We start from the raw sequence: 71,903 nt of genomic DNA on the forward strand, positions 1-71,903 counted from the left end.
ATTGAAATAATTAATAGTTAATTCTAAAAACAAGGTGATAAAATATACAATGAAACCGTGTCAATTAAAGAATGCATATTTCTCTTGATTCTTCTATACATTTTTTAACGCATGACATCTCAAAAAAAGGTATTAGAACATTTATCAATTATAGAAATATGTGTATTATAGATGTATATATGTTGTTTATTTACAAGACCAAATACAAAAAATACAAAATAAACATAGTAATAATTTAGTGAACTAATTAGTAATATCAAAAACAGATCTTTATTAAGAAAAAATGCAAACATTTGAATGATCCGGTCTAATTTAATGACTATAAATAAATAAATTTTGGTCTAATTTAAAAATATTCAAATTAAAATGATTTGATACACCACAATTTTAAGTAGTCAACAAAACATTTTAAATTGAAAAAACAAGAAAAAAAATGTATCACTAGACTACTATTTAGGTAACTTATCAATACTTGATTCAATAATTTAAGAACAATTAATCTTTAATTTTGAATTTGTGAATTTGAAATGTATCCTTCCTTTTTTCAAAAAAAGAGAAGAAGTTGTATCCTTCCTAATATATATCTTTGTGCATAATATATACGTCTGGTGCTCATGTTTTTCTATCCCTTCTCTTTTTTTCTTTCTTTGATTTCTAAAATTTATTCTAATTTCTGATTTCTATTTCTAATTTTTCATTGTTTCTTTTGTAGGAGTTGCCGATCTCTTCCACATCAACACCTCCAATGTGCTATAGGTTGTTTATCATCGATTATCAAAATTTTCCTCATCTTTGTTTTGTGTTTTTTATTATTTTGTCCATAAAAATTATGTGTATTTCTTCTTTCTTTTTTGAGGAGATGTGTATTTCTTTTTTATTGTGGAATTTTGTGGTTTGCATGTGTGCTATGTATATCTAATTATGGGTTGATTTTTCATTTTTTATATTGGTAGTCTTTTTTAACACTGATCTTATTTTTGGGATCATATTGGTTGATTTCATGCATATTAACAGATATTTGGTAATTTGCTTAGAGATGATTATACATGTATCCACAAACATATGTAGCTTATGCCTATATATATATACACACACACGTGTATCTGACCGAAATATGAAACAAAGAAACAAAATATAGATGTAATCAGTTAATGTTAGCATGTCTCTTTAGTTTTTCTACTACTTTGTTTAAGTGTCTAAACTCAATTTTTATTCCATTATTTTTACCGCATTCAGTTTATAACAAATACTATTTAATAACATTTTGCTGTTTAAAAAAAAATTCTAACAAGCCAGCTATAATGTGCAATGGTAGAGAGCTCCTACCTGGCTAACTTTGAGCCAATTAAGTATAGATGAACTTGAATACGCTCATATGCAATGGTAGAGAGCCACTAACTTTTAAATTGTTATTTGAGGACACACTTCCAAAATATGTATATACTGGTATTTGAGTTTTCATTTACCTTTATTGTACCTCTTCCTTTGATAATGTATATTGTGCTTTATTAATTGTTTCAATGTCTTTGAATTGGAAATAGAACCAATTCTCAGTAATGATGGGCTATACACTAACATGGAAACAAGGTAGATGACATGTAAATAAAAATGCATTCCATGATGCTTTAGGTAAATAAAAATGCATTTCATGATGGGCTATACACCGGATGATTTCATATCATGCTATGCTACTGCCATTTAGATATATTCTTTTGTTTTCTTCTTTCCTTTTTTTAAAACATGATTTGTATTTTTTTTATTTGCGCAACCTTGACTATTTTTTTAGAGATATACAATAACATATTTCTAATTCCACAACAATCACGGGCTATGGAACATCTGATTAAAATAATATTAAATTTGTTAATTTCGTGCTAACATAATTCTTTTTGAAATGTGTAGCTTTGTTCCACATGAAACTTTTTTGTTGTGCGAGTAAATCTTATGTATCAACTAATAGGAAAGTTTCAAAAGTATATTGTCAAATGATAATGCTATATCTTTAATTTATATATGAGATGACCCTCCCATTTTCAATTTCCAAGGATTTACTCATATTCTATCCATGACTCAATTTCAGATTTTAATGGCATTTTAGATTTTACTGTTGTTGTTTCTCAAGTTTAATGCAAAGGGCTCGCCGATGTTATTTTCAAATACATTCAAGCCTGACGAGGAATTCATTTTTGGTCTAGCATTGTTTCTGAATGTTAGTATATGTCTATAAAATATTTGTGGTATTATTAAGTGGTTGACTGATGTCACTAGATTTACCCTATGTGAAGTTGTTTTTCCTATTGAATATATAAGTGAAGTGATAATATATGAGAACTACATATTGTAATGTCTCCGCGTATATTTATTATGAGTTATCGATTTTGGCTTAGTTTTTACATTTAAAATTTGTTGATCAATGCAAAGTTGTAAAAAGAAAATTATTGCAAACCATATTTTTAAAATTGATAGTGATTAAGCTAAAGTGGTTAATCAACTTCATCTAAAATGAAAACATTTGGAAAAATTTAAGTTGGATTCCTATATTTTTAAAATTGATAGTGATTTCAATTTTGTCATATAAACTTGCAAAAATATATATGATGATGATGTCAACATCGATCTACAGCGATGATAATTTCATAATTTGTGAAAAAATTAACTATTGAATTGATTGATGAGCAGACATGATTTCCTATTTCTCAAAAAATGAATAGAACAAAACCATTGTTGCACCAAACATCTTTGAGTGAGCTCCTTTGTCTCTATTTTTTTTTACAATCCCGTTTACCCCTTTTTATTTAAAATAAAATATAGTAATGCATGTTTAATTAAACTCTCTTAATAAAACAAAGTCTAGCTCACTCTTCATAAAAATAAAAATTTGGTCCGTCTATTCCAAAATATCATTTTTTTTGTCACAAATTAATTTTTGTTTTGGAATTTTAGTCATTTTTTAATGATACGACATGTCATTTCTAATGTGAAAAGAGGGTTCATGTTGCTTCTTATATATATATATATATATATATATATATATATATATATATATATATATATATATATATATATATATATATATAACAAACATTGTATTAATAAGGAGTACAAATTTTACGTTATAATTTTCTTTTTTAAAACTAATTTTATACCGTTAATCAATTTTAACCATGTATTTCATCAAATCATTCCACTACATCCCACTTCAATTATATGACATGGAAAAATTTTAGATTCCTATTAGATGTCAATGTAAAATTAATTTACACCGACAGAGCATATTCGTTAAACTCTTTTTAATTATAAAAAATTTAATATTAATATGTTATTTTTTAATTGCATTTTTACCCGTGCTTGGCACGGGTCCGGATACTAGTTTCTTTTATAGTGACACTCATCTCAAACCAAACATTTTTTTAAGAATAATGACAATTACTTCATCACCAAGTAATTAATGAATTTTGGAAAAAAAAATTCATATTTCCCATGTGGTCACATAAAAAATACCTTCCAAAAATGTCTAAAAAATCATAATGGCACATACCAAAAAATGACCTCATAAGATGCAAGCAAAATGCATCTAGTAATTACTCCACCTACATTCTTCACATGGTGCCAAAAGATACTGTTGGCAAAGCACAAATGTGAAAGGAAGAACATTGTTTTTCATTTGGTATGAACAGCTCATAAGTTTGCTATTATATGATGTGAATGAGATTCCTAATGATGAGTTTTGTAGTTGCTGGAATTGTAACCTTTTTGTATGTCATCTGTACAACACATGAAAAATGTTTGTATCAATAATTGAAGTTTAATATGAATGATTAGCATAATAATAAAATATTCACAATATAGGTAGGCATAATAAAGTTGTTGAGAATTTTAGTGAACTTTTTAGAGTAATAATAACGTGTTAGGCGTCCCTGAAGGAGTAGCTCAGTGGTACGAGGGATGAGACACAAAACGAGTTTTATATAGGAGGTTCACGGTTCGATCTCAGCTACTAACATTTCTGATTTCCCTCTCCCCCTATTTAGTAATGTCATAATATTATTGTGCGAGAGCCAACGCGGATTGGCGCAAGTGGTCATGAATCTAGAATTGAAATCTCATATTTTCAATGGACGTGATTTCGATTCCTTCTGAAGCCACTAAAAATTTCGCTTGGTGTACAACCCTTCTCAGGCGCTAAGTTTTCGGCCTGTGCAGCAACTGTACCATTGGCGGCCTGACCTATATAGGCTGTAGTAAATGGGTGCATCTCCATACTACGATTTTTTTTTCTCATAAAAAACAATATAAACATGAGAGAGTCAAACTTTTGTCTCAGTTAATCTCTTTTTTGAGATGAGATACTCAGAATGTGGATACAACAGAGAAAGGTCACAAAAGTCGAATAGAATCTTAAGAGATTGGCATCAAACAGAATGAAACAGGCAAACAACAATTATAAGTATGCGACTAGATATTAGGAAAATGGACTAAATTTGCATACATGGAAGAGCATATCTTGATAATAAAGACTTAAATCAGTGCATTGAAAACTAATATCAGAATGATAAGATAAAGTTGCAAGAGTAGATTATGTAAGATCACTCACCTAAGTCAGAATTTACAAGCTACCAAAAGCGGCATTCCTTTGCTGTTCTGTACGATTTGCTGAAAGTTTTTAACTTTTCAACTGTTTCAATTTGTCAAGTACAATCTTTATTGATGGTCGGATAGAACGAGTCTCTACGGTGCATGTTAATGCAATCTTTAGAAGCCCCATCAACTTTTCCTTAGGTCCTGATTCCCACAAAGTTGACGAAAATAGCTCAGAACAACGACCTTCAGTCAGTAGCAGCTCCGCCCATGGTACAATATTGAATCCATTTCCATAACTGGAAAACGATGGATCAAGAGACCTTTTTCCTGATATCAATTCTAATAGCACCACACCGTAGCTATAAACATCGGCCTTATCGCAAACCCTACAAGTGATGGCATATTCAGGTGCAACATAACCAAACGTGCCGGCCACATCGGTAGTGGCATGAGTCTCGGATACCTCAAGCAGCCGTGCCAAGCCAAAATCGGACAGGTAGGCATTTAGATTTCCGTCGAGTAAAATGTTGCTAGGCTTGATATCTCGGTGAATTATTCGAGGAACACAATCATAATGAAGGTAAGCAAGGGCCTTGGCAATGTCTTTCGCAATTTTGTAAATAACCGGCCACTTTACATTTTTCCCTGACCGTATAAAACCTTCAAGGTTTCCACCAGAGAGGTAATTGTAAATTAACAACATTTCAGCTTTTCCTACATAATAGCCAATTAGAGTCACAAGATTCTTGTGTCGAATTCTCCCAAGCGTCCTTATTTCTGTTTCGAACTGTTGAATGCCTTGAAACCTACCTATTGACAGCCTCTTTATGGCAACAAAAAAACCTGGGGATAGCTCTGCCTTGTAAGTTGACCCGAAGCCACCTGTGCCGATTAGATACCGGATGCTGAAATTTCCGGTAGCTGTGACAATATTATCATAACTCAATTCTATTGGAACAATTTGAAAGGTTACCACTTCTTGCCTTCTGATGCTGCTGACCCGAGTAATTTTACTCCTTCTAAAACAAATAACCAACAGTCTTCCCAAAAGTATGCAGAGAGCCACAAAAGCAGAAATGGCCAGCGCAATAACCACGGTCTTTACTTTCCTCCCTCTACGACTATGTGAATTATTGACTGCAAGAGGAACTAGGAAAGGTGGGTCAGAGTATGGATCAGGGCAAGAGTGCAAGTTTTTATTCCCTATATATGAATTGCAATCACTCGGGTGTTGAAGATATGGAATATGACCGGAAAGATTGTTGAAGGAAACATTTAGTTGAACAAGCTTCGAAAGAGCAGAAACAGATAAAGGTATTTCTCCAGAAAGGTTGTTGTGGTTTAGTAACAGAATTTCAAGACTTGTTGCATTTGTCAAAGTTGTTGGAATTGTTCCAATTAGAGCATTGTGAGATACATTCAAAACAACAAGCGACGTCAATCCACCAAATTGGTAAGGAATTTCCCCTGTCAGATTGTTTCCTCCTAAAAGCATCCATTTCATGTTTTTCAGGTTTCCCAACTCATTTGGCAGTGCTCCTGATAGTTTGTTACCACTCAAATCAAGACGCTGAAGCAACGCCAGCTCACCTATACTAGGTACAATTGATCCATCAATTTGATTATATGCCGCTTCAAAATCCGTCAACTGCAGGCAGTCAAGAAACAATGCTTGAGAAATTTCACCAGATAGTTGATTCGCACTCAGGTTAACTGACAATGTCTTCAGGTCATTACAGTTTAAAACTAGTCGGTGTGGAATAGTTCCGTTGAATTTATTATTATTGAGAGACAGCATGTAGGATACATTACGAGTAGGAATAAAAAGATCATCTCCAAGAAAAAACAACGGTAAAGACCCTGCGAAACTGTTCCAACTGAAATCATGGCTAATGACAATAGTCTCTTCGAAACCTGATCTGATGAAAGCATTCTGTTGAAATCTCAAAACAGGAATGTTAAAGTATGCATCATTCAGACCCTCCAATTCTAGAAAGTTAAGTTCTAGGGCAACGACACTTCTCAATTTACACCTTTCTTTCCTAAATCCCGGAAGCAAACCAGATATATTATTCCTGCTTACATTGAAATACGTCATACAAGGAACCCGAAGCTGATGCAGAGATAGGTATCCGACTAAATTGTTAGAACTCAAGTCCAAGAAAGTCAAATTCTTACACATCCCCAAATTCTCGGGCACAACACCAGTAACATAATTCTCAGCCAAATTGAGTATTCTAAGAGAGCATGAATCTGTCCATCCAGCAAGAGGCAATCGTCCACCGAGATTCGCTCTAGGCGCCCACAAAAGCCGCAAACTCGAAAGCAACAACAATTCATGAGGAATTTTCCCAACAAAAGCATTATATTCACCTCTAAACCTATCATCCACCAAACTCCCCTCACCATAACCGTCACGATCTTCAAACAAATCAGTAAGCACAAGCACAGACAATTTCAAACAATTAGCTAGCTGTTTAGGGATCCTTCCAGTGAGACTGTTTCTAGAAACATCTAAAACTCTAAGTTCAACAATATTCCCAATCTCATAAGGGATTTCACCTTCCAATATATTACCATCAACCAAAAGGGTCCTCAAGTTTCTACATTTCCCAATTTGTGGTGGAATCTCACCCCTCAAAAAATTATGAGACAGTTTCAAATACTTCAAAGAATCACAACTACTAGAATCATTCAAAGGAATGGAACCAGAAAATTGATTACTAGACAAATCAACAATTTTCACATTCCTAGTAAAAACCAACCCATTGGGAATAGAATCAGAAAAAGCATTACCAGAAAGATTAACAAGTTTAAGCTTTTCAAAACAACTCATCTTAAAAAAAGGAACTTTCCCTGAAAAGTTGTTTCCTTGAACCTCAAGAACCTCAAGTTCCCGGAGATTAAGTAAACTCACCGGAATCTCACCGGAAAACATGTTTCCCGGAATAGACAAAACTCGAAGCTGAGACAAATCTCCAATAGAAGCTGCCAATTCACCGCCGCGAAGACCGGTAACATTAAGTGACGTCACTCTGCCATCTCCACCGCCGCAAGTGACGCCGTGCCAGTTACAGAATGTAGAAGATGAAAAATGGGTCCAACCGGAGAGAAGATTTGAAGGGTCAGAAGAGACGAAGTGTTTGAAAGTGAGAAGAGACAATGCGTCGGTGGGAATGGAAGGATTGAAGGCATTTGTGTGATGGGTTGTGAAGAGAAGAAAGTGAAGAAGAAGAAGAAGATGAAAAAAGAGAGACATTTGTGAAAAAGAGAGAATGAAGATGAAAAATGAGTTGGGTTTTCTTTCAAAGATGGAAGGTTTTATTGTTAACCATGTTCTCCGGCGTGATTGCCGGAAAATTGGGGTCCGGTGAAGTTGAACGGTGGGTAAGTATGTGTGTGAGTGACAAGGCAACTGAAATTACGTTGAAAATGAGACTAATTAGTAATAACTCATTTCGAGCCAAACGGTAACATAACATATATTAAATCCTCTCTTTCTCTTTTTTTTTTTCTTTTGTTTTCTTTCCTAATCTCTCTATCTCTCTTAAATTTCACACTCTCTTCATTCAAAATAAAGAAAAAAAATAAAGATTCCCGTAAGAAAGGAGGTAGACGATTCTTTTGGATGGAAAATGCTAAACAGTGCCCCGGGGCGGGGCACTAGTTAAGGATATAAATATAGAAGTTTTATCTCATAAATTGTGCATTCAATGTTTTAATGATGTGAAAAATTATTCTCTCTCATCATTTACTTTATCATTTGTTTCCTGTTTTAGTATGTTTAGTTTAACTAGTGCCCCAAGGGCACTGTTTAGCATGACCCCTTTTGGATATATATGATGATGATATCATGATATGATGATTTTTCTTTACAATTATATATAATGCATGTTGTCCTGTAAGTCTAGTTTAGTTGTCTGGGACATTGCATTATATATGCATGAGACTGAAGTTCGAATTTCAGCCACCCTATTTATCCATATTTTAAGAGTAAAATTTCTAACAACTAAACTACTTGACAAAAAAAATTGGACCTAGGTCCTCTACATTATAAAAAAATAATGTGTGTATATATATAATCTGGTAAATTAACTTAGATATTATATAAAAAAGTATTGGTTATTAGATCAAATAAAATTATTGCTTGTATATATAAAGAGCGATCGGTCGTCTACAAATTCCAGCTCAACCGGTAAAAATGTCAAAATTGCTAGGTCGGACGTCATGATCAGAGTTCGAATCATGGTCACTCCACTTTGTGTGTGAGATTTCAATGACTTTGTCATTTCATCTATGCACAAAAAAAATAATAAAATAAATAAAGAGCGATTGGTCTTAAAAATAAAGGATTTCATTTTTCCTAAATATTTTATTAAAATAATGTTTATATATATTTTTATTTTTGAAGAACGTTTCCGATCATATATATATATATATATATATATATATATATATATATATATATATATATATATATATATATATATATATATATATATATATAGGACAAAACTTACATGCATTTCCATACATGCATTTCTTACTTTTCCACTCACAAAGAGGTGGTTATTTGTGTTTTTTCATTTTGAAAAAATAAAAGAATTTTTTTTTTTAATAAAAAAAACTACTTCTTTGTGAGAGGAAAAGTAAGAAATGCATGTAAGTTTTGTCCATATATATATAAAAGGAAATGCATGTATGTAAGTTTTTAAAGCATCAGAAGAATGCTCTTTAAAGCTTCAAGAGGGGACTCCCAAATTTTTATCTTGGTATCATTCGCCGAACCCAACTTAGCAATATATATATATATATATATATATATATATATATATATATATATATATATATATAACACATTGACAAAAACACACAGACTAAGGAAGTTTATTTTTTTTATTAAAAATTATAAAATGTGTCTGTGTAATTAATGCATAACATTGGAATAAATTACTCCGTCCGGTCCTTTTTATAAGGAACATTTTGAAAAAATTACACAAACCCATGAAGCACATCGTAAATAGTTATTTTCATTTAATACTCTTATAAATTTAAATTTATTCCATGTATACTCTTATGTAAATACTATTAATTCAACTAACTTACTTATTTTTAATATTCTCCATCATACTCCCTCCGGTCCTTATTATAAGGAACAATTTGGAAAAAACACACATACCAAGAAACCTTATCTTTCTTAATAAAAATTCTAAAATTTTACAATCTATTCCAAAACTAACCTTGGTGTATTAATTTATCCTTAGGGAAGATATCACTCTAATTAATGCATAACTTTGGAATGGATACAATTTAATAAGGGTAAAAATGGAATTGTAAGAATAAATTTAATGATTGTTTCTTATAAAAAGGACCAAATTTTTTTTCCAAATTGTTCCTTATAAAAAGGACCGGAGGGAGTAATAAATAAGGGCATAAGTGTACATTTTATACAATTTAATAAGAGTATAAAAGGAATTATCTATTTAATGAAGAATAAATTTAAAGAGTATTTCTTATAAAAAGACCAAAATTTTTTTTTCAAAGTGTTTCTTATATATATATGGACTTTTTTTTAAGCAATATTTATGAAAATTGTTATATAGCGTCTTTGGGACACTAATTAAGCAACCTAAATAAAGTAAAAATATATTGAAACTTGTGTAATCAACTTCTTAAAAATGTAGAAAATGCTATTTTTAATGTAAAATTTTTCGATTTTTTTCCCTTAACTAGTATCTAAGGGTATTAGTTAGCATGACCCTCTATGTATTTACGTTTTAGGGGTGGGTAGCTCAACCGATTTCCCTTAACTTGTTTTAGTGCACCAAACAAGATTATCATTTTATCATATTCTGTCGCCCTATCCTGCGCACAAAACGGACCCTAAGCAATTAAACTTGGATTGAATAAAATAAATGGATTGAATTTGGTGTTAAATAAATTTTTGACACCTGGTGTTAGTGAATCCTAACTCATGTTTAAATATTTAATATAATTTAATTTAGAGAAAAATGATCTTAGTGAACTTCGTAACACACCTTATCCAAACCTTTTACATAAATAACTAGACGAAAATGACAAATTTGTGTGTGCCACATAAATGACTCAATTGATTCAACATTGATGAAGAATCAGATAAAAATGAAGGCAATTGTGATCAATCTGCCACATAGCTTCAAGACCATGTCGACTATTATCACATTCTTGTGTTATACAACCAGGACTACCGTCAGGTTACTGCTATAATTGAACCTCTAAAACAACTCCTCCATGAGAACCATAACCAACCTTTCCTCCCTTGCCTCGAATTAAAGATTGAGATGAACAACGTTGACGACGCTAAAGTCGTTGACTGAATCTCCACTGAATTGAATCTAATCTGAAAATTTAAACCGAATAATTAAACATCGCATAAGACAATAAAGCAATATGTACAATGCCACACCTAGATGACGAACAACGCAATGTCGCACTTTAATACGACAAAATCACAAAAGAAAAAACTAAATATTTATAAAAATAACTTATTTGAATAATTGAAAAAGGAGAAAACAATTTAGACAGATAATTTCAGGTCAAAAATTAGCCTTAAACAGTTAAACCACATCTCTTTAGTGGATGACGAAAAAAAAGAGAAACCACTAATTATTTAAGTAAGAAAAACATAAAATTATTATATTATTACTATTAACAAAAATATTAAATTCTGAAACATACTATATGTAACGACCCATTTTTCGTATTCGTATATTTTATTAAATGTTATTTTATTTATTAATTGGCTTTTATTATTTTAGTGAGCGGCGAATAATTGTTTAGCCGATCGTAAGTTATTAGGCGCGAGAACCTTTGTTTTGGGCTTAAAGGGGCGTGAGAGGCATGGGCCTAAGCCATTTGGGCTTGGTTCATGACATGAGAAGTAGTATAAGTAGCAAGTCAAACATATGAATAGTATCATAAATTCATTTCCTTGAGTTTGAGTGAGTAGAAGCAAGATAGAGCAAGAGCTAGGGTTTTGGCTAAGAGAAAGCTTGAGCAAGAGAAGGCTTGGATCATCATCTTTGCTTAAGGTAAGAGATTAGAATTCATGATTCTTGAGTGGTAAGGAGAGGGGAGATTGTCTATGTCTCCGTTCCCGAACTCTCCCACTCAATTTCTTTTAGATTTTGATTAAGCTTTTGTATGTGAAATTCTGGTACACAGTAGACAAGTGTTGTCCACGATGTGCCGACACTTGTCGCAACACTTGTCTTAGCAGTAAGAACAATAAAACAGAGCATTAAAAACATATACTGAAAAGCATAAACGACACACATAATTGTTAACCCAGTTCAGCCTAACAGCCTAATCTGGGGGATACCAATCCAGGAGGAAATTCACTATCAGCAGTATTAATTCGGAGCTAAACTCCCCCGTTTACAACTCCTCACTTAATCCCTACCCAATGCAACTTCTACCTAGGAACTCCTAGATATGAGACCCCGTCTCACTCCCCTCAACCTTACAACCAGTAAGGATTTCAATAACAACATAATGGAGACACTCTCCTTGACAAAGATGAAGACACACTTCAATAACATCACCACCTAGCCAACGACTAAGTTCACAATTTGGAGTTACTTAAAAGCTTCCTCCAATTACAATACTCAACTCATTACCTATAGGTTTCTGAGTGAGGACATGGTGACCATCTCACAACTCGAGTGGTTCACTTTACACCAACTCTCCTAGAGAGCGGCTTAAAGACACGAAACCCTTAAAAGACTACATCTTTGATATTCTCTTTTTGCTTCAAGTTTCGGTTAATAAAATAGGGTTAGCAGCACCCTTTAAATAGCACAGCCTCGTGGGCTTTTCACAATGCTTCAGCTCCAAGAAATCTTCTAGATGCAAAATATATATTTTTACCAAATCTTTCTTTGCATCAAATATTCCTTCCATAAATATATTTGTTGTAAATATATTTTAAAATTAAATCTTCTAATCTTCTGGAAGCACAGAGATTTATTTGAAATAAATCTTTTATATTTTTGCAGCAATCTTCACAAGATATATTTTTGAAACAAATATTATATTTTCTAAAAATATAATTCCTTTAGAAAATAGAACTAGGGTTCAGCTGCCTTCTGAATCACATTGATCACGTGCGCCTTGTTGTATAAGAAACCACGAAATAATTCTTCAATCAAATCTTCGAAAGATTGAGTAGAAAATAAAAACGCTAGCTGGCGCGCGCAGAACAGAGTCAGGTGTTGTTCCAAAGTGTAACAACATTTGTCACAACACTTGGGGTCAGCACATTTGTCTCAACACTTGGGGTCAGCACATTTGTCTCAACACTTGGCTAAAATATGTTTTCGCAAAATGTAGCCAATATACAAAAACCCAACAATCTCCCCCTTTGGCAAATTTTGGCTAAAACAATATTAGACCAGTATATAGAGAGATACAGTATTACCTTTCCTTCAAGTCAACATGATCACACAACTAGGAAAGAAAGTAACACATAGTAAGACTACTTCCAAGAGAGGTAAGTAGCATCAGAGGCATGCAATAGCAGGAATAACCACATATAGCCTCACAGAGCAGATAGAGAGAAATAAACTCTCATAGTGGATTCAAAGATAGGAGAAATAAACTCCTATAATCAGAGTACATCCATTCAACAAAAGATCACCAGGGAAAAATAAATTCCCACAAATATAGAACTAGGAAAAATAAATTCCCAGCCACCAGAGAATAAAGCCAAGATGTCTCAGTATCTGGCATCACACTTGTCACTTATTCATACTACCACTCCCCCTGAATTTGTGCATGACAGAGCACAAGCATACAATGTAATCAACCATAGGAACTACAACATCCTTGTAATAGCAGAAGCATTCAATCAGAGTGATTAACGCTTAATAGTTGTTGTAGACACACATGTGTGCATTCATAAATAAGCATGTACAAGTTACCCATATTTCTATGAATGTAACTAACTAAGTCACCCATATTGCTATGAATGTGACCTAAATCACCCATATTTCTATGACTGTGATCCTAAGCATAAAAGTCATCCATATTTCTATGATTATGACTAAGCACGATGAATCATCCATATTTCTATGACTATGATTATGATCATGCCCTATGCTACAAATTTAAATGCTTTTTGGAATTCTTGCAACACATCACACAGAGCTGAAGGTAACATTTACTCCACTCAGACATAGGCCTAGAAGATTAACACATCGCAGAAAGAACCGCAACAACATACACACCAGATGTCAGCACATCTGTCCACACATCACGCAGATACCAGATGTCAGCACATCTGTCCACACAGATAGATACCAGATGTCACAGATCACTACTCCCCCTTTTTAGCCACAAATTCTGACAAATAAAGTCAGTGTGCATTAAACAAAAGAATAGAGGCAAAGAGGTACCATAGCAGTATCAGAAGTGCAAGTCACATAACAGAGAGAAATAAACTCTCACAAAAGAACCACATAGGGAGAAATAAACTCCCACATACTGAGAAAAATAAATTCTCACACATCAGATCAGGACGTCTAGATATCAGGCATGACATCACACATTAGGAACATAGCACTCCCACAACCATTAAACACACTATCAGAGCATAAGCTAGCAGAACACATTATCAAGCTAGCTACACACTACTACTCCTCCTGAATAGCATTTCTCCCCCTCAACACATGCATATATATATATAACTCACACTCCCCCTCAATACGAGCATAGAAGCATAAGAACAACAACTTCACCAAATGTAAGAACATCGGTCCACACATTTGTCCACACACACACTACTCCTCCTTTTTAGTCATAATTTTGACACACATCATACATATCAAAACACAGAGTAGCAAAAGCAGAATATCCAGAGTGCACATATTACAGACCATAGGCACATACAGGTGCTAGAAATCCAGGGCCTAGCCCACAAAAGATACGGAGAACAAAAGTAGTGGAAAGAGAACATGCGCACTTTCACCCACAATACCATGACCAAACTCCAACAGTATAGCATGAAGATCATAAGTAACAAGGCATAAGCCTATACTATCTTCATCACATCAACCACATAGTGCACAGAGCTACTACAACCAAACATAACACCATGGGATATAAATCAGAAATGGAGGAACCACATCATATCCACCACATCAAACTCCATAGTCAACACTCATAAAACAGATTTTTTTCCCCTTGTTTCCACAACATGACAAGAGCATGAGAGAACATTGTTCAAAAATCCAGCTTCTCGTAGCATTATCTCCTTTAAAACACAAATTTCTATTTCTAGACATTTTCTTCAAAATGAATGAAACATTCTCTAAGAGAACAGAAGAGATGTCAACTTTCTTCCTGTCAAGTGACATGATGCCCAGAACAGCATCCTCAATATTTGGCTCAGAGTCAACCACATTTTGGCATTTTGGTGACAGATGTTGTACACAATGTTGGAACACTTGAGATAACATGATGTTGAGACAGATGTTACAACATCTCGTACCAGAACAGACAAGTTATTCAACACAGATGAGTATTATTCAGTTTCAATCTCAAGAGACATATACCAAAAACATCTTCAACAATAGATATATTGTCATCACATAAGAACATCAAACTAGAGGTTTTAGAAACAGGTCTGAGACAGTCACTTACCATAGTAGTAATCACCTTTGATCATCACATTATCGCATATGATCATAACACATCTGAACACATATAATACTTCTCAGCAGAATGCACATCCAAACAGTCGTACCATGCTAGTTCTCTTTTTAGTCACACTTTGAGCAACAACTTTGGTCAAGTGGAAGATCATCAAGATCAGTTTCTTCTACCACATTCAAAACATCAATACTCCAAACCACCATTAGTTGATCTTCAACCTCATTAGATTGAGGACTCTCAGAACCATATAAGCATCAGTTTGGGGGATTGCAGAACAGGTTTCAACAACACTAACGGGTTGGTCCAGGATGTTTCAACATCCGATATGACATTAGACTTATGTTAGGTTCCTTTGGGGGACTCAACGACAAATTTAGTGAGGGATGACAAAGTGTCAGAACCAACAACCTTGGAAGATGACATATGCACAATTTCAACAACAATGTCATCAACAACAGCAACATTCATACTAGATCGACAGTTTGAGAGGTACATCTGACAGATGTTCCAACACTACCCACAACATTGGAACTGACAGAACCTTTATCATGAGTTATAAAATTTACCCAAGTAAATCTGGAGGAATCATCAACAACTACAAAGACATACTTCTTTCGACCAAGGTTGTCAACTTGCATAGGTTCATCAAATCAGCAATCATCTCTTTTCTTGTCATGAAGCCAGAATTTTCTTGCCAGATGTTGCAACATTATGTGGGACATTTGTCCCTTCAACTAGTCTATAGTGCAATGTGAGAGGAGATTCCCTCTTACAGACAACATCAGAGCTGATCAAAATTCTTGGATGCTGATCAAGAATAATACTACAAAATACATTGGAAATGTTGTTGGCATCTTCACATCCAAAGGCTTAGCATGCTTAGTAGTTTGAAAAATATAAGAGTCAGAATTCCATTGGGTCTTGGTACCAACAGTGTAGATAAGGTTACTCAAGCCTATAGCACTGTCAGAAAGCTCTACCTCAGCTTCAGGTTCTTCACTCCTGCCCAAAAACTTATTAATCACATCAGGTGAAAATTCAACACATCTACCCATGTCAAAAACCTTCATGAATTCTTTGCTCAAAGGATCATCACAGTCTTCAGTTTCCTGGCTTCTAGAGCTGTACCAGACTCAATCAAGTCAGTTATCATTTGCTGCCTAGTGAGAGCACCAGCTTTTGCTGGACAGATGTACCAACACCTGCTGCAACATTTGTCCCTACAAGCAGCCTTTGCTCAATATTCAGCTTTCCTTTTCTTTTACAAGGGACATCAGTGTCCACAAGAATATTTGGATGTTGGTCAAGAACAATACCACACAGTAAAGTAGGAAATGCTATGGGTAGTTGTAGAGCAAAAGATTTAGCATGTTCTAAAGTGGCATAAAAGACATAAGCACCATAATCAAACCTGGCCTTAGTTCCAACAACATAAATGAACCTAGCCAATTCTTTGGCTACATTACTGGAATGAGTGGTAGGAACCCAATTAACAACAACAATCTTATTCAGAACTGCATATAAAGGAGATAGTTGTGATGCAGAAAGTTTCATTTGACAAGGCCATTGCTTCAGCCTATTCCCAGTGATTGTTCTACAAATATTATCTGTGACTTCCAGCTCAGCTACTTCCTCATTACTTCTTCCCAAAAATTTGTTGATTATAGAGGGTGAGAAGTGAACACACCTTCCTCTCACAAAAACCTGCCTATACTCAGGGTTTTTTAGGATCATCACAATTGTCACCAACATTCACTACAAATCCCCTTACCAACTTATCAAAACAGTCACCTAGATCAGACACTGTTCTCATCAGACCTTCATTCCTTTCACACTTCTTCTGAATGTGTCACCAAATGTAGCTACACTTGTCTCCCTTTCAAAGTCTGATTTACTAGAAGGGGGTTCTTTCTTTTCAGACTCTTTTTCTTCTCCCAGTAACAGATACATTATTACTCTTTGTCCTTGGTGGACCGTAAAAAGGTTTCTTCCCAACAAATCTTGTCACCTTTCATGATTTAGATTTCTGGACAAGTGTATTGACAGTTGTCACATTTTTACCAGCCCTACTTCTGATTCTTCCTACAACATTAGCACTAGGTGTCTTATCTAGCCACTATGTCATTCACAATGACAACATCAGGATCATCACCCACTCTTTTGTCAACATAAGGTTCTTTATCAGCAAACAAAAACCTAATACTCTCATCAGATTTAGAATAACCCATAACATTATTACCAGAGTTATTATCAGTCCTTACTACTACTGGAATTCTTTCTTGCTCAGTAGTATCCACCTGGTCAGGATTATCTTGGTCATTCTTGCCTACACCAGTATCAGGTGCCACAAATGTATAAACATCTGGCACAACATTAGTCTCAAGAACAGTTTCCTTGATATACTCATCAATACAGTAACTATTGACCTTAGTAGAAGCATCAACAGCAAAATTAACATTTGCCGAAGAATTTAAATCATATTTCCCTTGATTAGCGTGCACCAGACAATGGAGAGAGAGATACAAGACATACCTTCTTTCACTTCAACAAAAACACACACCAGAGGCATGCAGCAGCGTAATTGGGTTCACCGAGCCCACATAGCACATTGACAGACAGATATAAATTCTCAGTCATAATAGATAGCGGACTCAATAGTCAGGTGCCATAACACTTGGCACAACATTTGTCATTTGTCATCAAACAATAGTCAGGTGCCATAACACTTGGCACAACATTTGTCTCCAGTTCCATAGATGTGTCAACATCTGACACAACATCCGTCTCAAGTGCCACAGATGTGTCAATATTTGATACAACATCAGTCTCAAGGACAGTTCCCTTGAGAGAATCGGCAATACAATCACTTGTGGCCTTAGTGGAAGCACCAAAGTCACAATTAACAACAGCAGGGGGTCACAAGAGAATCAACCATCAGTAGTTGATCAACTTTCAATACCAAAGAGCAATAATCCTTTGCTCCCAAAAATAATAACTTCTCCTTGCTAGAAGCAACTGAAATGCCTATCCTATGTGATTTGGATGACACTCCAAAGTGCAGATAACAATTCAACCATTGGACATAGGTTGAAGCAGCTCCAATGTTCATAATCCCATGAAGCTCTTTTCACTACAACAGAACAAGAGTTCTATGCTCTCATAGACTTGATAATATCAAGTTAGAGTAAACAACCTCCATCCTGACATGTCTTCAAGATCTCACAGCTTCAGAATAAGGATTCCTCATTAATAACTTCTCATAGCACTCTAGAGAATTATACATTCCCCCCTTCAATAGCTGCACATCTAGTGGTTGGTATACACAAGTTACTCTCCTCCAAACAGAATCTGTTTCATGGCCATAAACAAGATTCCATAAATCTGGCTCCTTTGATCAGAAGGATTCTCCAGATGTCAGATGATGACAATTTTAGCAAGTGAACTAAATTCGTCGCTAAGTAATAAAATTTATAAGATTCGTATCCACAGGGATTGTTCTTATTTTCAACTAGACAATTAAATTAAATTAGGATTAATAAATAAATTGCAAAGGGGGGGTTTTCAGATTGATTTGTAGTAACAATGACAATAATTAAAATCGCAAGAAAATGGAAACGTGAACTTTTAATAGAGAAAGACGATTAGGAATTAATTTGAATCCTCTCTTTGTCCCTAACTGGTACTCTAGGTTCTAGTCCTCAACAATGAAATTCTTATAATTACGACAATATAACAAAATAGACCGAGTCCAATTCCTTGGCTCATCAATCCCGTTTATCTAATAAAGTACCCTAATTCCTTAGGCGAAACTAATATTATCAAAAGCTTTAACGAACGTTATATTAACAATCATGCCAATTAATTCTATATTCCTATAGCAATTACGATTGACAAACAATTAATCTAGTTCCAGTATAAATCCTAGGGTCAATAGTGATTTATAACTTAAAATCAATTCGAAAGTGATCAATTAACGAAAAGCAATAAACACAAGATTCACTGAATAATTATAAGTTTTCATTGAATAAACTAGAACACGTAGTTACATGGCTCAGATAGTTTCAAAGAGAATCATCTATAATTCCTAATCTAATGAGATTAGTTACTCATAATAATAATTGACATAACAAAAGAGTTAAGAAAATTATACATGAATAACCGATGAAGATCGTGACGGCGAAACCCTAGAATAGTCTTCTTCTCTTTTGCTGCCGGCACATATTTCTCTATCCCTCTCAGGAAGTGATAATCCCCTTTTGATTTTTTTGTCATATATGTATATAGGCTTTAGCAATAAAGCAGATCAAGCCTCTCCTTTTGACACATCACGTCCTTATTCATGCATATCAAAACAATTTGTTTTTTAATGACGTGTCAGCACCTTATAGGCAGATTGCATGGCTGGTCATATGCATGTGCAGCAGCAAATCGCGCCCCCATGTGATCCTTGTAGCAGCGCGAGAAAAACAGGGGCGATAATCAGCTCAAATTCTTGCGATTTTTCTAAGTTATTTTTCTCCTTTGGTGTTTATCTTCAACTCTTTGAGGTGTCAATTTCTTCAAATATTCTTCTCTTTGATCATGTAAAACTCCTTAAAACTAACTAAAAAGCATTAAAATTACAATTAAAAATAACAATTGATCGAATGTCATCACAACCCCAAACTTGAACTGTTACTTGTCCTCAAGTGACATGTCTGTCAAAACAAAACTATTAGTGAATTAACAAATTAATTTGAATGATAAAAATCTCATAAACCTTTTTCTCTTCATCCGGCAATAGAACCACCGGTCCTAACTTCAGTGATCATGCTCAATCAACACTCTAGCTTCTAAGACTTCAATCAGATTCAGTCCAATGATCGTTCCACACAATGTTAAAAGTTCAACCTTATCTCTCACTCACCAATTCACTCAATTTGACAGGGTATTCACTCCATCAACATGCAAATGCTATTTTACCATAAGCTTGAAAAAATTCTAAACGTCAATCAAAGTAAATACATCACACACATTTTTGAGGTCTTGAGTGTTATAACTTGGCTTGGGTAAATGGTGGGATAATTTTGGGAAAAGTAGGTTAAATTGGAGTTAGATATCCACTACTATTCCTTGTTGAAAAATTACCATTATCGGGACTCAATTCATTGTTAATTAGGTACTTAGAGAACTTATCTTTCAATTTTTTTTGAAGATGCCACTATTTTTCATGATTAATGGCTCTTTATTTTTTGAAGAAAACTCAATTATTTTTGTGAGTCTCTTGTTATTATTATCTTCTTTTTTTTTTTTTTTTTTTAGTTCTCAAGTACCCCTACCCCAAACTTAAGATGTTGCTAATTCCAAAAGCAACCCCAAACTTAAAATGATGTCATGACAAGAAAATTTAAAGCTTCTACCTAACTCCAAGGAGGGCAAACAGATAAAAAATTTCAGGTCTAAAAGGCTTATAATTTGGTATGTCACCGAAAGAAAAGAGATTTATTTTTTTTTAGGCTCAAAATGGTTTAGCAACGGATAAATAATAAACAGGGTAGCTTGAAAATGCTCAGAGTACCAAACAAATGTACCTCTATGTGTGTAAATGCGAAACCAATCAACAGTAGAGAATAGTCGCAAGTTCTAGAAAATATACAAAGCATGGATACACTCATAAGATGTGAAAGAAAAAGGGTATACCGTGGAATTTATTTGGCTCAATATGCTCACCAGCTGAGGTATCTGAAAGTTGAACTAGTACACCGTGCAAAACTCCATCTTTCCTATTCGTCTATATGTCTCTTGAACCATCGCGCTTTCATGAGCAGTCACACATCAGTTATTCTTTTATGTGCAGGTCTAAGAGATTCTCATCATGCAAATTCAGGTGTTTACACACTGACAATTCTGAAAAGACATAAAAACGTTCAACTTGATAATAAACAAAGTAACATAAGGATGAAACATAGGGGATTGTCAGCAAACAACAACCATGACTGACTCTTTTTTTTTTTTGAAAAATTAAAGACTGAAAAAAAATAAAAACATATCTGATGGGTTGCCTCCCATTAAGCGCTTCTTTACAGTCATTAGCTTGACTTGTCACCAATCATTAGGGTGGCATATATGACAAAAAGAACACATCATCCTTCTTCTTCCGCTTGTTTGGTAGGAATTCCATGAACTTGACATAAAGAGTCAAGTGCTCCCATCCTCTAACAGCCAAGCCTTGGTAATATGTGCTCTTCCACTTTAGAGAAGAATAATGCTCCTTTTTCAAGTGACATTTCTTTTTACTTTCCATTGGTGGAGACTCACATGTCGCATAGAGATCAACATTCTTTACTCTTGAATGCTCTTTCATGCCATTATTTTTGTTTTTCGAATTTTCTTCTTCTACCACAATGGCATGATGTTTCATCTCCATCTCAACCAACTTCTTCTCACACTCATTTGCTTTATCCATGAGATTATCACATTGCACTTCAAATCTATCACAGAGAACTTGATTGGACCTCCAGAATTCATCCAGAATACTTTCGAGTTGTGAATTGTAATTAATCATGATCACTTGTGGCTCTTCATCTTTACTACAAGGTTTCTTATTATATTCGCAATCATGATTTTGATCACAATAAACACACCTCTCCTTTAGCTTCTTTATATCTATCTCCCTATATTTTTCTTCAAGTCTTGCTCTCAATAATTGATAACGAAGAATGCATATTTCTTCACTATCAATCAATACATTCTCATACCATATTCCTGTCATTACTACAAAACTCAAGGAAACTTTTCAGTAGCAAAGCACAATGAAATAAACATGAAGGGTAAATTTTTTTTTTTTTTTTTTTATATACAAAATAAAATAAAAATAACAGAAAATAATAAATAAAAATCCTATATACAATAAATTGTTTAGTCAAAATTAATCAACAATCCCCGGCAACGGCGCCAAAAACTTGATGACAATTTTAGCAAGTGAACTAAATTCGTCGCTAAGTAATAAAATTTATAAGATTCGTATCCACAGGGATTGTTCTTATTTTCAACTAGACAATTAAATTAAATTAGGATTAATAAATAAATTGCAAAGGGGGGGTTTTCAGATTGATTTGTAGTAACAATGACAATAATTAAAATCGCAAGAAAATGGAAACGTGAACTTTTAATAGAGAAAGACGATTAGGAATTAATTTGAATCCTCTCTTTGTCCCTAACTGGTACTCTAGGTTCTGGTCCTCAACAATGAAATTCTTATAATTACGACAATATAACAAAATAGACCGAGTCCAATTCCTTGGCTCATCAATCCCGTTTATCTAATAAAGTACCCTAATTCCTTAGGCGAAACTAATATTATCAAAAGCTTTAACGAACGTTATATTAACAATCATGCCAATTAATTCTATATTCCTATAGCAATTACGATTGACAAACAATTAATCTAGTTCCAGTATAAATCCTAGGGTCAATAGTGATTTATAACTTAAAATCAATTCGAAAGTGATCAATTAACGAAAAGCAATAAACACAAGATTCACTGAATAATTATAAGTTTTCATTGAATAAACTAGAACACGTAGTTACATGGCTCAGATAGTTTCAAAGAGAATCATCTATAATTCCTAATCTAATGAGATTAGTTACTCATAATAATAATTGACATAACAAAAGAGTTAAGAAAATTATACATGAATAACCGATGAAGATCGTGACGGCGAAACCCTAGAATAGTCTTCTTCTCTTTTGCTGCCGGCACATATTTCTCTATCCCTCTCAGGAAGTGATAATCCCCTTTTGATTTTTTTGTCATATATGTATATAGGCTTTAGCAATAAAGCAGATCAAGCCTCTCCTTTTGACACATCACGTCCTTATTCATGCATATCAAAACAATTTGTTTTTTAATGACGTGTCAGCACCTTATAGGCAGATTGCATGGCTGGTCATATGCATGTGCAGCAGCAAATCGCGCCCCCATGTGATCCTTGTAGCAGCGCGAGAAAAACAGGGGCGATAATCAGCTCAAATTCTTGCGATTTTTCTAAGTTATTTTTCTCCTTTGGTGTTTATCTTCAACTCTTTGAGGTGTCAATTTCTTCAAATATTCTTCTCTTTGATCATGTAAAACTCCTTAAAACTAACTAAAAAGCATTAAAATTACAATTAAAAATAACAATTGATCGAATGTCATCATCAGAGAAAATGTCCTTGACATTTAAGCTTGATCTCCACATAAAGAATTTGAATGAGATACCTTTATCAAGCTTACACAGGAAAAGCAAAACACACATCTGCACTACCACTTAGTTAGATCAGAAATAAACTCACCCAAGAAGTCAACCATAAGTTTCTAGTGTCAAAATAAATCCAACAAGATTCTGCATACTGCTGGTCAGATGTAGCAACATCTGGGACGACATCTGTCCCCTTCTCAGGTACCATAATAATAGATCCTTTATCAAAGCCACTGGAGGTTGGCTTTTAGGGTTAGAAGCAAAAATAAATTGCTCACAACTTCGTTCAGATCTCTATTCAACAAACTCATATATGAGTGCCTTTATGAGTGGACTTGAGATCACCCTCAAGTATCGTTGGCATCTCCAACAAGTTAGTTGAACCTCACCAGAGGAGAACAGAGTGTAGCACACTCAAAAACACCAGGAGTTTTCCCATCATATATGTATGCAGCGGAATTCAAACCAGAAAACTCCTCAACAAACTTCAGGCACACCATAATGACCTTTGCACAAACTCCACACTTCAGGTGCAACAGGTTAACATAGGTTTGAAGATAAATCAAACCATACAGAAGCTCAAACATCAAAGCTATACACCGTGCCATGAATAGTCCATCCTCCACTTCTAGGGACCATTCAAACAAATATGAACTTCTTCAAGTTCAAACAACTTTTCAGTATTCCTTACTTGTTCATAACCAGAAAGTATCTTCCCTAGGATCTCACCCAGATACAGAACAGGATGCCTGCTCTGATACCAATTGAAATTCTGGTACACAGTAGACAAGTGTTGTCCACGATGTGCCGACACTTGTCGCAACACTTGTCTTAGCAGTAAGAACAATAAAACAGAGCATTAAAAACATATACTGAAAAGCATAAACGACACACATAATTGTTAACCCAGTTCAGCCTAACAGCCTAATCTGGGGGATACCAATCCAGGAGGAAATTCACTATCAGCAGTATTAATTCGGAGCTAAACTCCCCCGTTTACAACTCCTCACTTAATCCCTACCCAATGCAACTTCTACCTAGGAACTCCTAGATATGAGACCCCGTCTCACTCCCCTCAACCTTACAACCAGTAAGGATTTCAATAACAACATAATGGAGACACTCTCCTTGACAAAGATGAAGACACACTTCAATAACATCACCACCTAGCCAACGACTAAGTTCACAATTTGGAGTTACTTAAAAGCTTCCTCCAATTACAATACTCAACTCATTACCTATAGGTTTCTGAGTGAGGACATGGTGACCATCTCACAACTCGAGTGGTTCACTTTACACCAACTCTCCTAGAGAGCGGCTTAAAGACACGAAACCCTTAAAAGACTACATCTTTGATATTCTCTTTTTGCTTCAAGTTTCGGTTAATAAAATAGGGTTAGCAGCACCCTTTAAATAGCACAGCCTCGTGGGCTTTTCACAATGCTTCAGCTCCAAGAAATCTTCTAGATGCAAAATATATATTTTTACCAAATCTTTCTTTGCATCAAATATTCCTTCCATAAATATATTTGTTGTAAATATATTTTAAAATTAAATCTTCTAATCTTCTGGAAGCACAGAGATTTATTTGAAATAAATCTTTTATATTTTTGCAGCAATCTTCACAAGATATATTTTTGAAACAAATATTATATTTTCTAAAAATATAATTCCTTTAGAAAATAGAACTAGGGTTCAGCTGCCTTCTGAATCACATTGATCACGTGCGCCTTGTTGTATAAGAAACCACGAAATAATTCTTCAATCAAATCTTCGAAAGATTGAGTAGAAAATAAAAACGCTAGCTGGCGCGCGCAGAACAGAGTCAGGTGTTGTTCCAAAGTGTAACAACATTTGTCACAACACTTGGGGTCAGCACATTTGTCTCAACACTTGGGGTCAGCACATTTGTCTCAACACTTGGCTAAAATATGTTTTCGCAAAATGTAGCCAATATACAAAAACCCAACAGTATGTGAGTATGATGTTCTTCATCATCACTTTGTATGTGTTAATCACTAGTTTGATTTCATGAAAAATATGTATGTGTTTGGATCATTTTTGGAAAGTTTATGAAAGTTGCTTAAAACTCAAGTAATTGCCATGATTTTGATTGTTAGAGGTATTTGGATGTTTGGAAGGGATGATTAATGTTCCTTGATACCATATATGTTTGGAATGGCTGTTTATATGAATTTATAACATGTTTGAATGAATTTTTGAGTTGATTTGAGGTTAAACCGCCTTAGAAACTCAAGAGCAGATATTTTCTTTCTGGTGTAGTTCGCTAAGCGACCAGGAGTTCGCTGTAGCGAACAGGTTCGCTGGATCTCGCCAAAGCTCGCTATGAGCAGGTGATTCCCGGGTGAGGTTCGCTTAGGCTCGCTAAGCCTTCGCTCAGCGAATAGTTCGTTGAAGCTCGCCAATGCTCGCCATGAGCAGGTGACTTCCTGGTGAGGTTCGCCATGTCTCGCTAAGGCTTCGCTTAGCGAAGGCCTCTGAGACAGCAATTTTTGTTGATGTTTGTAAGTGTGGTTAGGCACTTGTAACATGGTTTAAGAGTATCCTTACATGATTGTTGATACATGTTGATACTGTTAATGCTTATTGTTAATCGTTATATGAATGATAAACGTGTATGCAATAAGTTGTAGCTTAAAATGAGCAATGTTATGTTTTGGCATTAATGTGCAATGTTAAGTGAATGTGTTAGGATTTGTGTTCCCGCATTCATAAAAGTGTAGCTTCGAGCTAGAGAATATCATATGGTTGATATGTGTATGCATACATGCATTCATGATTGTATGTGAACATTGGAAACTTGGGTTCCAATAACGAAAATGGATTATGTGTCCATAATGAAGCCGAGGATCGGATTAGATGAATCCATGAGTCCAGAGCTGCTATCCAACAGGATATAAAACTGTTTTGGCTTATCCAAGGGAGATAAGATGGTTCGGTAAGTTCCGACATATCCAGCATGATATAAAACTGTTCTTGGTCCACCGTTGGTGTGACATCTTGGTGCCACATGCATTTAGTTATGTCTAGGGATGGCATGACAGTGAATTAATTGGCATTAGATACCTTAGGGTAAATGCGCATATATTTGATAAATGGTACGTGACATTATTTGGTTGAATTGTGTTGAACTTTATTAATTGATAATCGTTTAGTGCGATGTTTTGGTGTGAGTTAGAATATGTATGATGTAGTTCGAAAGTGTAAGGTCTTTCTTATGCTCGTATGATATGCGATTATGTTTTCTAACTCTCTGCTTTGTGTTATTTGCTGGACCTTTGGGGGTTCAGATATTCAGGCTGAGGATTGTGCCGACGTTTAGACTGCTGTTCTAGCGTGGTGTTGAAGTACCTTTTGGTGAGGAGACTTAGCATAGATTACTCCTCTTAGTACTAGCTTTTGACTAGAGTTTGTAAATAGTGAATGCTCTGGTAATGTAACATCGAGTCGGGGTTTACGCTTGGATTTCATCGTATATCGGTGTTACCTTTTTGTTATGCTAGTTCTTGTATAAGTGACATCCTTAGGGATGAATATGGCTTATGTATATATATATGTATATATATGCATGCTTGGTTTGATTGGAATCCGCTGTTGCTTTTCATGTTAAATTTCATGACGCTCTGTGTGTATGCTTTGTGTTTTAATTACCGCGTGGCACTCTGCCTTTACACTTGTTGAAAAGTTTTTAAAATTACGTTTTTAAGGGTAGTATGGGTTAGGGTGTTACACTATATAAAATAGTGCAGATTTTTGAAAATATTTTATTTATTAAAGAATATTAGCATAATAACATCTACAGTACAAGTTGTTGCATTCTTTTCATAAAAAAAATAAAATAAAGTTGCCATTCTTAAATCCTATATATTAACAATGCAAACCCATTCGTCGAGAACTATTTCAGCCAAAAATCATCCAGTTTTCAAAATACTGAACTCTCCTTGATTGAGCCACTGTTTGTTTAGAAAAAATAGGGTTTTTACTATTAGATTGTACCTCAAAATTCTCATCAATGGATACATCTCTCTCTTTCTCTAGACTCCTCTCTTCTTCCACCACCACATCACTCTTATCTCCCAAAACCAAAACCCTCTCTTCCAATTTTACCCTCCCCCTCAAACTCAATCGTTTCAACCCAAAACCTCTCCGATTTTCCACTTCATCCAAAATCTCCGCCACCATCTCCGTCGGCGACAAACTTCCCGAATCCACCTTCTCATACCTCGACCCCGCCGGCGAAGTCCAAACCATAACAGTTTCCGACCTAACAAAAGGCAAAAAAGCCGTTCTCTTCGCCGTTCCAGGAGCTTTCACATCAACATGCTCACAGAAACACTGCCAGCTTATCATGTGCGATTGTTCCAGCTTAATAGGGTGTTTTAGATTCGTTTTTCAAAAGCTTTGCGCGCGTAAATTGATTCTGATTATGGGAATACTATGCGGCTTTGTTTCTAGCAATTGGGTAAGAATATATTCTGATTCTTCTTTTCTCTATAATCATTTGAATAAGACTATTCTCAACAGTGTGTTATTGTTTGTGATTCTCACTTATAAATATCCATAATTTCTTTTCTTCTTCCATTGCATTTGAGGCTGAATCAGTCATCCAATTCGATTTCGAAATGGCAACCCAATTTGACATGTTGTGCGATGTTCTTCCTGGGCATAATTCATGGAAGTTCAAAGTTCGTGTCCTCCGTATGTGGGCAATTTCTTCTTTTATGAAGCTTAATGAGTTGAACTCTATGGAAATGGTGCTGATAGATGAGAAGGTTTGTTCGTAATATTTGGTTTGTTTGCTAATTCATAGAATTGATTATTGTGTATGATTATTTTTTTTTGGTTTTGTTTTGATATGTTTCTCGTGTTCTTGGTGATGGTTGATCTATAAATAACGAAACTTTGAATAATACACAGGGAGGTAAGATTCATGCCTTGATAAGGAAAGAATTGGTTTACCTATTCCAGAATAAATTAAAGGAAGGGGAAGTTTATAAGCTATCAAACTTTGATGTTGTTCCAGTCGTTGGATTTTATCGTACAACTCTGCATCCTTACAAATTGATTTTTCGATCGAATACCAAAGTTCAGAATTTTGCGAGTTCTGATATTCCTATTTTGGGATTTTCTTTCACCGATCTTGCTGAAGTGGCTAGCTACTCTGTTAACTATGATTACCTAATAGGTAATTTTGATTTGAAGAACCTTACAAATTTTGTAATTTTCATCGATTAATGGTCATTGTGTATCAAGTTATTTGTTTCTTATGTCATTGTGTAGAATCATATATTCATAGATGAGATTATTCACACCAAGGTAACGTGTGCAAACCTTACTCCATTTCAATGTCTTCTTCCTCAAATAATCCCACAAACCTTACTCCACTCCAAATGTTAGATCTATGGAAACTTAAAATTCCTAGCAAAATCTATAACCACACAATTAGTGCAGAAACTACTAAAGTGTCTGCAAATAGTTCCGATGAAAAAGCAATAACAATAGAACTTCATGTACAAGGATTCTATAAGCTTTTTGTTCAGCCTTTGGCTGGACTTCAACCTATACCAACCGAAAGTGATTTTATTGTATCTCCTATCTATAAATACAGTTTCAAGATTCCTCTTTTCTATCTCTCTATTTTATCTTTCATTTTATCTCGAAGGTTGGCCAATTTACCCATTAGCAAGGATTTAGCTAATTATATTGAACCCTATATTGTTGAAAATTGCATTTCAATGGGACAACAATTTGGAGAGAAAGAATTTAAGATTGTTTTTTATATTGAGGTCGTTGAAATAGATCTGGCAGATTGTGAAGATTGCGATGATTATCGTAGACGCGGTATCGTTTGATTGATATTAATGATTAATTGTTGATGGTTTTCTAGGTCTTGGTATTTTTCTTTAATATATGGTATGTAATTTTATTAAGTCGTGGAATGCCCTTATTCCTGATGATGAATATTAATTGGTTTGTATTTTACTTATAGTTAGAATTGAAATTTATCTATTTGGGTTGGTCTGTGCAGATAATAATTGTATCATTACTTTGTGATCAAATATTCAAATGTGCTAAAGTGATTCAAAAAGAAGCTAAAGGATTAAGAATATATTGGTCATCATATCTACGATCATGTGCAAGACCTCCATTCAAGATAAATATATATTATGAAATACTTTGTTTGTGATAAATCTCATGTCTCTGATGTGTTTTATCGACAAAGTTATTGAACCTGATTTATTGTCATTATGTTTGATAACTTATCATTAGCTTCAATGATTTGAAAGTTTATTTATTTATGCTCATGCAACATGTGTCTGTAGTACGGACTTTGAATATAAATATCAATTAGTTTTAATAATCTGGTCTTACCTTTGGGAAATTTTATTTTTAATTTATTTATAAAAAATTTATCCTTTATAATTTTTACTATTTATGGTTGAAAATAATTGTTAGATTATGTATTAATTAAATATTTTAATTAAACCCGTGCATCCGCACGGGTCTTACACTAGTCATGACACATTCAATTACTTTATTGTTATCAATGGTCCATAACAAAAGAACCATGATGGTCATTCGTTGATTCTTATGACGGTTTGCAGCAATGGTGAAGTTATGTGAACTTGCAAAAACACATTCAATACAATAAGGCCTTGTCTCTATAGATGAAATGAAATATACCCAAATTTATCTTATATGAAGTTTTCTCTCCCGACCCCCCTCATTTCTTTTATACCCCCTGAAATTCCGTTTTTACCCCTGGGGGGTACTGCGGTTTATAAAAACCGAAGTCTTTTGACATCTTGAAACATTTCGGTAACTGCGAACCGAACGTGTTGTTGACATCGTTCGGTAACTGCGAACCGAATGCAGGGTTGCTTCGGTGGATATTAACCGAAGGGTTGCTTCGGTTGATATTAACCGAAGTTGTCTTACATATGAACAATTTCAGTAAGTTCGTTTTATTTTGAAAAACAAACCACAAAACTCCTCTCTTCCTTTCTTCTACACATTTGCGGCCAACTTCAACATCCAACTTCAAATCACATTTCATCAAGTAAGTTTCTTTCCTTTATTTGTCATTCTATGCATTCCTCATCACCATGACATTTCAAATTCATTTTTTGTTCTTCCCTATAAAAATTCCAAAATTTCAATATCTGATTATTGAGTTAAATTGTTGATTATGTTGTTTGAATCGTTGATTATTGGTTAGTTGTTAGATTGGTTACATACTAGCATGAATGAATGTTGCTAATTGAGTTAAATGTGAATATGAAGCTAATTGAGTTATAGTGTACTCTAAGTGTTTGTCAAAATGTACGAGTGAATATGAATGCATGTTTCCATTTGAATTATGTTTCCATTGTTGCAAGAATCATGTGTTCGATTGAATTATAAGTATGAATTTATCATAGATTAATTGTTTGTATTGACTGTGAATTTATTTATCTATGTATAGATATGGAAGAAAATCTACCTAGGGGTAGGCATGGAAAGGCAATCAATGCACATGCTTCCGCTCGTAGAGAGCTTGCTGCAAATCATCCGTCCAAACGAGGTCGTCGCAAAGGACCAACTCCGGGGCAAGGTACACATGATGCCGAGGCGGGTGGGTCGCATACACGTGGACGGACACGTCTAGGACAATCATTGGTGGTTCAAGATGAATTTGATGCCGACCAATTTTTAAATGCGTGTTTTGATTATGATGATCTTGGATCACCACAAGTCTCACCACAAGTCTCACCGCAACACTCACCGCAAGATGAACCGCAAGACCCACCGCAACAACCACCTCGACAACAACGGCGCAAACCAGTACGCCGAAAACCACCAAAGTGTTCACGTAATGATGATGAAGTAGGTTTTGGAGGAGGACCGACAGATTTGTCCTTGTTAACGGAGTACGATAAGCATATGGCTATTCCGATATGGTATGCAGACCCAAATGACAAAGAGGTAAACCAATTTAAAATATGACGATTATTTTATTAAAAATGTTGTGATTACGTTAGCTCGATAATTTTTTGTGTTATTTGAATTTTTCAGATTTTAGCGGTAAATTTACGTTGCATCGCCAGCGGAAAAAAAGTTATTAATATACAAAAACCGTCCCGCCGCACGGACAGATGGTTTTGGGATGTGGTTGAAGCATCGGGTTTGGAGCCGCTTACCCGGACTAATTTTAGCGTGCTTGACTACGGGCTCCTTTGGGCATTTGTTGAAAGATGGCATACAGAGACGAGTTCATTCCACATTCCATTGGGTGAGCTGGCCATCACATTGGATGATGTCCAGTGTCTGTTGCATATTCCGATCGAGGGAAAGTTTCTGAACCATGGCAAAATGTCAAGGGATGAAGCGGCTGACATGGTTAATTCATTTCTAGGAGTTGATCGGAATGTTGTTATGGGTCATTTTGCCAAAATGAACGGGCTCCATCTGAAGCATTCTGACGTGGAGGATATCTATAGTGTTAACCATGGATTAGCTGATAAAGCTGTTGCTGAAGGTAAGTCGGCGCATGAGATTAAGCTGTATAGGGACAGGTCCATACGGGCTTTCTTGCTATTTTTGGTCTGTTGTACCATATTTAGCAACAAAAGCAGTTACTACGTGGACGTAGTATACCTGCAGTATTTTCAGGATTTGTCGGCTGTCCGTGAATGGAATTGGGGTGCTGCTGCTCTGGTTCATTTGCAACATTATCTGGATGATGCGTGTTTGGTGACAGTGAATCAGATGGCTGGGTACATGTCTTTGCTTCAGGTAACATAAACGTGCGCTTACGAAAATTATTCAACATGTATGATATGTAATGTCCGTCAATATAATGAAACTTGTTTGTCATGCTTTCAGGGCTGGATAATTTCTCATTTTCCGGGACTTAGCGTGTGGGCGCAGGATCCTATCTATTCTGAGGGCATGCCTCGAAATGCAAAGTTTGTTCCCGGAGCTGGACATAGGGAACCAAGTAGCTATAGAAACAGTTTGGATAATATTCAGACGTACGACTGCGTATTCAGTCCATATGATGATCACCGACACGTCCGCCCTTTGATAAATTCATGCTGGTTTTCTGGATGGTTGAGATGTGGTAATTTGAAAGCAAAGCATTTGCCTGAACGCGTGCTTAGACAATTTAAACATGTCCAAGGCATTCCTAGAAAACCGGATTTGTCTGCGACTCCGGGGATGAGCCTATGTGAGATTGATCGTGTTTTTATGGAGGAGTTGGATTTGAGGATGATTGCTGAAGAGATGAGGGGTCAGGCTGTGGTTAGCGCATGGGACCATGAACCTGGATACATGACATGGTTTTACAAAGTGTCGCATCCAGTTATGCGACCCGTACAAGCTCCGGCGTCACCACCAAGGCCACCTAACTTAGAGGTGTTGATAGAGGCCGCGGAAGCAAGGAATGACCCTAACATGCTTCAGGTATGCCGTGGTGTTAGGGATGAGGTGGAGAGGTCACTTCGCGAAGGTGAGGCGGTGGAAGGAACTCCTGTTCATGGTACTTTGCGGAGGATTTTGAATTTGCTTAACCCTGTTTTGACGTGTCGGCGACTTAAGCGGGGTAGAGGGAGACGGTACAACACTCGAGAGTAGGCTTAGCTAATATTGTAACTCAGTTGTTGTTTAATGTAATTTTATTATTTGAATTTGTCGAATTTGGATGTAGTCTGATTCAAACAATTTGGTGTATTTGACTACGTTTAATTACCCGTTACCTTTTTTAAATTTCCGTTAACGTGATGTGTCTAATACTCAGCTATGTTATGATAGTTTATGATGTTACATAAACGTGCAAGACCCAAAAAAAAAAAAGGAAATTATGCAATTCATTTCGGTATCCAGTTACGGATATCTGGGTAGACTTCGGTATATGGTAACCGAATATACATTTCGGGAGATTTATGCCGAAAAGACCTAATTCCAGTGAACCAAAGAAAATTTCGGTATCCAGGTACCGATATATGGGTAACTTTCGGTACCTGATAACCGAATATACATTTCGGTAAATTTCTGCCGAATAGATCATATTCCAGTGAACGAAACAAAATTTCGGTATCCACGTACCGATATCTGGGTAAATTTCGGTACCTGGTAACCGAAATAACTTTCGGTATATTTCTGCCGAATACGTCCTGTCCAGTGAACCAATGAAAATTCCGGGGACTATTTACCGAAATCTGGGTGAGATTCGGTACACAACTGCCGAAAACGCTATAGTTCGGTTCGCATGTACCGAAATTAACTAATATATTAGGAAAAACTTTAAACGTTCACCATTTGCGCGAAAACGGTTTGCAACAGAGGCTAGGGCGATTTTGGAGGTTTCAATCGCAAATTTAAGGTTTCACCAGTAGAACGACAATTTCTCTCTTCTAAACATTCAATTTCTCCCTGATAATCACCAAGCTCATCTCTACAAGTAAGTTTTCAAACTCAACTCTCTCATTTTCTTGCTTTTTTTTTTATTTTTTTTATTTTGATTTGTTAATGCTCGTGATTATTGTTTTGATTCCACTAAATTTGGGGTTGTATTTTAATTTAGGGTATATGATTGGACTTGTATAGGGTAATTTATTTTAGGGCATATGAATTGGATTTGTATTCTTGTTTATGTGCACCAAGTGTTTGACAAAATGCTTGTATGAGTATTGATTTATGTATAAAAATTGTTTGAATGAGTAACCGATGAATATTGATTTCGTAGATACTTATGGTGACTGTTTTCTTGTAGGAATCATGACGGACGACAAAGTTGGCCGAACAAGACGTGGCGGTGCAAGCAAAGCACATAGCTCTGCACGTAGACAGGCTGCGGTCAATGTAGATAAAATTCCAAGTCGAGCTAAAGGGAAAGCAGTTTCAACCACGATGGATGAGCCTCGACCGGAGGATGCAGAATTGCAAGAGGAGAATGAAGACGTGGAAGAAAATATTTCTGAAGAAGGGGAAGAGGAAGGGGAGGAAGGGGAGGAAGGGGAGGAAGGAGTGGATGAGGAAGTGGAGGAAGCGGACGAGGAAGCGGATGAAGAGGGGGATGATGATGGGGAAGAAGAAGTTGATGAGGAAGCGGAAGAGGAAATGGAGGAGGAAGAGGAGGCTGAACAACCACCACCAGAACCTAAAAAACCACGGAAAAAGGTTACGCGAGTAACACAAGGAAGGAACCCACCACGAGTAAAACCACCACCAGTTACATGTTATGATGGTGGTCCGTCTGACTTGTCTTTGTTGCCGGGATTTGGAAAACATGTTGCTGTCCCGTTGTGGAAAGGAGAGGTAAGTTACGATTCAGATAACACTATTTATTTTCGATGTTTATTGTTATGAAGTGTAATGAAGTGTAATGTTTTGCAGCTCCAATCTCGGTATTTGAGGGTAATGAACAACGGGAAAAAAATCAACAATTTCAAGATATGTCCGAAAGAGTACTCGTGGTTTTGGAATGTCGTTAATGCGTCCGGACTCGAAACTCTGCGGCGGACAAATTACAATCACACCGATTGGGGTCTGTTGACGGCATTTGCAGAGCGATGACATCCTGAGACCGGAACTTTCCATCTTCCTATTGGTGAGATGACTATAACCTTGGACGACGTGTCCTCATTGCTTCATATTCCGATTACCGGAAAAATGCTCGACCACAACGGAACGTCATGTACAAAGGAAGATGGTGAAGAGATGTGCGTAGAGTATCTGAACTTCCCTATTAGTAAGTGCAAGAAAGAGTTTCAAAAAATGAAAGGAGCACATATAGGGTTTAAGGCGTTGAAGGATTTGTATCTCGATAATTTGAAGGATGCCTTGAAAGCTGAAAGGTTAAAGAAGCCTGCTGAAGATGTGGAATTCCTCAGGGAATGCACCATTAGATGCTATTTGCTCTACTTGATCGGTGCAACCATTTTCACCAACAAAAGTATGCAGTACGTGGACGTCATTTTTCTTACCTACTTGCGAGACCTCAGTTTAGTTAACACGTGGAATTGGGGTGCTTCTGGGCTGGCATATCTGTACAACTACTTGGATGCTGCAAGCCGCCCGAGATGTGGAAATCATGGTGGTTATAACTGTCTATTTCAGGTATACATACAAACTCAAAATGCGTTTTGCCTTTTAACTGAATGTCGGTTGTTATAATTAAATATTTTGCTTACCCATATCATGTGTTTTCAATAGGCCTGGATTATGGCGCATTTCAAAACTTTTGGTGGACGTTTTGTTGATGAGAGATACACCCACGACAATCCCTATACGGCAAGATTTTTGCCTTTAAAAGGACCAAAATTTCCAGGGCAGCATAGGTCCGCATTGGATACAATGCGCATGGATGAAGTGATGTTTTGCCCATATGAGGAGCACCGGCAAACCAGACCCTTTCAAGATATCAGTTGGTACACTGGTTGGATTATGTGTGGAAGTGCTATTATCAATCCACACTTGCCAGAACGTGTCCTCCGACAATTTGGACATGTCCAGTCTATCCCTAGGCACCCTGATGTATCTGCAAAGGCTGGTATGAATCGGTTTACGATTGCTGATGCATTTGCTTCCTACCTGACTGCCAACTATGTGACAGAGGAGATGCGAGGACCAAAAGTTGTGCGTGCATTTGATACCGTACCCGGATACATTCCATGGTTATACCGTGTTTCTCATCCGAAGATATTGCCACCGGTTGAAGCGGATCCACCAACACATGCTAACCTTGAGGAGGACAACGTGAGTGGTGAATGCGACGTGTCTGAAGTGACTAAGAAGGTTCGAGCGGATTTGAGGAAAGCGCTCGATGGTCAACTCAATTTGGCCGATGCTTTGGTGGTTATTGAAAAAGCCTACACTGATTTGGAGCCTGTAGATGCATATTTGGTGCGACGGAAGAGGAAAAGAGACTCGGGTGAAGGAACAAAGAAGAGGAAGAAGAAGAAGAAGACAACAACGGAAGATGCCGGAACAAGCAGCTTGTAGTTTTTTATTTTTTGTTTTCGCTATGTTTTATTTATTTTTAAATCCTGCCGTGTACAATGGAACAACTTGTCCATATAATTTCGTTTTGCTTGGGATGTATGAACATGGATTTATATTGAATGCGGTTTCTATTTAATTTGTTTTTTTATTGGATTTGGATTGGAATGTATGAATTTCATTTGAAACACGATTATATCCGAACAGGTGATTTCGCGTGGATATGATCCCACGGGTGATACATAGTTTAAAGTCATTTGTTGGGAAAAGATATATTTCGGTAAAACTTTGCCGAAACATATTAAAACAGTGAGCCAGAGAAACGTTCGGGAGGATATTACCGAAATATGAGTAATATTCGGGTTTAGTTTACCGAATTACCGAGTTCGGTAAAGTTTTGCCGAAACTACGTATTTCCAGTGAGCGAGTCAAAATTCCGGTACCTAAATACCGAACTCTGGGAACAATTTGGTATGCTTTTACCGAAATAAAATTTGGTATTCAATCTCACCGAAATCTTTGAGATTACACCGACTAGTATTAATTATAACTTCAAGAAAATGAAACACACTTAGGCAAACTAAAAATCACAACAAAGATGAAAAGGAAAACACACTTAGGCAAATTAAAAAACAAAACGATAACAACACGGTTGCATCACTTAGTTTGTCTATTTGGGTCTTCCGGCCCAACAAGACAAGCAAGGATGGCTTCAACTGATCTTGTCAGTATCGCATCTAGCTCGATAGGCCCCGTGGATGAGTACTGCTCGAAGATTGAAAACATAGTTTCAACATCATCGTTGTTTTCAACAGCCATACGAGTGAAAGCAACGCGTCCGTCGGAACCAATTGATGGCTTTCGATACAGGAGATTTGATACCGTTCTATTGTCGTTCGGGTTGTTGACGGTGCGATTCAGTTGGTACAGCTGCTGTTTCAGACCTTCGAATGTTTCACCGTCATTGATTCGAAACAAATGCGGTTTTCCATCGCCGAAGTAAACTGCCGCAAGAGTAGATCTCATTCGTTGTGTGAGTGAGACATCCATTTTCCCGTTATTTTTTTCCTGTCGAGTGTTGAATTCAACAAAATACGTGAATTTAAAGATGGGTTTGGTGCACATTATGGCGGTAGGTGAGCGTTAATGAGGTGGTTTGGTAGTTAACGGAGTTAGGTGGGCTTAAATGCGGTAGGTGGGTGTTGATTCGTTTGGCGAGCGTTTAGAAAATTTAGATGGAGCATTAAAAACGTGCAACATAAAAGCATTCATTAATTAAAAAGTCAACATCAACATAACTGAAAAATCAGCGATAACGTAAACGAAAATGCAACGACAACATAACTGAGAATTCAACAACACGAATAACCAAATTTTAGTTTGTAACTACTAAGGTAGCATACAGACGTGGATACTTCGGATCCACTTCTACCCCATTGAACATGTCGTTCACATCGTCATCATTTTTCAACTCCTTCCACTCGTATTTTCGCGGTTGCTCATCATATCCACCGACATTATCGCTGGCCAGATCGATTGTCGATTCGTAATACGCAATTTTTTCTATTTTGATTTGTCTGCCGTATTTGAAGCGATACATGACTTCGATCTGGCGTTTAAGAGATTGAATAGTCGTCAAATTGTTCGACAGGTCAACGCAGAACAACTCGTCGTTACCGCGAAACTTAACTGAAAATGCATGAGATGTCGCCCTATTGTTATTAACAGACCGATTTGAAGCACTCATTTTGCGAAATTGTGAAAACGTGTTTTTCACAACTATACACATACAGCGGTTTTATACTACATTCAATCTAATTACGGCCACATAATTTCGTCGGTGTAATTTTAACCACAAATAAATGTCGGTGTAATTTTGACCACAAAAAAAAATAAAAATAAAAATTGTCGGTCCAATCTCGACCACAAAAAGTGTCGGTGTAATCTCAACTATAAATTATTTGACGGGTTCGTATCGATTAAGTTATTTATATGATTTTTAACAAGTTTTTAGGCATATGCTTACATCTTTTCTACCCCCCAGTTTTCTTTTACACCCCCAGTAAACAGTTGAAAATTTAAACACATTTCGGTTCGCATTCCCCGAAGTTTATTAGTTCGGTTAATATTCACCGAAGTTGACTGTCATACCCCCTTATTTCGGTTGCAAGCTACCGAAAATTTCAGTGGTTCACTGGAATTTGTAGGATTCGGCAGATATTTACCGAACTTTTAGTACGGTAACTATTTGCCGGAAGAACAGCATACTTCGGTACCAGTCTACCGAAAATTTCGGTTGCTCACTGGAAATAGGCTGGTTCGGCATATATTTACCGAAATCTGGGTATATTTCGGTATCTAGTTACCGAAATATATTTTCATGACAACCAATGATATTGTAACTCACGACCTTTCATGGAATGACATCCACGCGAAATCCATTGTTAATGCTGTTCATCCAGACACATTCATATTGGAAAAATTATTCATACAATTACACAACATCAAAATTACTTCAACCAATATCATTATATTGACACAAACAATTACACAACACCAAATCACTTCAATATATTTCATTACAAAATGGATGTCATTACATCTCGATTCATATCATTACAAAATGGATGTTCTTTACATCAAAATATATAACAACGTAAAATACATTAAAATAGGCCAAATGATCAGTCAATCACCAATGGAGTTTCTCTACTGCCTGCACCAACTATTTTGATGGGGACAACGTTCTCGGTGCTCATCATCTCCTCGAACCTATGTTGCGCAGCTATGAATGAATCTTCCCAACCCAAACTTTGTTTAGCACAATATTGCTTCCACGACTTGTTTGATTTGGGTATCGGACACCCAACTTTAAGCTTTACCAAAACATAGTGATCCGGTAACGCGCCAAGGCAAATAACCCTTGAAGACGGGTTTGGTGACGGAATGGAACGCAATGGGAAAAAAGTTTCACAAGGGCCGTTTTGAAGTATGGAGAGCTGAACAACTACTCTATCCAATATGGTGGCCACGATATGTCCCATATCCGGCAACGTGAACCATTTATCCATCGGTGCAACACTATTCCTAATACTAGTACGTTGTCTCGTCCTTGGGGGTGGGAGTAGTGCATCACAGATATATTGGTAACGCTCCTCGCAACCAAATATAGCAACATACATATCCTTATTCAATCGCAACTCCCTGCTCATGTTGCACCGTATCAGTTCAAAATCATCTTCGTTGCCTCTCTGAGCCAATGCAACGGCACGGTAACCACAATAGCCGTCGCCGTCCACGTTGATGATATCTTCAATGAAGGGATGCATGAATTTTGGCATGTGGTTAATTCCAAAAATTTGAGATGATGAGGTTAGTGGCAATGGGTTAGACACAGTGAGCGGAGCTTCAGACACCGTAGGCATAGGGTTTGATGCGGTAGGTTGTGATGATGATGGCCTTGAGTGGGACGGAATTGACGGAGACGGCTTTGACGATTGCGACGCTTGTGTCTCCGTGAAATATTCTTCAACATGCTCCCATCGAGACTTATCTCTGCTGGTGGATCTTGTTCCACGGACCACCTTTTTCTTTTTAGCCCCTTTTGATTTTACATTTGTGGTCGGAGGCTCCACATCGGTGGTTGTAGGATACGCAATCTTGCGGAGTTGATCTCGGATCTCATTTTTCATGCTTACATCAGCTGTCCTCAATCGTTCCTAAAACAAACAAAAAAAAAATATGCCATTAAAAATTAAAAACCAACGCATAATGATCGTAAAATCGTAAAATAAGTGTATTATGCCTTTAATAAACACGCACCTGAATTGCTTGCCACTCTGCCGTGCACGCATAATCGTCCTCGACGTCGCCACCAACTTCTTCATCTTGGAAACAAATTATCTTCCAATGTTTGTAAACCTCATCGAGTCTAATAGGCCTATTGTGGTGCAGTTTCTTGGCAATCAAACACGCACATGGCAGCCCGTAGTTAGTCCTCATCAGACAACCACACTTCATGCTATCCATACCAGTAAACTCGACTCTTTTTGATTCAGTGTGGATGTATCTCATTGCACGTCTAGAGACTTTAAACATCAAAGTCGAGTAAAGTGTTTTCTTCCGGTATGTGTGTCCATACACAGACATGTTCTGGCCAAATTCAGTTTGCACTTGGGTGAATTGATTGCCTAACATTCTGTGAATCGATTCCCAACCCTTCACCAAATCACCGAGACCGTCGGTCAAGTAACTTTTCAAAACACCGTGTGCGCTTTCGGCTCTATTTGTCGTATGGTTGCCCATGTGCATATACTTGTCCACCCATGCACTCACGAGCTTCTCTTTGTCGGTGTCCAAAATTGTCTCTTCAACGTACCGAACAAATTTTGGCCACCTCTCACATAACTTCCTAAAAGCCATAACATTTTCAGTATACTCAGCCTCAGTAGACGAATCTAACACATCCTCGAACGCCAAACAGACTCTTTCCCTCATGTCCGCCGCCTTGACCTTTTCCCCATCCCTCACCTTGACCAGCTCGGCTGCCTTGGTCCTCACATTCTTCTTAACATGGAACCGACAAACCAACGCCGCCGCTTCTGGAAACACAGCCGGAATAGCATTCATCAAAGCTAAATCTCGATCCGTCAAAATAACCTTCGGCAAATTTGTCTCACGCCTTAACAAACAACGTAGTTGTTGCAGAGCCCATATAAAGTTGTCTTCCTTTTCGTTACTGAGCCAGGCAAAAGCAACGTTGAATGTCTTCTCAGTCGAAGTGAATCCGACTATCTCAAACAGCGGCATTTTGTACTTGCTGGTTTTGTATGTGGAGTCCATCATCAGCACAGTATGAAAAGAGTTCAATAAAGTTATGGACCTCGGATGTGCAAAGAATATATCTTGAAGATGTTCTACTCCATCTTCAACAACCGTCCGATACTTGTAGTAGTACTTGTTATCATCAAGCTTCTTACATAAGTGTTGCATCTCAGTCATGGACGCCCTCATTTTAACTCTGTACCTATGACGAGCGTTGTACACTTGCTTTGCAGAGGTCTTGTTTTCCGGATCTCTCTCCTTTAATGTGGACAATATGTTTTTTGGAGCGACCGCATTCCTTGTCATCTCGTCCATAAATTCCTTCTCTTGCGGTTTCAAACGCCCCGCCACGAGATGCCCTTCAAGCCCTTTGTCCAACTCGTGGTTATGCATATCGTTGACAACAGTCAAACGCCATAGTTTTGTTGCCTTGTTGTAATACCCACGGAGTCGGAAAGGACATTCGCATTTTCTTGTTCCGGAGGTATCGGATTTCAACTTCTTCTTGGCTGGAACATACTTCCCACTACGTTCACACTCTAACACCAATTGAGCCTTTCTCTTCTCGCCCGAATCGGATCGCCTAACTATAATTGCGAACCTTAAACTTTGCGACACGCTTCGAGCCCATTTGATCAACTCATCTCTGTCGTTCTCTTCCCTATCAGTCGCAAAATGAGACGATGTGTCAATTTCTATCGGCTGCGGCACATTAGGAGGACTTCTTGGTTTACCAGCTGGAACAATTCCCGTTGCAAAAAGGCCAAGCACAACAGGTCGCCTAACTTCGACAACTTCGTTAATTTCGCCTTCCGTAACTACAGCATACGCAAATGAAAAAACAATCAATCAACCACACATAATATTTACAATCCTATTACAACACTAATTAAACACATAGGACACTATGAAGTCAATATGAAGCCAAAATAAAGTCAAGTCAATATGATGTACAGTTTATAAGTCAATATAAAGTCAAGTCAAGCCAAGCCTAAGCCTAACGCAGAGGATCAACATTTCGGTTCGTATAAACCGAAGGTCACATAACTGGACTTCGGTTTATATTCCCCGAAGGATTACTGTCAGAAACCTTGCGAGAACAGAGCCTATGATAGCAAGAAAAAACGAATTTAAATCGGTGGTTACCTGAGTTTTGTGCTTTGGTGCGTGTTGAATCCATTAGATGATGCTTCAATCTCGATTTCAAGCCTCAAATGCGTCAAAAATTGATCTTCTTTCCGTAAGCTTTTCAAATTCTCGTTTTGTGAATAATAAGAACTGACAGCACAGTATTTATATATAGAAACACTTCGGTTAACATTAACCGAAATAATTCAGCGAGTGGTTTATATAAACCGAAGTCCATGGCCTGCGGTTCGTAAAAACCGAAGTCTCTTGGCAAAATTTTTTTATACCGCAAGGGGCAAAATGGGATTTTCGGGGGGTATAAAAGAAATGGGGGGGTCGGGAGAGAAAACATCATCTTATATTTAGTGTCCTCGGGCCTATGAATTAAGACCATGATCCTGGAATCAGGCTGAATGTCTGTCAGTGTCACGTTTCAAATTTTTTTATATACTGTATATTTTTTTTTTACTCTAAATTTTTTATATTAGTTTTTTTTTTTTGACTAATTTATATTAGTTTTTTTACAAAATACTAATCTTTTTATATTAGTTTTTTGAAAATTTGAATCTTTTTATCCGAAAATTGATTTTAGTTTATATCTTATAAAACATTTCAATTCAATCTTACCAAAAAAAAACAAAAAAACATTTCAATTCAATAGCATACATTTTATTGCCTTTGCAAAAATAAAACATTTTCTTTTTCAATTTTTATTGTTATAATATCAAATTTAATATATAAATGCTTCAAATTATGCGGATCAAATTTTCTGTATAATCACAACGAGAATTTTCTGTATTACAGGCCAAATTTACCGATGGCCTTGAATCCACGAAAAAATTTCCAGCAACTTTTGATCATTTGTGGCGAAAAAATCCGCCGGAACAAAATCAAAAAATATAATTATTTTAATATAACTCTCGTCCTTTTAATTCAATATTTAATTATGTTTTATACAATGATATTTAAACCAAGGTTATCAAAACCGGACCGGACGGTCGGACCGTGAACCGGTCATGAAAACGGTTAGGTTTTGAGCAAAAAACGGATATGAAACCGACCGGCAAAAAAATGCATGAACCGGGGCCGAACCGGCGAACCGGCCGGGCGGTTCAAGCGGTTTTTGCAGTTTTTTTTTTTTAAAAAAAAGGGCAAAACGACGTCCTTTTAATTTTTTTTTTTAAAAGAATCTGAAACAAAACAACGACGTCGTAGGAATAGGAAAGATTTTTGTTTTTCATCTATTTTTCATTTGGTTTGAATTATAAATTTTATTTTATTTTGACTTGTGATATTTTATCTTTTTAATGTGTGAAATTATGAAATATTGAGCAATTATTCATATATATATTTATTTATATATTAATTAAAATATATATTTAATTAAAAATGGTTCGACCCCCGATTGAACCCGGTCCGACCAATTGAACCTTGAACCGGTGAGCTCGCCGGTTCAATGACCGGTCCGGTTCTGACAACCTTGATTTAGACAGTTTTATAACAATAATAACATGTAGTAAAAGTAAATTAAAAGTATGTACCAAAGTAAGTGAAAAGGTTATGAAAATATATCTTCCGATCCCTCACATTTCTTTTATATTCCTAACTGACGTTTTTTCCCTTGCAACGTTTTTCAGTTTTTACAAATAGAAGTTTGTATTTTTCGGTTTCTACAAACCGAAGTTTACCTTTTGGTTATCCCTGATGCTAACTGGTTGATGAAACCTTGCAAGAATGAAACTTCCCTTTCAAATTTGAGCTTCATGCCTGATAAATTAGACATTGTCCATGATTTTCTTGCCAATATCCTCCGTGACCGTGAGTTTGTTTGTGATCAATATGGTACCAAATTCTGGATTGAAAAATATTCAAACTTGGTTGTGGAGAATTATTTTCCATTGCTTTTCCTGCAATTGATTGTTTTGATATGTTTGATTCATCTCGGCTTCAGGAGTGAGAATTATATCAAATTACTTCACAATTTGTTGGGGAAGAGAAATATAACCGCTTAACTGGTGTGCCATCTGCTACATTATGTGCTATAGTTAGATCTTCACGTTTTGGTTTTCAGGCGCTTGACTCCTCCACAACGGAGGATTGATGGTTGATTAGTTAGGTGGCGGGCCGCTGCTGCACTGGGTTGCTCTTTAAACCTATTCGGGTTAGGTCTCTCTAAATACGCGTTTGGGTTTGATGCTAGTGACTTTTGTGTGGTCGGCGCCGCCTTGCTCTTTAAACATATTCGGGTTTGGGTCTCCGTCTCTCTAAATCAGTTTGGGTTTGATGCAAGTGACTTTTGTGTGGTTTCCTTACCTCAGTGGTTTTGTTCCTGATCTGTTTGCTGCAAATTGTTGTATGGCCACGATAGGTTGGTTCACCGCTAGAGCTGTCAAAACGGGGGGTTCGGCCAATTTCGGGCCTGCCCGGTCGGGCTTCGTCGGGCCGGACTAAAAAGCTCGGATAAAAAATGGACTATAAATTTTAGTGCCCGAGCACGGCCCGGTACGAGTTGTCAGTCTTTCGGGCGGCCCGGTTGTTAAATTTTATTTTATTTTTAATGCTCAAACTCAAAATTATAAATAACTAACGGTAAAAAAAAATAAAATTATAAATAAGTAAAGAAATTCCTACCAAAAAAAATAAAAATAACTAAAGAACTATTTGGTTTGTTTTTTTTGTATTAAATTTTATTGTCTAGCAAAAGTTTTGGCAAAAAAATGTACCTAAAAACCATACATTTATATTATACAATAATTCTCGCACGCCCTATTTTTATTCATCCACTAACTACAAGTTTCTTGCGCGCCCTATTATTACTCATCTGCTACCTATGAGTTTGTCGCGCGCCCTATTTTTACTCATCTGATACTTATGAGTTTCTCGCGCTCCCTATTTTTACTCATCCGCTACTTACGAGTTTCTCGTGCGCCCTATCTTTACTCATCCGCTACCCACAAGTTTCTCGCGCGCTCTATGTTTACTCATCTACTACTTATGAGTTTCTCCTACGACCTATTTTTACTCATCCGCTACCTACGAGTTTCTCGCGTGCCCTATTTTTACCCGCCCACTACTTACGAGTTTCTCGTGCGCCCTATTTTTATTCATCCGCTACCTACGAGTTTCTCGTGCGCCCTATTTTTACTCATCCGCCACTTAAGTAGTAAAAATGAGACCGTACGCTACTTTTGTAGCGGATGATTTTTAAGAAACTCGTAGGGCGGCAAAAAAAATTCTTATAATACAAACTAAGTTACTTATATTTATTTTTTTTATTATAATTTATTCGGATTTTATCGGGTTGGGCTAAAAATCCCGGAAAAAATTCAGGCTAGAATTTTCAAGGTCCAAATCCAGAAAAAATCAGACTTGGTGCGGCAGCCCATTCGGGCTACGCCATTTTGACAGCTCTATTCACCGCGAACAATTTCAGCTGGGTTCTGTGTCCTCGTAAATGTTGATTTGTAACTCACTTAATTTAAAAGTTGAATTTAAGTTAATCTTGATGTGATTTTCACTGCATTTAAGTTAACTATAAATAAAATACAATTTTTTTTGTAGCAAAAATGTGTCAATTCTAAATGAGATAAACAAACGCAAGAACACAGCAATAGTGAATGATCTATTGAAGGATCCATTTTTACATGCATGGGACATATAGTCAAAGATTAATTCGATCATTATATCATATTTAAGATGCTCTAAAGTCTCTTTCCAAACGTTTTAAACATAGAATATCTGATTTTCTCATCTGTTCTTATCTCTTGTGTTATTATTATTGTTATAAAGTAGTACATATTGTTTTGAAATCACGTAAATAGTACTGTATAGAAGAAATAAAAAAAACAAGTACTGTTGTTTTGGGAGTAGTACATCACTACCAATGTATCGACATTGTAAAAGCTTTGGTAGATGAAAGAGACTTGTCTTGTTTTTTGGCTTTTTGCCAATAGAAAGTGAAATTATTAGGTAGTAGTGCCAATGGAGTTTTTGGATGCTTGCTGATATTTGAAAGGAGAGTCTATAACAAAACATTTTATTTATTGCGTAGGATTACGTAACATATATGTTTTTGACAACAAGATTCTTATTCTTTTGACCAGATAATTAGTTTATCTTTAATACTCCCTCTAAGGCTTTGTTTAAATTGATGAAATATAATGGAGTTGAATGGAATGAAGTGGTAAATAATTAGATTCTATTGTTTGAATTTGCAAAAAATGAATGGAATGGAATGAAACACAACGGAACTCATTCCATCCAATACCATTCATTCCTTCTATTTTCCATTCTCCTCAATTTGGGGTGTATGGAATGGAATGAAACTTTACATTTAAAATAGGTTAAATTGCACTTTTGGCCTCCTATGTTTCAGAAAGTTGCGATTTTGGTCCCCTATGTTTCAAAATAGCAGTTTTGACCCCCTATGTTTACCCCCTTTTGCAAAAGGTTAATTTTGATCAAGTCAACGTTGATGTGACAAGTCACTTAAGTGACTCAGCTGCAACGTCATATATTTTTCACTTATAATTTAAAAAAAATAAACAAAAAATACTTTCTGGATAATATATTAATAAAAAAAACACGGTGATGCTGTCTCTTCTTCTTCCCCGCCACTCCTTTCTCACCCTTTCATCTTCCAATCTCTGAACTTCTTCTCCAGCCCTCAATTTTCTTGACAGTGACGGTGGCAATTGAGAACTATGAATCTTAATAAAAAGAAAAGGAAAAAAAAAGTTACATGTTGAGTTGGATCTAAAATATAAACTGAAGTTTCATGGTGAGGCGGTGGGCGTGGGACGGCTGTGACGGCAAGGTGGAAACACAGAGACGTCGACAAATAACCGTCTGTCCCTGCATCACCCTTCTTCTTCTCAACAGCGATACTAACAGAAATTCCAAAATTAATAGCTTGACCAAAGAAATTGCAGAAATTGGAAAATTAAAAACAGAAATTTCAGTTTTGAAAAATTAGTAGCACTGTTTTTGGAACTCGGGATTAATAAAACTCATCACTCAATTAGTCTATGACAATGAATATAACTAATACATGCCAGATGAATCTTCCTCCTTTTCGATGAATATGAAATCACCATGAAACAATTGAAGGAAATCACCATACAAACTTGCAAGTCACGTGACTCTTCCTTTCCTTTTTTTTTTAATTGATAAAAAAAAAAACTGATGTGGCAGCTGAGTCACTTAAGTGACTTGCCACGTCAGCATTGACTTGATCAAAATTGACTTTTTGCAAAAGGGGGTAAACATAGGGGGTCAAAACTGCTATTTTGAAACATAGGGGACCAAAATCACAACTTTCTGAAACATAGAGGGCCAAAAGTGCAATTTAACCTTTAAAATATTACTCTTCTACCCTTATTTAGTATGTCTTTTTTTATACGTATCTTTGAGTCTTTCCAAAAATAGAAGGATGTTTGACGTGTGATTTTAATTTTCGATGGACTAGATTTAAAGTTTAAAATCGTCAAATCCTTTGACATGTATTAGGTGTAGAAATATGTGTTCCTTTAGCATTTTTGTTATTAATAATACTTAGAAATAATTTGATTCAGTAACATTGCATGGTTCCAAACTAATGAATATATGTAGATTTGCTTTTTGGTGCAACTATAGTTCATTTGCCCCGTCACCAGGCACCACAGTGAACCGTTCAACTCTACTTCACAAACCATGAAATTCCATCCATCCAAAAGAAGTGAAACATCATAACCCTAATCCAAGTAGATGGCAGAAACTTTCCCCACCCCCACCATGATTTCAGATGTACACTACCAGAAAGAAAATATATACCCTCCGTGAGTGTGCCTAAGAAATACTTATTTGGAGTTTTGCCCATATAAGTATTTCTCCCCCATACGTACTTTAGGTAAAGTCTAGGGTGCAACACCTAACCATGTTTATCACGGTGCATGATCATTTTTCTATCATTAGATCTTGTACTTCCATTAGATCTTGTATGCACACTCTACACACAATATTTGATAGAGACCGAGTATGAGAGATAAAGGAAAAGTGTTGTTATTGTAATTAAGAGTATGATATGGTTATATAAATAATGAGTGGGATAGGCTGTTTAGTTGACAAGTTTGTTGTCTTAGTAGTATATATATAGTGAGGTGAGGGAAGTGTGAGACTAGGGAAAATTTTAGTTGGAACCATTATAGTATAGTTAGACAAAGAATGAGTGCTCTCTTTTTTTGAGGAGCTTTAGCTCCAAAATTGGAATTCATTTCCTTCAACATTTTATCTTTCATTTTGCTATTGTAAGAGCTTTGCTCCATTTTCAGTCAATAAACACATCATTTCTTATATTTGCATTTCCAGGTTCCAATAATATTCCCATTTCTCCATCTCACTCATTTTCCGGCCCACAATACTGCACATTGTTCTTCTCAGTATTCTCATTGAGATCTTAAGGCCAATTTCAATTGGTTTGCCTTGAAAGTTTTATTGCACAATTGAATCTTAGTTGAAGGAAGAATGCATAATTTGCGGCTATTGAAGGGAAAATGCTTGGCCGGTGAGCCATAGCCCATAAGGGAAAGATTATATCAGGCAGGGAAGAGGAAGAAGATGGAGTTGATACGGCAGGGAAGGTGCACCATTACTTTTTGTATAATTTTATGATCTAGTGGTTAAAAATGGTCTTGCAAAGTGCACCACTTAGGTCACTTGTGCACATTAGAATTTTCCCTTACTCTATGTCTAGGTTAGAATAAACAACTTAAACCCAAAAACGGCCATGTATCTAGCCCCCAACTATGCCTAAAACTAAAATAATAAAACTTGGCAAAACAAAAGGTATAAACGCTCTAGAAGGTTATGCAGATTTTGTGAGACTGGTCGTTTGTTTTGGAGTGAGTGGTTTAAATTTGCAGGCATTTTGGGTCTTTAACTGAGCATGGTGTTTCCATTGCAGCAAACTGAATGAAGGGGTCGAAGGTTTTCAGGGTTAGACGCAGGTTTAGTGAGATTGTAGGTTTTAATAAGCAGGGTACTGGGGAGCTAAGCTCAGCCTGTCTATTTTTTTGGTAAACAGAGCTCATCCTAAACGGCCTCTTAGGTATTGCGAGCGGGGATTGAAGCGGCTGTCGGGTACGCAAGTGAGAGAGACAAGTAAACAGAGCTCATCCTAAACGGCCTCTTAGGTGTTGCAAGTGGATTGAAGCGGTTATTGGGTACCCAAGTGACACACAAGTAAATAACAATTTTAGTAAGTAGGGTATTGGGGAGCTAAGTTCAACCTGTCTATTTTTTGGTAAACAGAGCTCATCCTAAACGGCCTCTTAGGTGTTGCGAGCGGATTGAAGCGGTTGTTGGGTACCTAAGTGTGACAGAGACAACTAAATAATCGCACAGGTCCACTTTCACAAAATTAAAAACCCAATAGTATCCAAACCTGTCTACTAAAGATGTTGGTTAAAACACCTGGGTACAAGAGCATGTTGTTCAAGAGCCGGGAAGCATTTAGTTTTTTTTTTTCTTTCGAAATCCCATTTTGTCAGGAATAGGGATTTAAGTTGGTAGCAAGTTTAGGATTGAGTCTATCATGATCAAATTTTCTACCATTGCCATGCTATTAAACCGTTGCCCTAAAACGCATTCAGAACAGGAAAAGAACAGAACAACAAGAAAGTAAACAAAAAAATGATACATTCCCAGCTCTCATGATCACATTTCTTACCATTACTAATCTATTATACTGTTACCCTAAAATGCATGAACAACGACAATAGTATAAAACAAAGAAGTAAACAAGAAAAAATGATACATTTTGGTTCCAAAAAGATGGAATTAAAAAACAGAATATCTATATACCAAACACCATTTGAAAGGTATAAATCCCAAATTCCATCATATTCATTCCCATTACAGACACAGCCACTAAATGATAAAATTGCAATTTTACATAACACCATTTGATGCATCATGGAATTCATGATAGATAACAATGATTACATACTATCACAGAGAACACAGTCACAATCTTATCCTTAAATATTGACACTACAAAAAATCCTTCATGCAAGATATAAGGTAATTAAAAGAGACTAGCAGGTACTAACTAAATATTATCATGTCAATTTAGATATATCATCATCTATTGTTACAAATTATAAACAAATTGTTGATCAGTGGTGGTACTGTTACACGCTTAAACAAATTGCATGCATCACAAATCATCAGTGATCATCTCGTTAAAAAACTATAAAGCTCTCATCATAATAACAGGGTCTAGATAATAGTAAGACCTATTATTGTAAGTCAATTATATCGATAGAAAATCTTAAAATCGTACCTTAAATTTAAATTTCACAACATCGGAAAAATAGTATACTACACAGTTTGATGAAGTGATATCTCTTTGAGCAGTGCATCTCTAGCTTTGTTAACAGTATTAAAGCAGAGATATATATGTTGTTCAAGATCTTTAAGCAACTGTTCAAAAATCGGCTGCGTCTTCCGAAGCTGCTTGATCACTTCCTGTATAGGATGTCTATCTCTTCCTCTCTCCAACGCGAACCGAACATAAGCCTTATCGCCTTCAACCGCAGTTTGAAGCCGATCCACAAGACTATCAATGGTGTTAACATGATTCACAACAAAAGTTCCACTCTCAGCAGCATCAAGCTGCTTCAACCTAGCCAATTCCTTCCTCTTTCTTCTCTTCTGAAAAGGCATACAATACGGCATCATTGCCGCAAATCCAATCGAAAAAGCATGTGTGGCAACAACTACAGCAGTAACCACTCCTATTGATACAGTAGCGAGCACACAAACCCCACAGCCAATGGTAGCATTACGGAATAGACGAATTCTGTGACGGCATTTCCGGCGATCGAGCTGAATTTCATGTTTAAGATCAGAGAAACTGTTCCTTAGGGTATGAAAATGAGGGAAAATAAATGGATTCTCATGAAGATTGAACTCGACGAAAAGATCATAAGCGGTATCACATTGCGGTTGAGAAAGAGAAGAACAATCGGTTGGAAGAACAGAGATGAGATCGAAAATAGGGTTATACATTTCACGAGCACGGTTAACTGTGCGGAAGAGAATGACACAAAGATATGAAGTGGTTTCACTGTGATCAAAGTAAGAAGAAACAAGACGCGTGAGGGTACTTTCGGGTTTAGCGTTTGCTAGGGTTTCACGGACGCTATTCGAGTCGGGTTGAAGAACTTGGGTTAAGATATTACGGTGGTGTGAATCTTCATCTTCTTCGATATCGATATCAATATCTTCGTTTTGTTGTTGAATTTCGAAGTGGTGTGATTGATGAGGGGTTTGAATCATGGTGCGGATTTCGTTGAAGGAAGGAGCTTGAACTGCGAGATCGTATTCGCGAGAGACATTGGGGCTTGTAGAAGGTGTTGGAGTTTGTTCTTCTTCTGGAAATGAAATTAGAAATTAGGGTTTGAGTGAGACATTTATACAAACAGGTAGAGTGCATGAAATTGAAATGTTAGTGTGGAGTATTATTATTATTACCTTGTGAATGTGGAGGTAGAGGAAGAGGAGGATTGCGTGGTGAAGGTGTTGATGAGTTGAAGGAGAGACATTGCAGCATTGTAGTAGTACTATGTTTCTATTGTTAATGATGATGTTTTGTTTCTTGTTTGGGCGATTATTGTGTCACTGTCACTGTGAGGGGTGTTCTCTGGGAGTAACTGATGGGGTTGAGGTGAAGAAAGAGAGGGAGAGTTTCAGAGAGAGAGAAGAGAAGTAGATGGACTTGTTTGAATGTTGACTATGAACTGGGTGGACCTAAAATAGTCAAAATTGTAATTGGGAGAATTTCTTCTTGCCCAAGTTTCTCCCTCGCGTCATACATTCAAGAGTGAATAGCTAAATATCTTTTGAAATTGTAAAACTTATAAAATATCTTTTCGAAATTTTTGAAATGTTAAATACTCCCATGAAATTATGTTTTGTCTGTCAAATTATTCATATATCTATTTACTCTATCAATGATGATAATGTGCACCTTAACCGCATATGTGGTATCTTTCAACGTAACTCCACGCCCAAAACGAGCCTCCAATGCTAACACACACCAAATACACCTTTTACAAACCCTAAATTATGAATTTTATGGCTTTTGATATTTTCAAAATGCTTTGGAAATTGATGATTTTTTACCAATCGTTAGTTAGTCCAATGGCGATTGTCGTTAGATTTGAAAGAGAGGATCACAGTTCGATTCCCACAACTGTGATCGGGAGGGGAACCAAACCACTTGATGTCAGAACTGACCCCGAACCAAATTAAACGGTCTAGTGAGCCGAATACTGATGGTAAAAAAAAATCCACTCTTTCTTTGTTAAATATTTAACACCATTTTTTAAAATTTATTCATAAAGCGTGCATTGGAAAATTGGCACTCATTAATTGTAAAGGCATTTTTTAAATCTTAATTAGTAGTGTGTATTGGAAATTTACACGCATTAATTGTAAAGTCATTTTTCAAAGTTTAATTATGGAGTGTGCATTGGAAATTCGCACACATTAATTAATTGTAAAGTCTCATTCATACATATGTATTTTCATAGTCATTAGGGCTCGTTTAATGGACATGATAAGAGACATGATACATGTATGTATCATATCATGTTTCAATGTTGTGTTTGATGATAGAACATATGATAAGTTAATCTTAAAACTTATATTAGTTTTTATTACTAGCAAATTAGTCATTTTAGTTATTTTCACCTATTTCCGATAACTTTTGTAGGTTTTATGAGCTTATTGGTAAAAAAAAGCTAAAAAGGGAAGAAAATCAGATGTTCAATCTGTGGTTAAGCTACGAGCCAGATGCTATCACCATGGCTAAGCGACCATCACTAGAAAGACCTAGTTTTGAGATCAAGATTCGTTGTTGAGTGATCAATCCAGACGGTTTAGCTGAGCTAAAAAAGACTTAAGGGTGAAGACAATTTTGTCACCGAGTGACCATATCATACACTAAACACTCTATAAAGGGCCCCTAACATATTTTTTATTTATATCTTTTGTCATTGGTTCCAGAACAAAGAGAAGAAAGCGGCCAAGGGGAGAGAAGAAGCAAGGTTGAAGAATCTAGGGGAATCAACATCACTTATCTTTCCATCTCTTCTTGCTATGAATTGTAAGGTTACTATGTGTAACTAATTATTCTCAATATTGTTGGGATTAGGTGTAGTTATTATGGTTCTCTTGTGGAAACTTGATATGGCGGGTAAGGCCGACCCAACACTAGATGTGGCCTAAAACGAACTTTAAAACTGATGCTTTTTTCTTAAGAAATTAATATTTTATTAAAATTATTTTATTTTCATTTAATTTTTTTAATACAAAGGCCTTTATATTTTTTTTTCGAGACCTTTTTTCTACTGCAGACTAGTGAACCTATATCTTATGCGAGACTTTTTTTTGGAAGTCTAAAGTCCTTGCTTGAGTTGCCTTACGTTAGGCCAGCCCAGCTGGCAGGTTATATATAAGTTTTATTTGACTAGGTGTGTATTTATTAAAAAGTAAGAGAGAAATATAAATAAATATATAGTGTCACACGAAAGCAAAAAAAAAAAAACATTATCACATAATGCATCTATACTTGAATGTTCAGATAACACCACTCTTTCAATGAATATGTGGTCGATAAATTTGCTTTCTAATTTGTTTGTGCATTTTGGATTTGATGTTGGCAAAGTTTATTTAGACCAAAATTATTACTTATTACTTATTCTGTCACACAATATTTGTCATATTTAACAATTTTATATAGACTACAAAAAAAATAAAATTAATCAAAAAGAGAATAATAATTTTATCTCATTACTCGTATTAACTATTGTTAGAGGATAAAAAGACTCCAGAAGTACTTTTTGTCAAACATACATTTGAGGAATGGGGTATATTGGTAAAGAAGAGGGTGATGTGCAATTAAAGCGAGGAAATATTTCAGAGATTTACTTTTTCTACCTTACCGATTACTCGCGCGTCTTACTCCCATTATATCCTTCCGCGACTTAAGTCGCGAACGTTGTAAAATGAGTAATTTTTGAATAATTTTTCCCTGCCGTCCGCTACCTAGGTCGCGGACTCGTCGGTGGTCTGAAACTCTTGTATCAGTCAAAGGTCTGACAAGTGGCCAATTTTAATTGGTCCTTGGTGCGGCCAAAATGCCTATAAATAGGCACCTTCATAATGCCGAAGGCACACCTCTCCCTTTCCCTTCTTATGTTTAGTTTCTTTACTTAGTATGTTTAGGCATAACCATACTTTCAGTTTTCTTTAAAGGGACGTTTGGTATCGTTATACTCACTGTCATTTGAAGCGGACATTGGTTCTGCAGTAACTTTAGCTCCCAACTTCGTTATTTGAAGCCGTTGCTGTTGCAATGGTGAAAGTCCAGATGGGTTTAAATGGACATCCGTGGTGACTGATTATCTTTAGATCTCGTTTCGGGTAGGGTTATTTTTTTTATGTAACTTTTTGTTTGAGCAAGTACTCAAACCAACCAACTACTATATGTAATTTTCGTGTCTAAATACAATGTAATGCGCAGTATTGAAGATTTATAAAATATACAACCTAGCTTCTTCGCCTCCCCACAAACCCAATCTTTCATTTCTTGCCGCAACTTAAACATCTTTGTTGTTGTGAATTGTAGAGTAAAATCAACCGTGAGTTCCACATCCATAGGTTTTGTGTTCGACTGACCATTAACCTCGTCCTTACCCTTAGTATAACTTGGTCGACCCATCACTAAAACTATTTTTTTATAAAAAAAACGCATTCAGTTTTTTCAGTTAATAATATGACAGACATATCCGCTACCTATGTCACGGAATGCTTCTGCTACTCAAGTATCAGAACGAACCAGTGATGAACAATATATTTACGTGATTCTAACAAAATTCAAACGAAAATGAATGAGAGAAGTTTAACAAACACATTACCTTTGCATTCAGCTCATTTGGATGTTTTTAGAGTTCCTTGGTGCTTTGATTGAGTGTTTGTAACACAGATTCAGATAAAATGATGATTTTTGGAGGGTTTAGTAGTGAAGGAGAAGAAGAAGTAGTGTTTTTGACTTCATGTCAATGATTATATATAGAGTTTTAGTCCGCGACATAAGTCACAAAATTATGTAACGGTAGCAAAAACGGTTCCGTGACTTAGGTACCGAACACCCTACATGCAACGTCCGCGCATAGGTCGCGGTGGATGGTGGTCATTATTTTAGTGGTCTTTGAGGCTGTCAATGGTCAAGGACGGTGGTGGGCATCCATTGGCAGTCAAAGAGGCTGTTTATTTGTTTTGGCCAATGAGATTCATGTACAAACTCTATAAATTAAGACATTTATTGTGAATTCGGACCGAAAACCACACCAATAACCAATAGTAGAACCAACTATCTTTAGTGTGTGAGACAAATGAATTGAAGCAACCAAATCAACAATGAATGAAAATAAGCAATAAATCAACAAAAGCTAAAACTACCAAAGCGGTAAAAGACACGAATAATTGTTTACCCAGTTCGGTTATAACAACCTAGTTTGGGGAGAGAGACTCTTCATTCCACTATCGATAGAAAAGCTTGATTACAATAAGATTCAATACAAGAGTTGCAAGAATTAGACTTCAACCTTAATTCTACCCTTTTCCCGAATCTCTCCTAGTGACCAAGAGATTCAAACAATAATGATTACAAGGTGAAAGAAAAGAGATCCAAACACTAGAAATAACCCAAGATAAACCCTCTTGCTTCTAGACTTGATATTGGATAAAAAAACCCTAAAAAATTACCCTCTCTCTCTTCCTGGCGGCTGCAAAACGCAGCAGAAAGTATATGTAGCAGGACACCTGCGCATGGCACAGGCCAGGCTGCGCATAGCGCAGCTCACAGCAGCAAAACATCATTTTCCATTTCGCATTGCGCATGGCGCAAGAACCACTATGCATGGCGCAGCTCTCTGTTTTCCATCCCCTGTTTTTTTGCTTCTTCCATTTTAAAGGCAATTCCAACAACATTTCCTTTCATTTTTTTCCATCATTCTCATTTTTTCATTCTAATTTCATCTCCCATTTCTTTCTTTTCTTCTCTAAGTTTTTTTTTTTTATTTTTTTTTATTTTTAAATTTATGCATTCAAATATTCATATTCCGTGATCGAGATTAGTAATGGTGGTTAGGCTTCTTGGTGTGTAAAAACTCGGGAGCAAAATCCTTTGAGTTACACACCAAGAGACCTGAGATACGAATCACTTGGCGGGTAAAAAGTCGGGAGCTCAACGTAATGTAAAAATATTTTTATGTTATGTCATCCCTTTCTCATGTTTATATTTTGATAACTTTGATTTTTTATATAATGTTCTTTTGTATATAATAATTTGTATAAAAATATTTTGTGTTTTGTTACTACTGTCAAATGGCCATCCGCGACCTAAGTAGCGGCCGACAAAACGTGATGGGGCTTTTGGTAGGGCATGAGTTCTTAATTGATTCAAAACTTTGACGTTTTAACACGTTTGTTACCTATGCCACGGTGACTATTCCGTGACCTAAATAGCGGACAAGGGTAATATGATAATTTTATAGGGCGTGCCCCTTAATTGGTAAGGTGGCAAAATATTTCACTTTTTATCATTTTTTTTCCATGTCACATATGCCCAAGTGGCATTAGGGGTGTCCAAGAAGGATAAAAGAACCCTATATGCATCATCATACTAGAGGAAAATTAGGGACCACAAAATTGCAAAATGAGAAAAACATTTTGAAAATCAAATTGCTCAAAAAAAAAAAAGTAAATGATCTAAATCCCACAATTATGATTATTCAAAGACAAAATTATTTATCCCCATAAATTCAGTTCAATTGGTAGGAATATCACATTATATATTTAAGAGTTAGAGTTCAAATTGCATACACTTCACTTATTCACTTTAAGAGTAAAATTCTAACCACTAAACTACTTACCAAATTCTTTGACCCGACCTAGTTACACTAAAAAAACTAAGTTCTTTGACCAGAGCTATTTATCACTAAGACCGTGCCAGTAAGGAAAGTGAAAGTTTATTCAATTTTTTAACTTTTGTTGTCTAATTACAGCTGGCTACATCAAGTTTTTGGCACATTAAATGACAGATAGTCATGAAATTTCTAACAAACTTATGCAATGTTATTAAATGAATTTCAAGGTCATGCCTCCATTGCTGGTGCAAAGTGAACACCTGCATTTCATTCAAAGTCATGTTATGAACCTAATATTCTGTCCCCCACTCCCCATCACCTTCTCAAATTGCATGACTTCAAGTCCATTGATTCAATATATAGACTCTATGGATCCTCGTAACTGCGATAAAGAGGGAGTTGAAACCACTTGATACCAAAACTGACCCCGAACCAGATTAGGCGATCCAGTGGGCCAGATACTGGCGGTGGGAAAAGAAATAAAGACTCTATAGTACTTGTGAAGTTATGAATATAATAGCATCATAAATGAATTGAACAATGTGGTCAATATAGACAGCAAGAAAATAAAAGAAAAAACTAATAAATAGTTCTTACCACACCAACCAATCTTTACTGTCATATTAACAACAAATAATTGCTTACAAGAGTTCTCAATCTCATGTCAATCTCATCCATTTATGAACCCAAAAAAAAATCTTGAGGAGAAAATAAAAGAATACAACTACTCATTGGCACAGAAAAAAAGGGATAGTTATAACTGCTTTTTATACACTTGTGAAACAGATAGCTAGCCCTATGTAATTCACAAATATATTATAGGTAATAATTTATGAAAATAATACCTTTTTTTAATTTATTTATTTAGTTGATTTGAATAATTGACTTCCAAGAGTCACAGTTGGTGTTCCTTCACCCATCATTGTTGTCAAGTTCATTTCTTTTTCGAGGATTCGATCGAGTTCCATTTCAACATAGCTCATGGCAGGTCTTCTTTCACTTGAAGGATCCAAACATCTTATTAAGAGTAGGATGTAATTTTCCATGCCTTCAGCTGTAAATCTACTCTCCATTCTTTGATCAATGATTGCAGACATAATGCTACTATCTTGATTACTTAGTACCTATATTAGAGATAGAAAACAAGGCAAATGTCAATCACACAAAAGCTATGAAGCACAAACACAGACACCAGACATGACATGTCTTCCATCAGAAGTGTCGGTGCTACAGGCTACAGAGCACAATGGCACCCTAGATCTATCATTGTGATATGGTCCTAGATAGAAATTCTAACATGGTATGCAAGTCTATCTAATATCCACTGGTTTATGTTGAACACCGCAAACTTAACGGTCAAGATGTCGTTAGGGGTGCGTGTTAGTGAGTTTCATATTGGATGGCGACATAATCTAAATATCAATCAATTCTAATGATGATTCGAATTGGATAGTGATATAGTCTGAATAATAGTTCTAATGATGAAGTTAAGAATAATCATATACCGATTCGACCAGATTTTGACTTGTGTTTATAGAGGGTGATTCTGTTGCTTCCTTTCCACTCAACAATTCTAGCAAAAATACCCCAAAGCTATACACATCGCTCTTGTCAGAAAATTGTCTGAACTCTCTCACCCTGCAAGGGATGGATGGTGGTGTATGTAAATCAAGAAAAATGTACGCATGACCGAAATATTGCAAATCAAAGATATGATTGTTAGAGAAGTTACTCAGGTGCAAGGAATATCTCATCTGATGCCACTTGAGAAGATGAGCCTGCAATGTCAACTCTCCCTAGAAAATTACGAAGCCCTGCATCCGCGACCTTAGAAATGAAGTTTTCATCAACAAGAACATTAGATGTTTTGAAATTCTTATGCACCAAACGGGGACTCAAAGAGTGAAGATGAGCCAAACCTGCAATGAATAGTATGGAACTATGAATAAGCTATTGAGAATCAGAAACAAGTTTCGCATAGGTTTATGCATAGAAAAGTTTTACCGAAGGACCGAAAGTCTTAGGATTGTGAATCCATTAAGATACTTGTGTATATTATTGATCTAAAAGAGAAATAAACTGATACCAGGAAAGCCACAAATGCTCACTGATTTTGCAAAGGATCACCTTTAGCTGCACCTTGAGCTATCGAGAGTCTATGCTTGAATTCTAGCTTCTCCCGCGGTTGTTGAGTAGCACCTTCATAGGAAAATCAAAGCCACAATCATCACCAAGAGCACAACAAAACTTTGCAGATATATAAGATAGAAGAACTTTGTTAAAATGGAATATAGTGAGTGACTTGTGAAATTGCAGAAATTTACCATACAAGTGACTGGAGACGCTTCCATTTGGCACATATTCATATATAAGAAACTGTAGATTGTTTTCTTGGCAGTATCCAATAAGAGTTACGAGATTCCGATGTTGAATAGCTGAAAGATAGCGCACCTAAAGTAAAACTCAATCGTGTTAGATCAAAGTCAACAATAAGGCAAAAAAAATTATATGCATATTGCCAATCGATTTGAATTAAGTATTACCTCGTCAACAAATTCCTGGCTTGTGGCAGCGTGACGCTTCTTGATGGCTACAAGCATCCCATCTTGAAGTAAACCTTTGTAAACCTCACCAAATTTTCCTTCTCCAATCAAATTTTTGTCACTGAAATTCTTTGTTGCATGTGAAAGTTCTTCCATTGCAAAACGCCTAGTATCTCGCATTTGTGACTCCATTCCACCATGTCTTCCCACTGCATGTAATGGAATTCCTTTACATACCATTAATTAGGGAAGTTAAGAAATATTGAATATTACAGAATACACTCATGTGAGATGTTTTTGTTACCTTGTGAAGGATCAGATGACCCTGTCTCTGAAGTCCTAGAAACACTTGTTTGGCGAAACAAACATAGCCATATAAGTAGTATAGATATCCCTACCAATGCCACGGCTCCTGCAGCTCCTCCAATTATCGGTGCAAGAGAAATTGACATCTGATATGGGAATCACTTCACTTTTGCTGTACAAATTTACACCGACTATTATTATACATCAAACCTGGATTCCAAAACACAAAAAATATCACAATCTATGAAAACATGTGAATAATGTGCTTTCAAAGAAGAAATATAGATCCAAATTCGATTTTTTTTTAAGAGAAAGAGTTAAATGACATGACAATGTTAAAATAAAACTTCAATAAGTTTTAAGACAGATTGTGAAAGACATGACTTTGTTTGGATTAACAGCCAAATTGACAGAATCACAATGAATCACTTTGAAGCTCACAAAATCACAGCGCCATCGTGATTTTTCCGAACTCAATGCCAATTTCAATTTCAAACATAAACATAGAAGAAAGCATGCAGATATAAGAAACTACAGAAAAAATGAATTTAATGTAATGTAATGCAGCACGGCCTAGTGGTGTTGGCTTGGGACCTTAGTGTGATGCTCCTCTCAAGGTCTCAGGTTCGATTCCTCCTGGTACCAATTTCGAACTAGACTAGTCCGTACAAAGCAAAAAATGCTGCCTTTAAATGGAGCCCACGCAAGTGGGCGGTGAGAATGGTCCCCTTAGATTAATCGTCCTTAGGCAAGATACCGAGTTTTAAAAAAAATGTAAGGGTCTTGTTAACATGTGCCCTAAGGGCACATGTTAAGATATACCAAAATAGAAATTCAACATTTAATGATACAAGAAATTTAATGCTTCAAAAGTCAAAATGCACAAATTAGCATTTAATAATTTCTATTTTGCTTCCTTAACATGTGCCTTAAGGGCACAAGTTAACATTCTCCAAAATGTAATGCAGCACATAAAAAAGAAGAGTACATTAAATAGGTTTTTGCCAATGATAATAAAGACTAATGAATAGTTCAAACTTCAAAGCTAATATCACCAGCAAAAACTTCAACAAGATAAGAAATTTCTGCAAAATGCATGTATGTTTCTAATTATCATGCAAGATGATAAAATTGGATCTAGCCTAATAATATCATTGCATAAACTCATAACATAAATAGTTTACATTTAAGAATGTAAATTAAAGTAAAAGTGTGGAATAAACCAACAAAAACAAAAAGAATAGTATGGTTACTTTTTCTAAAATGAAAATAATGAAGCAGGATCTGAGAAAGCCTGTGATACATTTACCAATGACACTTTGCAGAAACCTTCCAATGCTGCTCACGAAAATCAAGATTGACCCAAAAATTCCCTCTTTTTTCCCTCATATGAACAACCCAACCAATTCACAATCACAAAACCTCTCAAAAACACAATCAAATCAAAGATAGTTCCATTAAAAAAACACCCTTTTGAGATCAGAAACAATTGTTGAAGTTGAAATATCAAAATGGTCCTTGAAAGATGTTGCTAGTGCCACTCTTTAAGCAATGAAAACCCAGAAGAAAAACTAAAACCTCTCTGTCTTTTCTTATTTGAAAAATGAAAAAAATGAAATCTTTATTTTGTTGTAGAAGAGTTTATGTATGTAATGTATGTAATGTAATGGTTGGATAGTGGAAAGAGACAATGCCGACAGAAAGTGACCTTGCGCCGACAGACACAACACAACTATCAGCAGGTTTAATACTATCAACTCTACCAAACAAACCAAATTATAAATTCAACACCATTAATATATATATCTATATATGTACATGAATGAACAAACAAGGGAAGAATTCAATTCAATCAAAACCAAAAATATTGTTGTAGACTTGTACTTGGAGAGAGAGAGATAGAGAGAGAGAAACTTTGTGTGTGTAAAATGTTTGTTTTGACAGAGAAGAAAAGAGGTGGAAATAACAATATTAATATTATTAATAATGATTTATTATAACTTTATATTTTGTGGGCTGTAAAGTAGCATAATTGTTGTCTGGTACTGCAAGTTGAATTGAGGTTTATTTTGTGTGTTTGTGTGTCGTGTACAGAGCATCCTAGCTGTAACAGATTCACATTGTTAAAATAGTACACTCAGTGAGTAAGAAAAGAAAGTAGACTAGTACAATTTTTGCAAATTCACTCATGCATATTAATTTATCGTAGTTGTCGTTGAATTGAGATCTGACAATTTAAATTATATAATCGTTTTTTTGTAGTTAAAGTTTAAATGGTGTCGACTGTTCATTTATAAATTGGATAGTTGACAATTGTAATTGTGTCGTGTAGTTATAGTACCGAATCCGAATCTCTACACATGACTTAATTGAATGTGCAAAATCTACATTAATGATTGCGAAGCCGTTAAGTTTCGACATAATTACACTTAGATGTAACGGTTTTGCTCTAGTAATATTGATGAAACTACTACTGTTCGGAATAGAACTTAGAGTTTATTCGAAGAGGATTAAATGAGGGGATAAAGGAACTCACAGTGAGATGAATCGGTGGAAGGGGTGCTCCGAGCTGAACGCCGAAGTCCGAGGTGGAAATGAGATTGTGAGACAGGTTAAAATGAGACATAGCTTGACCTAGGGTTGTTTATATATAGGCCGACAAATATGATATTTGGTTGATGGATGTGTCATTGGGCTGGGCCTAAGCCCAAAAGTCTAGTCCAGTCCAAGACAACTACCAATGATTTCTAGCGTGTTTGAATTCACGTGTACAATGTTACTCTCACGTCTTTAGGCATGATTCACCATGACTTTGTAAATCTACAAATTCTCAAGGATGCTCAATGCACGTCATTGCGTGTTTTTTCCCTTTCAAAACTTGAATTTCATCGCATGAAATCAATCATGATTGTACGGCCATTAGATTTAGAAGCAAAAAATCCAATTACATTTAAATAAATATGACGCTTTCTATCGCCATTGTATTGGTGCAACTACTATAGATGATTTGATTGCATAAATTCAAATGTGCATGCGAAACCAATATAATTAAACTTAGACCTAACGATTTTCTAGCCACTATATCGGCAAAGCTACTACCTATGACTTCTAGTGTCTTTGGATTCACGTCTACAATGCCATTCTCCTGTCTATAGGCATGATTCAACACGAATTAGTGAAGCTACAAATTCTAGAGAAAGCTCAATGCGCATGATTTGGTGTGTGGTGTGTGCGTGTTTTTTCCTTTTCCTTTTTCAAACATACACTTTGTTGCGTGAAATCAATCATGATTATGGAGCGGTTAAATTTAAATGCAAGATCAAATTACATGTAACTCTAACAAATTTTGTAGCAATTGTATTGATACAACTACTATAGATAATTTGGTTGTGTAAAATCAATTGTGATTACATAACGGTTAAATTTAAATGCAAGATCCAATTGCACTTAAAATCGAACGGTTATGAAGCCGATAATCGCTATATTGGCGTAGCTAGTACAAATGATTTGGTTTTGTAAAATCAATAAATATGTATCTTAGGTATTTATTTTCATAAAGATTTAAGTTGATTTTATTTTTGTCTTGCACAAGCACAAATAGGGAAAAATCAATACACATAAATGGTAAGATATAGATTGAGAGGGAGGTTCAAAGGTGTGGCTTGTTCCTTTGTGGGGTTGTTGTACCCTACCATCCAGCTATGTTGACGTTACTCCTACTAAGCATTTTATATATAAATGTTATTGTGTGTGTATATATCTTTAATCTTTATAAAATGTCTTTAATCTTTATAAAAAAAAGGATTATGTTAATTAGATACAAGTGATTGAAATTTAGGACAAAAAGCAAAGAATATGCAACGGCAAACTCTACTCCTTTTAAGCTTTTGTTTATTAGTATCATTTCTAACAGCAACACTACTTTGGATTCTTGTCAATTAATTATTTCTTTAATTAATACTTGTAGTATTATATACAAATACTAATTTGTTATTGTAATGTAAGCATATATAATAATATGAATATGATGGGGTGATGATGATTACCAAGAAGTCAATAACTTCCAAGAATTTTTTTATCCTTCAACTTCAACCACATGGATTGCACCAATAAAATCAAACCACCAAGAATTCATCTTTGTGTAATTTTTTCTTCTTTTTCTTTTCCCCTTTTCGTTAACATAATTTTTAAATTTACCTAACTCTTCTTTATAAAGAGTGTGACATGACCAAAAAAGAAAAATAAGAAATAGGTATGTGGTGTACTATGAGTATTGGCAGCAAAGCAATGTCAACCAAAACAATTATGAGATGATTGCTTTTTTGATTTGAAAGATTCTTATACTTGATCAAAACAAAGACAATGCGAGCGTAATGATACTTGATCAAATAAATGTAGAGCTTTTATTAAAAAAAAAAGGTTAATTAATTTTTTTAATATTCTAAGTGATTTATGGGTGCGTTTGTTACGGATTAAAAAAAAATAGTGATTTTGATCTAAATGTAGTGATTTAGAGATTTTTAGAAAAGTTGAATTTACTTTATGTTTGTTTATTATAATAAAAATTACTTTTTTTTAAATAAAATAATCTTTAGTTTGTTTGGATACAAACTTATAAAAGTGATTTTTTTAATTACAAACAACTTTCTCCTTTTAACATTTCTTTTATCTCTCCTCTAAAAAAAATCTATTATTTTATAAGCTACTCTTAGTAGCTTCTCATTTTTAGCTGTTTTCTAATTATTTTTAGTTTCTGATTATTTTAAAAATCTGTAACAAACAGACGCAAAACAATTAAAAGTGATTATTTTTATAAAAAAAAAATGATTTTTTTCTTTCTAAAATAAGCTATAACAAACGGCCTCTATATATCGGAGAATAAAATAGTGATTTCACTATGTTGACACCCATATTCATCGCAACTTATGCTTATATCTCAGAAATATATTCACATAAATAGAAAAAAATATATATACAAGGGGGCTATGAAAAGTTGCTCACCTTCAGCCATGGCAAGTGTGAATCCAGATCAACATGTTCAAAGTTGAGTTTTTCTTGTTGACTCATGTTTGTGACCTCAATGTGCAAAGTATCATCAGACGAATCTTGACTTGCATCATCGGATCTATCATTTTTCTCACCTCATGCTTCTGTGGATCGAGAGTTCTAGTTCTAGTATGGATTCAAAAACACGCACAAACTCAAGAACTTGTTGAAACTGCATCATAGGCTTGTTTTGTTCTGCAGCCAAAACTTTCTTATGATCATCCACTTTATTTTCTGTAATCGGATGCAGGACTGAAGTTCGTGAGCAAAACTCAGTCGGTAGAGCCACAATATTATTTATGCAGGATTGAAGTTCGAACATAGAATTCTTTACTTTGCGTTACCATGATATTTGTACAAATTTGTGGGGCACACAAGGTGAGTTCTCCCTTCCCAACCAATTTTCTCCACACGCATGAATCAGGAATCGAACCGCTGACGGCCACATGCTTAAAGAGACCAAGACTCTTACCACTTGCATTGAGCCCTGTGAGTTGCAGAGAGTGATAATAAGGATCCATATATAAATATAGACTATATACATCAATTAATTATTCAATAAACATTTTTTTTCATAAGCATAAACATTTTTTTTTAATAATAGGAAGTAGAGGAAATATTCTCTCCGTCCCATTTTAAGTGATTCGGTTTGACTAAGTTTATTATGTTGTAAGATTGTAGTTACGGGTGATCGAACTGTGGTCATCTCTACCAAGTTTAGGCTCAATCATCATTTGACCAACTAACGACTAGATTTATTATTCACATATATTATTTTAACCGTATTCTTTATACTAATAAATAAAAATAAATATTAACATACCAAGATGTTAAATTTATTTTGAGAGAACAAAGACATACATTTCTGAAACTAGTACTAATTAACATTAGACCTTTTCACACATAAACCATTAAGAGAGATCTTCATATCTTTTTGTAAATAATAAAAATCTCAACTCAACAACAATAATGTGTCAAAGAAAACAAAAATAATATAATAAAAAATTAAAAATAATGCAGTTACCAAATAAACGAACAACGTTAATTACACAATGTCAAATGTCCAAAATAATTGAAGTTCAATGATTTTGCATCCTTTCTGTTCATCATATGATCAAAAGACCATTTTGCAATACACTACAATTAATTTAATTTTGGTTTGGTCTCTTTAGAATTGGCATCACTGGCCTAGTGTCAGTATATTTAATTAACTAGTTTTGCCTCATATAGATTCACTATGGTCCCTTTTCCATTTTGTGTTACACATTTCACCTAACATCAAATAAATTCATATAACATTATTATTTAATTTCCCCTTCAATTTTTTTGAGATAGTACGTAGTACACAAATCAATACAACCCCACAAAAGATATCATACATATTTATATTGTGTGACGTAGAATACAAGATTACCCCTTTCCCTAATGCCCAATGAGGAAGCCCCAATTAATAACATGTCACTGTTGAGTTTTTTTTTTTTTCTTTTTCACTTTTTGTACCTATATGAATTGATGGTCATGTTTCCACCACTGCCAGGTGATGCACCTTATTTGGAGGGTACCTGTACCTCTCCTTCACGGATTTGGATTTAATGCATTCTTATTGCATGAGGTAAGTGCATATGAACCATCCGATCAAAATTTGACTGATCAAATTTTATAGTCAAATTTTAATTATCTTTAAATAAAAAATTCAAACTTAAATTTTAGATCATCTAATTTTATTTGATGGTAGTTATTGGGATGACTACACTCAGGGGCGGACCCAGACATTAATTGCCGGTGTGGCTAAATTTTTTAGGCATTATTGAAAAAATTCATCGTTATCTTAATAATTAATTTAAACAACGAACAACATATAAAATTATTATTAATACAACATGTGTATCTAGAAAAAGAACACCAACAAACCAACAATTCAGAAAATTTCTATTAAAAAAAAAATAACAAACTAACATATTATATCCAGAAAAGCACAAAATTTCTATTCGAAAAAAAAAAAGAAACGACTATAAATTATTGAATATATGTGAAATCATACATATTACTATTGTTTGATACATCTCAAGATTCTACTTGGATCAAAATATATAGACTCAAAATTTTACTAGCTTATAGTTTATTTTGATAAACTAATTCAATTAGTTTATAACATATTAATTTTTATTACAAGTTTACCCATATCTTCTTACTTGAAAAAATTAAACCTATTGTTTTATGTCATTTCATATTTATATATATGCCACAATCGTTAATTTTACTCAATACTACGAATTCAAGTATTTTTGACAAACAAAGTTAAAGTTGATTATTATACAATTAAAATAATACACTATGTATAATCAAAGAATTGAAATCATTAATAGTGGACTATAAACTAATATTTGCACTAATATTTAAACTAATATGTATCGAGAGACTTACAATCATTAATAATAAACTCTAAACTAATATTTACATCAACATTTGTACGAATATGTGTACAGAATAATTTAAAATTATTTATAAAATTATTATTATTTTTAAAAAATATTTGGGTTAGGCTGGTGTGGCTATAGCCACACCAAGCCTCACACAGGTCCGTCCCTGACTACACTGCAGTCACTATCAGGTGACCACACACCACTCGAATCCCTCCTTCACACTTCTATCATAAAGCTATAAGTTAAAACTATAGGTTATACCACTTTATGTTATAAAACTCGGATCGGGTGATTGATCCGGTTAAGGTGTTAGATTACTGGATCAGTAGCCGAACCATATGATTGTTGATAGGGTCAATATCATAAAATTCAGAAAACACATGATATAAATTTCATAGTTTTAAACTATAAATGATGAAAACTTTGAATTTTTTAAGCAAACGTGATGATTCTAACCGTTAATTTTATGTACTGATAATATAAAATATAACATTTTATTTTTCTTAACTTTAACCGTTAATGTTAATAGTATTAGTTAAATATTATTAGTGCATGGTATATATATTAAGGTTGGAAGATAATAATATCCATTTATTTTTTTTAAGGAAAATTTAGCGTGAGGTGATGATATTTTAGTTCAAAATAGAAAAAATCTTGTGGCTCAAAGCGCACTTATGAAGATATTATATTTATCTCTCTCCTAGAGATGCTAGCGGGGTAAATAATCTTTTTTACCAATAAAAGGAAGGTTGAATTGCTCATAGGCCTTCATTGTGATGATGTGGCACCTCTAAAAAAACTCCATATTTTTATTGAAAATTTACCAACTTCTCTTAATTATTAAAAATATCTAAAATAAAATTTATCCTCCACAAATTAAATTTCATGTCTAATGATTAATACATGAATAGAAAAAAAAACCCCCATAATTCTAAAAGACTATATTTTGGCATATATAAAATGATAAATATGGATTAATAGAAAACGTAAATGACTAAATAATTAAGAGTAACCTAAATATCCATATACTTGCCCAAATAAAACACTTAATTCGTATATATGGATCAATAAAACATTCATACGTAAAAACCAAAAAAATATATCCATATGTCACTAAAATATGTACATATAAATTATATGTATATATAATTTTTAGTATTGTTATTAAATATATATAATTTAATTTTCTAAAAAAACCAAGATAAATCATATTAATATATTATTACACATTGCAAGAGGTTAAATCAACAATCAAACGATTAGCTTATCAAAAAAAAAAAAAACAATCAAACGATTAATTACAAGGAATAAAAACAATTATGATTGACCCTTAGGTATTCATATGATGCAACTATAACTGCAAAATTATTATTATTATTATATTATACAATTAACTCTCATGATTGTTGGAGTTCCTTTCAATAATTATATATAAAAAAAAACTGTATGTTTTACCACAATGGTCTTTATAAATATTGATACTCACACATCACTACTTGCCCATGGTCTCATATTTTGTAATCTTATTTTTTTCTTTTTTGTGTTTTCTAACCTTCTTTGTAGTAATTTCATCAAGTCATGTCTACTCTTGAGTAAATCAACTACACTATCTTATTGTTTCAAGGAAAAATGTAATTCTATTTTCAAATGTATTTTCCTCATTATTTTTGGGATAGGTTCTTTTTTTTCTTTCAAATATAGCAATGAAATGTCTATTCAAGAATAACATTGCGACAATGAAAAATATATATAACTGCAATTTCTTAACTTTTTTTTAGTGGTACTTGGTTTTAAATAGAGAAGATTTGGAAATGTAATACAAGTTGGTCGTATGAAGCAAATTTGGAAGAATTTAATCTCTACTTGGTTAGAGGTGTTTTCATATGCTTAATCATCTTGGTTAGGATTCAAATTAGTGGATTGGGCTGGTACGAAGGTTTTCAAGTTTGCAATTGAGCTAAGTTGTATTTTAATTTCTTTATTACTTTTAGAATAAACTCATTTAAGTCACTAAGAAAAATAGTAAGATTCCATTTAGTTTCTAAGACAAATATTAAAAGTATCTCACTATCTACCTTAATTTTTGTTTGATTGATGAAGGAAAAGTGGCGTAGCAATTTAGTCACTACTTTACAATTTATACTTTTTTATTACACCAACATTTTAACTACTAATTTTGATATTCCATTGCTTAAAAAGACACATAAAATTAAAGATGCAAACAAATTAAAGAGAGGATAGTGGCATAAACCTCACTAAGAAAAATAAAATTAAACCAAAATAGAAAAGAAAAAGAATTAAGCATATGGTGAAAATGATAAACGAAACCACTAGCTAAATAATTCTGACAAATAAAAGGCAAAGAAATCTTAATAAGTAATATAAAATGTTATATTATATTTATCTATTTTATTATTTAAATTACTCTCTAAGCATAATAGTATTTAGGAGATAAGATATTATAGTTATGAGTGAGTACATAGTGAGATAGTCTTAAGAATAAGATGACATGTTGAATGTTAAATTCTTATAATATCATGCAAACTAAAAAAAAGAAGAATAGTATTTCTTAATCTTTGTACTATCGAACAGGTGGAGGGTGTTGAAAAAACTGTTATACTAAAAAAATGACCAACCAAAAAAAATGTAAAAAAACAATAGACTTAAAAAATTGGGAATAGTAAAGTCTGGATAAAATTCCACCAAGTTAATATGTGAGAAGAAACTTCAAAAGAACGAGAGGAAAGTTTGTAGAAAAGCTACTTGATACCTTGAATTGCATAGAAGGAAATAAACAATTACGTTATTCGATATGTAATTTTCAAAAAATAAGATCACGCGGTAAATAAAAGTATTTATATATGCATGCCTCCAACTCTATTGAAATAAATAAGGGTTACATCAAAAATAAAAAGCAAGGCCACATTTTACTATACAATTGCAACTCATATAAAGAAAGCTACGATTACACTATTAAAATAAAATATAATGCATCTTTTCAAACTTATAAAATATTATAAGAGATCTATTACATTAAAATATAAAAAAAATTACGATATAAATCAATGAAAAATATCATTTCTAAACAACTTTTTTATTTATTTGTAGACATGGGCCGGCCCAAAGGTAAAGCGGCTCAAGCCCTAGATTTTGACCCCCAAAAATAATTTTTTTTGTAAAGGATTTAGGCCCCAATTTTTTTTTATCACCTTTATACTATAAGAAAAGTTTACAATCTCTATTAAAAAAACTTTTTCATCATCTCCTTTAATTAAATTAAATCATTTTAATTTTAATTATCAATATATCAAATTATCACTATATAACTTCTTACACAAGGGACCAACTAACTAAAATGAAAAATTAAATTAAAAGGGACCAACTAATATATAAGATTTATATAACCACGAAATATTCATGACTATTGAAATTCTTTCAATACTAATAAAAAAAACGTGTGTCTCTCTTCATTGCATAGTTAATTGGTTCCTAAATGAAAAATTTAATTAAAAGGACCAATATAACCACAAAATATATTCTTTCAATACTAAGAAAGAAAAACAAAAAAGTGTCTAAGACTATTGGAATTCTCTTCATTTCATAGTTAATTGGTCCTAAATGACAAATGAAAAATTTAATTAAAAGGGACCAACTATCGATATCGATTTATACATATCCATTAGAATTATCAAAAATTGGATGGATTTTCAAAAGAAATTGGATGTGGCACTCTATAAAAAAAGTTTACAATCTCTATTAAAACCTTTTCATATTTCATATAATAGAGTTACTCTAATAATAAATAATAAACAATAATAATATATTAAAAAAAAAAACTAACACAATTTATTGTTGTTTAATTGAGACAAAAATGAATTGCAAGCAATGAAAGGTGGAACGATGCATCATGTTATTGTTTTATTAATTGCATTGCAATATATTATTAAAATATATATTGTATGTTACAATTCCCTATTAATGCAATTGAAAACAAAGAATTCTTGGAGACACTAATATTGAATATGTAAATTTAGCTAATTATCAAACACAAGCTCTATATAAAGTTAACTCAAAAGCTAATTATCACCACCATATTGAATATGTAAATTTACATTGAAGTCTAGCTTCAATGTTTTAACAAAATTTTAATTTATCTATCTC

The 71,903-nt window shown here is 35.0% G+C and overlaps 8 protein-coding genes across 18 annotated transcripts; 3 read left to right on the forward strand and 5 right to left on the reverse strand.

Annotated features, from left to right (window-relative positions):
• Positions 1-3,391: 3,391 nt before the first annotated feature.
• On the reverse strand, positions 3,392-8,182 carry LOC123888645 (LRR receptor-like serine/threonine-protein kinase RPK2). Its single transcript, XM_045937749.1, has 2 exons — positions 4,595-8,182; positions 3,392-3,764 (listed from the first exon to the last, which is right to left on the reverse strand). Exon 1 carries the CDS (start codon positions 7,838-7,840, stop codon positions 4,664-4,666), a length of 3,177 nt encoding a protein of 1,058 aa, XP_045793705.1. The 5' UTR covers positions 7,841-8,182; the 3' UTR covers positions 3,392-3,764; positions 4,595-4,663.
• A 20,067-nt stretch (positions 8,183-28,249) lies between these two features.
• Positions 28,250-28,780, forward strand: LOC123888650. Its single transcript, XM_045937763.1, has 2 exons — positions 28,250-28,285; positions 28,431-28,780. Exons 1-2 carry the CDS (start codon positions 28,259-28,261, stop codon positions 28,746-28,748), a joined length of 345 nt encoding a protein of 114 aa, XP_045793719.1. The 5' UTR covers positions 28,250-28,258; the 3' UTR covers positions 28,749-28,780.
• A 3,035-nt stretch (positions 28,781-31,815) lies between these two features.
• LOC123888646 (protein MAIN-LIKE 1-like) lies at positions 31,816-33,332 on the forward strand. The gene is made up of 2 exons (XM_045937750.1): positions 31,816-32,288; positions 32,379-33,332. Exons 1-2 carry the CDS (start codon positions 31,866-31,868, stop codon positions 33,129-33,131), a joined length of 1,176 nt encoding a protein of 391 aa, XP_045793706.1. The 5' UTR covers positions 31,816-31,865; the 3' UTR covers positions 33,132-33,332.
• A 1,728-nt stretch (positions 33,333-35,060) lies between these two features.
• On the forward strand, positions 35,061-36,500 carry LOC123891696 (protein MAINTENANCE OF MERISTEMS-like). The gene is made up of 2 exons (XM_045941601.1): positions 35,061-35,615; positions 35,712-36,500. The coding sequence occupies exons 1-2, from the start codon at positions 35,112-35,114 to the stop codon at positions 36,498-36,500; spliced, it is 1,293 nt and encodes a 430-aa protein (XP_045797557.1). The 5' UTR covers positions 35,061-35,111.
• A 654-nt stretch (positions 36,501-37,154) lies between these two features.
• LOC123891697 lies at positions 37,155-37,547 on the reverse strand. Its single transcript, XM_045941602.1, has one exon. It carries the CDS (start codon positions 37,545-37,547, stop codon positions 37,155-37,157), a length of 393 nt encoding a protein of 130 aa, XP_045797558.1.
• A 1,448-nt stretch (positions 37,548-38,995) lies between these two features.
• Positions 38,996-42,624, reverse strand: LOC123891698 (PKS-NRPS hybrid synthetase cheA-like). Its single transcript, XM_045941603.1, has 3 exons — positions 42,468-42,624; positions 40,320-42,139; positions 38,996-40,216 (listed from the first exon to the last, which is right to left on the reverse strand). The coding sequence occupies exons 1-3, from the start codon at positions 42,499-42,501 to the stop codon at positions 39,182-39,184; spliced, it is 2,889 nt and encodes a 962-aa protein (XP_045797559.1). The 5' UTR covers positions 42,502-42,624; the 3' UTR covers positions 38,996-39,181.
• Positions 42,625-50,529: 7,905 nt separating this feature from the next.
• On the reverse strand, positions 50,530-52,262 carry LOC123888649 (UPF0496 protein At3g19330-like). Its single transcript, XM_045937762.1, has 2 exons — positions 51,963-52,262; positions 50,530-51,862 (listed from the first exon to the last, which is right to left on the reverse strand). The coding sequence occupies exons 1-2, from the start codon at positions 52,039-52,041 to the stop codon at positions 50,808-50,810; spliced, it is 1,134 nt and encodes a 377-aa protein (XP_045793718.1). The 5' UTR covers positions 52,042-52,262; the 3' UTR covers positions 50,530-50,807.
• Positions 52,263-58,017: 5,755 nt separating this feature from the next.
• Positions 58,018-62,247, reverse strand: LOC123888647 (putative serine/threonine-protein kinase). Of its 11 annotated transcripts, none has more exons than XM_045937756.1 (8): positions 61,527-62,247; positions 60,272-60,483; positions 59,968-60,176; positions 59,749-59,875; positions 59,552-59,623; positions 59,157-59,343; positions 58,930-59,062; positions 58,018-58,548 (listed from the first exon to the last, which is right to left on the reverse strand). In XM_045937756.1, the coding sequence occupies exons 2-8, from the start codon at positions 60,417-60,419 to the stop codon at positions 58,285-58,287; spliced, it is 1,140 nt and encodes a 379-aa protein (XP_045793712.1). In that variant the 5' UTR covers positions 60,420-60,483; positions 61,527-62,247; the 3' UTR covers positions 58,018-58,284. The 11 variants fall into 11 exon arrangements, with proteins under 11 accessions (XP_045793712.1, XP_045793708.1, XP_045793707.1 ...); XM_045937752.1 differs by having other exon boundaries at positions 59,968-60,194; positions 60,272-60,445; positions 61,527-62,215; XM_045937751.1 differs by having other exon boundaries at positions 59,968-60,194; positions 61,527-62,215.
• Between the last annotated feature and the right edge of the window lie 9,656 nt (positions 62,248-71,903).

Source organism: Trifolium pratense, linkage group LG6, assembly GCF_020283565.1.
Source record: "Trifolium pratense cultivar HEN17-A07 linkage group LG6, ARS_RC_1.1, whole genome shotgun sequence".
NCBI classification, from domain to species: Eukaryota; Viridiplantae; Streptophyta; class Magnoliopsida; order Fabales; family Fabaceae; genus Trifolium; species Trifolium pratense.

What these genes read in the sequence shown, in the direction of transcription:
- LOC123888645 (XM_045937749.1), bottom strand. Translation starts at nt 7,840, where the DNA reads ATGTCTCTCTTTTTTCATCTTCTTCTTCTTCTTCACTTTCTTCTCTTC.
- LOC123888650 (XM_045937763.1), top strand. Translation starts at nt 28,259, where the DNA reads ATGGAAATGGTGCTGATAGATGAGAAG. An exon ending in TGGTGCTGATAGATGAGAAG is followed by an intron (nt 28,286 to 28,430) that starts GTTTGTTCGTAA and finishes AATAATACACAG; the next exon opens with GGAGGTAAGATTCATGCCTT.
- LOC123888646 (XM_045937750.1), top strand. Translation starts at nt 31,866, where the DNA reads ATGTCAAGGGATGAAGCGGCTGACATGGTTAATTCATTTCTAGGAGTT. An exon ending in GGTACATGTCTTTGCTTCAG is followed by an intron (nt 32,289 to 32,378) that starts GTAACATAAACG and finishes TCATGCTTTCAG; the next exon opens with GGCTGGATAATTTCTCATTT.
- LOC123891696 (XM_045941601.1), top strand. Translation starts at nt 35,112, where the DNA reads ATGACTATAACCTTGGACGACGTGTCCTCATTGCTTCATATTCCGATT. An exon ending in GTTATAACTGTCTATTTCAG is followed by an intron (nt 35,616 to 35,711) that starts GTATACATACAA and finishes TGTTTTCAATAG; the next exon opens with GCCTGGATTATGGCGCATTT.
- LOC123891697 (XM_045941602.1), bottom strand. Translation starts at nt 37,547, where the DNA reads ATGGATGTCTCACTCACACAACGAATGAGATCTACTCTTGCGGCAGTT.
- LOC123891698 (XM_045941603.1), bottom strand. Translation starts at nt 42,501, where the DNA reads ATGGATTCAACACGCACCAAAGCACAAAACTCAG. An exon ending in CACCAAAGCACAAAACTCAG is followed by an intron (nt 42,140 to 42,467) that starts GTAACCACCGAT and finishes CGTATGCTGTAG; the next exon opens with TTACGGAAGGCGAAATTAAC. An exon ending in CAGAGTGGCAAGCAATTCAG is followed by an intron (nt 40,217 to 40,319) that starts GTGCGTGTTTAT and finishes TGTTTGTTTTAG; the next exon opens with GAACGATTGAGGACAGCTGA.
- LOC123888649 (XM_045937762.1), bottom strand. Translation starts at nt 52,041, where the DNA reads ATGCTGCAATGTCTCTCCTTCAACTCATCAACACCTTCACCACGCAAT. An exon ending in TCTACCTCCACATTCACAAG is followed by an intron (nt 51,863 to 51,962) that starts GTAATAATAATA and finishes TTTCATTTCCAG; the next exon opens with AAGAAGAACAAACTCCAACA.
- LOC123888647 (XM_045937752.1), bottom strand. Translation starts at nt 60,419, where the DNA reads ATGTCAATTTCTCTTGCACCGATAATTGGAGGAGCTGCAGGAGCCGTG. An exon ending in GCCAGGAATTTGTTGACGAG is followed by an intron (nt 59,876 to 59,967) that starts GTAATACTTAAT and finishes GTTTTACTTTAG; the next exon opens with GTGCGCTATCTTTCAGCTAT. An exon ending in AGCTCAAGGTGCAGCTAAAG is followed by an intron (nt 59,344 to 59,551) that starts GTGATCCTTTGC and finishes TATTCATTGCAG; the next exon opens with GTTTGGCTCATCTTCACTCT.